This window comes from Vigna unguiculata, chromosome 4 (assembly GCF_037176805.1).
Source record: "Vigna unguiculata cultivar grain cowpea cultivar isolate G323 ecotype 2 chromosome 4, ASM3717680v1, whole genome shotgun sequence".
Taxonomy (NCBI): domain Eukaryota; kingdom Viridiplantae; phylum Streptophyta; class Magnoliopsida; order Fabales; family Fabaceae; genus Vigna; species Vigna unguiculata.
The window spans coordinates 46,313,071-46,369,195 of NC_140795.1; the positions used below are offsets into that span (position 1 = coordinate 46,313,071).

The window sequence follows — 56,125 nt, forward strand, 5'->3', positions numbered from 1 at the left end:
GTAAGAAGAAGAAGACCATATACAAGAAGAAGAAGAGGAAGACCATATACAAAAACCAATAATTTAGAACCATTATTAGATTAGAGGTTCTAACAGATTTTTATTTATTTATTTTATATATATATATATATATGTATGTATATATGTATGTATGTATACACGGATTTCCAATTAAGTTAAGAAACCAAGAAAATTTAGTTTTAAAAATACTTTATCTAATTTAATGTTGTACAACTTTTTCCTCTCACAATCCAAAGAAAGAAAAATAAATTTGTTTGTTGTTTAGATGATAATAGCAAGCAACCTTATATGGTAGGTGTAAAATATTGAGATCACGTAAGGAATGGTTTCAATTTTGCATATATTCCGCAAATAACACGTTCCCAAAAGAAAGACCCATTATGGACATCAATAATGTGTAAATAAAATATTAATCTCATCAATAGATTAATGATAATTTATTTAGTAACTTCACATAAAACTTTTCTTTTTTTCATTTAAAATTATATAGATGGGACTGAGATAGTAAGACGGTTATTAGAACAATAAAAGGTTTAATATCAGAAATAATGCACCCTAAACATCTTTATACTATGTATAAATTACAAAATGATATTAAAAGAAATTATTTACAAAATAAGAATGTTCATTTACTTCTGCAAGAATAAAAAAAGAAATTTAATTATTTTTTAATAAAAATAAAAGTTGTGGACCCCACATCTCTCGTTTTTCTTTGGAAAGATTACCAACTACCATAGCGGCTGTTATTGCAGGACTATTAAACTAAGGCTCACACTTCCATTGTCACAAAGAACCAAACAAGACACAAACAATGCCTTCTCAAACGGAAAAACCAAAGCTTGTTCTGCCTCTCAAAACCCGAGTTACGTTATCCTTTCTCTCCGCCGTAACGGATTTTGCGCGCCGCTGCGACGGCACCGTTAATCGCGGTTTCATGAAATTCCTCGATTACAAGACCCCATCCAAAGCCAAATCCGTTAACGGCGTTTCTACTAAAGACGTCACTGTTGACGCCAACAGAAACCTCTGGATTCGCGTCTTTACTCCCAAAGGCTACTCCGGTGACGGCGTTCTTCCCGTCGTCATTTTCTTCCACGGCGGCGGCTTCGCTTTCCTCTCGCCGGACTCCTTTGCTTATGACGCCGTGTGCCGCCGATTCTGCCGCCGGATCCCTGCCGTTATTGTCTCTGTGAACTATCGCCACACGCCGGAGCACCGGTTCCCTTCGCAATACGACGACGGCGAGGACGTCCTCAAGTTCCTTGCCGAGAATCCCGCGGTGCTGCCGGAATATGCTGATTTGTCAAAGTGCTTCCTCGCTGGCGACAGCGCCGGCGCGAATTTGGCTCACCAGGTGGCGGTCCGGGTCGCCAAGTCGGGTCTCCGTGGAGTTCGGCTCGTCGGGTTGGTTTCCATTCAGCCGTGGTTTGGCGGGGAGGAGCGTACTGCCGCGGAGGTGAAATTTGAGGGTGCGCCGCTGGTGTCGACGTCAAGAACCGATTGGCTGTGGAAGGCGTTTTTGCCGGAGGGATCAGATCGCGATCACTGGGCGGTAAATGTGAGCGGAGCGAATTCGGAGGATTTGTCGGGTCTGGATTACCCGAATACCCTTGTGATTGTGGGTGGATTTGACCCGTTACAAGATTGGCAAAGAAGGTATTGTGAGTGGTTGAAAAAATCAGGGAAAAAGGCACAACTAATTGAATATCCAACCATGATTCATGCATTTTATATTTTCCCTGAATTGCCAGAATCATCTCAATTGATCTCACAGGTCAAAGATTTCATCACCAACAGAATCTCTGATTTGAAATTATCACTGTGAGTTCAAAAATCAAAGATTTCATATAACTGTTGGAGTCTACCGTTGAGGTTTTGCAAATTTTTTTCTTTAGGCCTTAAAAATATTTAGTATTTTGTATTTCTAAATTTTTATCATTAGTTTCGGGTTTAAGGTTGTGATGATGATTAAGGTGTGTTGTTTAGTAGTATATGCTAGTTTGAATCTTTATAAATGAAAAATCAGTTTTATTGTTGTAAGGTTTATATCCCTGTTCTATTATCTGTTGCTCGAAAATTAATTAGCCGTTAGTTTTAATAAAAAATTATCTTTTTTTTTTTGTGTTGAGTATTAAAAATATACTAATATTTAAAATATTTTTTTAATATATTTTTAAATATCAAAATTAATGATAATCGATATATAAAAAATATATGATAGAAAAACAGAGAAACAGTATAGGAAAAATCATCAAAAAAATCCATTTTTTTTTAGTTTGATACACCGTCCCTTTTCATTGCTAATTCTTACCCAGTTGGCTAATTGTGTGGTTTATATTGAAAGTCGCTTTCAAAAAAATAATTATTTTATGGTGAGGGAAATATAATTATATACTTATGGTGCACATACTATACACCAACATATTTAGCAAGACAACAAATTGGGAACATGTGGACAAATTTATCACAAAAATAATAATTTGGTTCAATATGTTACATCAACTTTATCAACTCAACCCATTTTTCTTTCCAATAATAACTCAATTTTTAATAATATTAATGTCTTTTTCTAGTAAGAACATTGGAATAGTCTTTAAGGTAGTTTGTATAAGATATATTTTATATGTTAGACATTATATTGTCTTTTATTTATAATAAATTACAAACTTATACGAACATTTAAGACGATATTAAATAAATGAGTTCGATTTAAAATGTTAATGTTATTACTTAAGTACATAATATAAAAAATATTAATGTTAAATCTACAAGTCTTTTGATGTATATGATAGTGTGTTTATTATGATTATCTCGAGTCTATTGTCTTTTGTAAGTTATATAGAACATTTTCATTCCTAATGTATATAATCAATTAAACCTTAAATCTTGAAAAATGTATCTTCCCTAACGGTGGTTAGTATTGAATGTTATTTATCTTAGATCTTGTCGAATACGTTGGCCCAAATAATTTGGTGGTACCTTTGACAAATTTCTCTTGCCATTTTATGGTAGTTTTTTTTCACTAATTTGAACATATTCAATTACATTACATATGTTAGTCGGTATACGAATCACCACAATAAATATTTGTAATGGTGAAATACATTATTTTTCTGTTTCATTGAATCTTGTTTGGAAGTACTCATCATGATTACTCATAGTATATACAATTTGAAGGGATGAGTTCTTTGACATTTGAAATCGTCGTCAAAATTGATTGTTAGTTTTTATATAACTTTAAATAAATAGTGAATGAATAACTAATTATGTTCTTTTTGATAACCTCGATATCACCTTTCTTCTTAGAATTTATTGTTGTATTTTATATAATTTTATTATATAAAATTATTATTCTCTATTTTATTATTATTATTATTATTATTATGGATTACTATTAATTAATAAATTATATTATTTGTAAATATCAATTATATTGTCCAATTATTATTAATTTATGGATAATATATATTGAGTTTCTGATGAATGATCCGTGATGGGTTGGATTGTTCAATGAACGGTCTGTGATAGACTTAAGTATTCAGGAACTTGTTGAGAGGTCCCTGGTCTCTATTGGCAAGGATATAAAATTGATATCCCATTAATCAGTTTATTATTATGACGTAACATTACACTTAGATATGAAATACGTTTTAGAATAACCTACCAGAAAGAGAACAACATGGTCTCAACACACTTACCATGGATCTTTTATTGATTTCATGTGTTCTACAAGTGCTAATTTTCCACCTACTCTCTCAATAATGAGGTACCTTTCTCGTTTTGTTTGTTTAAGTATTGAGAACTGTTCAATTAATTTAGGGTTTGGTTTATGTTCTGGTCAAGAAAAGTGCTGAATAATTCTTAACCAAAAACAAAAAGAAAGAAATATCTTTAACCTTAGCTTAAGATATGCTTAGGTAAAAAATAATATGTTCCTGGATCATGGGAGTAACATTCTTATTTATAATAGGTAAATCAGTTACAAATATCATAGATATACATAATTAATACATAATAATCTTAAAGATAATCACAAATATCTTTCTAAATCTCAACTAAAATATTACATCAACTAGCCCAAATAACAACTAATATATCTATAACAATCACCAATCTCATCTTTGCAATCTTATCAGTTCTGATTTGGTCTGCTTTATGACGATGCTACCTTTCTACATATCTCCATCACCATGTCTACATTTCTTCATCACCACGTCGGCTTTATGACGATGCTACCCTTCTATATCTCTCCATCACCATGTTTACATTTCTTCATCACCATGTCGACTTTATGACGATGCTACCCTTCTACATATCTCCATCACCATGTCTACATTTCTTCCCTTGTCTTATTACCGTCGTGTTCTTGGTGAGTACAGTTTATATGATTGATCTTTGTGATTCATAGTCTAACATTTATTTGCTAGAGTTATCAACTATATGTTGTCTTTTCCTTTTGACTAGTTTCAAAATGTACTCTTCTTCATGGATGTTCATAATTTCTTCTTCCATGATTCCTGTATCATTCATGTACTTTGTGTTTTTTGAGATCCACCAAATTCTTTGTATTATTTGGTTATGAAAATGGAAATATGGTTGAGAGAACGAGATAAAAATTTGCTTATATATATATATATATATATATATATATATATATATATATATATATATATATATATATATATATATATATATATATATATATATACAAGTGACGGATCTTTAGACAAAATTTAAGAAGCGTCAAGATAAATGATTAAGTATGTTTCTAATCACTGAATTTTGACACGAGATTGAAATTCGTCATTATTTGAAACTTTGAAACATTTTGGTTCTTAAACTTTATAAATGAATAAATATAATTCTTTTATGTATTAAACACGTTTCCAAATAGTTATTGAAGCGGGAACATGTTAGATAATATAAACAATAAAAGTACTAGCATGAACGTGTTTAACACTTCAAAAGCATTTAACGTAATTTAATTTAATTTAAAGAACTATATTTATTCATTTTTAAAGTTTAAAGATTAAAATATATTGAAGTTTTGGACGATGAACGAATTTTAATTTCGCATCAAGACTCAAAAACTAAAAAAACATATTTAAATGCAAGATAAATATATACAGATTTTAGAGGTATCAAATTCATAAAATATATTAAAATATATATATCTATATATATAAATATATTAATTTTAATGTATAACTAATTTAATTTTAATGTGTTATTCAAAATATTCTAATCAATTTTTAAGATTATATATATATATGATTGCTTCTTAGTCAGGTGACCACCTCCTCAACTTCTTATTTTACCCTCTCCTATTCAAGTATTTTTAATAATGGTCCATCCCACTAATTCACGTCCCCTAACATACCTTAAAAAATCATCACAATAATTGACTTAAAATCCTCATTTTACATTAGGAATGTATAAACAAACCCATAAACAATTTTACTTAAAGCCTCCTCATCTTAGACCTAAATCTCAATTGGCCTATGACCTATCACTACACAATTCCCTGACCTCAGCTTTCTAGAAGTTCATTACTATAGACAAAAATATCTTTCAATTCTTTTACTTAAGGCCCCTTCGGTCTTGGACCTAATACACCCAATTAATTTACTTATATTTTTCAAAATTTTCAAAATTTCAATTTCATAATACACTCAATTATTATTATTATTATTATTAAATATAAAAGAATAAAAATGTTTTTTTTCTCTACTTCCTATAATAAATAGCTGCAACAAACACAAACAAAACACAATTTTCTTAAACAAAGCATGGCTCAATTGGTATTATTTGACCACTACCACTGTAAAAAGAGATAACTAACAACATTAATTTATTCTATTGGGCGAGTTTCTTGTTAATGAAATCCTTGATCTGTGTCATCATTTGAGAAGACTCAGGCAAGTCAGGAAAAACATAAAAAGCATGAAACATTTTCGGATATTCAACCAATTGGGCCTTTTTACCCGATTTTGTTAACCACTCGTAATACCTTCTTTGCCAATCTTGTAAAGGATCAAACCCACCCACAATCACAAGGGTATCCGGGTAATCCAAACCCGACAAATCCTCCGAATTCGGCCCACTCACGTTGCATGCTCCGTGATCACGATCCGATCCGTCAGGCAAAAACGCCTTCCACATCCAATCGGCCCTCTCCATTGACACCAGCGGCGCACCTTCAAACTTCACCTCAGCCTCCGTCCGCTCCTCCCCGCCGAAAAATGGCTGGATCGTCACCAACCCGAGGACCTGGATTCTCCGAAACCCCGAATTCTCAACTAGATTTTCCCGGATTCCCATCTTCCCGACCCGAACTGCGACGTTGTGAGCTAAGTTAGCACCGGCGCTGTCGCCGGCAAGGAAACATTTTGACACATCAGCGTTCTCCGGCAGTACCATGCGATTCTCGTCAAGGAAGTGGAGGAAATTCTGGCCGTCGTCGTACTGCGACGGGTACCGGTGCTCCGGTGTGAGGCGGTAATTAACAGAGAGCACAACGGCGGGGACGTGGCGGCAGATTCGGCGACAGACGGCGTCGTAGCCGAAGGAGTCCGGCGAGAGGAACGCGAAGCCGCCTCCGTGAAAGTAGACGACGACGGGGAGAGTGCCGGCGGCGGGGGAGACTGCGGGGGCGAAGACGCGGAACCAGAGTTTGTTTTCGGCGTGAATGGTGACATCTTTGGAGGTAACACCATTAACGGCGGAGGAGCAGGCTTGGACCTTGATATCGAGAAGGTTGGTTAGACAGCGATTAATGGTGCCGTTAGAGCGGCGCGCGGCGTCGGTGATCGTAGAAATAAAGCTTATTGAAATGCGTGCCTTCCATGGCATAGCCGGTTTGGGTTTTGCCGTTTCAGACCCTTTGGATGGCACCATTGTCGTTCCTGCGTTTCCAAGAATGAGAAAAGCTTCAGATGGGAAAATTGCAGAAGAACGACAACATGTGCCAACACGGACACTTATTTTGTTTCAAATGTTTGTTCGATGAAAGTTGCTTATTTAGTACAAATATGAAAACAGTATTTTGGTGATTTCAGTTAAAACAAGGTATTCCCTAAATTTAGTGTTCTAGTTTGATGAAATACATTTTAGGCCAATAGATCTTTGATTTTATGTTTTCTGTCTTTTAATAATCTTTAAATTAGTTATTACAAAATCAACATCTTTTAATTATATGATGATTGCATAGAAAATTCCAATGTGCTCACATGTTTTTCACGTGTAATTTGAAATTGAGATAAGAAACTAAGACATGAGGTGATAGAACCAACCATTCCTAGGATAGCCAAAAGATAAGAATTCTGCCTTAGATATTTTGTTACATTCTTTTACTACATACATTCATATATTTATATATTTGTTATAATAATTACTTTATAATCTATCTTTCATATTATTACTGATTAATTAATTGTGTAACTTTTACATAAATTGTATATATTTGTTTAATTTAAAAAATTCAAGCGAGACCCGATGGTTTCGTACGAAATAACAGATTGGTATTGGAGGGCTTTTTTGCCCAGCGGGTCGAACCGTGACCACGGAGCGGTTAATGTGAGTGGACCCAACGGGGTGGATATTTCGGGTTTGGACTATCCGAAAACTCTCTTGGCTGTGGCGGGTTGTGACCCAATACAGGATTGGCGAAAAAAGTACTATGAATGGTTAAGGAAATCGGGTAAGGATGTTGAAATAATTGAATACCCGAATATGATCCATGCGTTTCAATTGTTTCCGATTTTACCCGAGGCTTCTCAGTTTCTTTCTGACTTCAACCATTTCGTCAAAAAACAAGTTGCTGGTAGTTAGAGTTTAGTGTCATGTTTGATATTGTAATATTATAATTATGGTAATAAGATTTTATTTTCTTATAATATTATGGTTTTTTAGTGTGAAATAAAAAGACGTAAATTGCATTATGTTTATGTTGGGTTGTGAAATGGAGCTGGGTAATCATATTACATAGTTATTGAAGATGTATTTAGTCGTATGCAATTATTGTAAGTGTCATAAAAATATAACTTTATTCATATATTTTGTAACCAAAGTATGCGAATGCCTTAAGTAAGTTTTACTAACTTTAATTAAATCAATAATAAGAACTTTGTAAATAAATTTATAATAATGATAATAATAAACACGCGAAAAAATACCAAGAAATAAGTATTGTGTTGATAGTGTACTAAAGTGAAGAATTCAATTATTTATTAACATATCTTTTCGCTTTTATATATATATTTTTTACTTTAAAATAATTTTAAAAAATAGAACATAAGTAAACTACTGCAACTATTTTCGTTCTTCGATATATTTGATATGTATGAGTTTAGGAAAAAAAAAAAACTTGATAAATAGGTATCTTGAAAATACAGACAAAAATAAAATAAACATTCCTTCAAAAGGATCTGACCTTTAGATGGTAGCAAAATTTGTTAAATCTAAATTTGTACTTGTCCAATAAATTAATTAAATTTCATAACAATATACTTCCATGTTATATTTGAAAGTAAAGTTAAGTAAATATTTTAAAATTATTTATCTATACTCTTACATTTAAATGTCTTTTATTATTTTTGTAATCATATCAATTTCAAATCAATTTCAAAGTTTCCCATGTTTTTCCTAAAGAAAATTTTTATGGTGAAAAATTAGTTATTTTTATTTTGATTCATAAAAAATAATATAAGTGGTTTAATATTTTACTTCCACATATTTATTTATATTTTTTTATAATAAATATAATTTGTTTATGTTTCATGAAGACAAATGATTAATGGACTCTGGAGTATCAACATAGCTCGAATGTCAACATTCATATTGATCTCTAAGATGACTTTATTTAGATGTCTCTTATTATATAATTTTTTTTCTACACACAATATAAAACTTCTTACAAGCAAATAATTTCTCTAAACAAAAGTTCTTCTTAATCATCAAATTAACATTTTTTTATAAAAGAAATTGTTTAAATTGTTTCGAGTATTGGATCAAACATCCACTAAAATAATTTATTGATTTTCTCGCTTCAATGCGACCCTCTTCTTGCTAAAGTAATATGTTCGTCAACTGATCGAAGTACCTCTTACAAGTACTTTGATGCTAAAGTTAGTTTAAACTCAATCGAAATAGTTAATGATATAATAAATGTATAATGAATGTACCAACAAACAACCATACATTTGACTGTAGTTATAGTTTTCTCTATGACTTTTGATTAAGGACGACCTAGTTACAACCTAATTCCCTTTAAACTTGTTTACTAACTTGTTTATGCTAATTGTGTGTTTAACTGACTTTAACAATGATCAATCAGTTTTCTCTTCAACCGTCTGATTTATTATATCCAATTTCATTGGATTTGTAACAGTTGACACATATAGTACATACATCATATATAAGAGTAAAGATATTATTATGTCATTTATCAAAATAATAAAAATTATAATTTCATATAAATAAATATATATTTTGTTTTAAGTAAAACTAGTATTATAAATATTTTAACTTTATCTAAGTAATTAATATTTCACCTTGTTTAAAATATAAAAAATATAAATAGTTATGTATGTGAAACATCAATATTAATATATTAATATATTAATATATTAATATATATATATATATATATATATATATATATATATATATAGAGAGAGAGAGAGAGAGAGAGAAGTGTTGTGGGGAAGTGTTTTACTGATTCTCACATACATTATCAAAATGTTCTAACAAAAACTAGAGAAATATTGCTTAAGTCAGTAACATTCAATATCCCTTTAGAATTTTTTATTTTTTATCTGCAAAGAACATTTTAATTTTTTTATGGAGCATGATGTTGAAATTCTATTATATTTATATATAATTTTTGTTTCTTTATGAGAAGTTATCTTTATAGTTCTAGAAACACTTATTATTATTTTATTACAAGAGATAATAGGTTTGTGAAATACCAAAGAATGAAATTAAGGTCTATTTCCCCGAGTGAGTCTCAAATTCAATTTTAGAAACCAAAATATATTAAACTTCTCATACTAAAATTATACGACTAGTGTATTGTGTAATACCATAACTTACGAAACAACATAACTTGAGGAAAATTTTCTAATAAATCATCATTATTTACTTTGAATATTTATTACTTAAATAATGTATTGTTTGCCATGTTTATTATGTTTATTATATGAATATTCAAGGAAATTTAATAAAATGAAGCAATAAATAGTTCTATTCAAGTTCCAATTCAATAAAAAGAAAAAAAAATTAAGCTTAGTAAATAAACTAGACAAGTTTCAACAAACAATAATTAAACCCAACCTTGAACTTTATTGAATATACCATTAAACTACCTATAACACTCCAAAATAATAGTCTAAACGATTTGACAGAATCTTATATGGTTACTATATAAAAAAAACATACATAAAGTATATAAATCACTTCATTTATAGACATCCATAAAGATAAAATTGTAAAAAAGATAAGTTCAAATTCAGCCTAAGAATATGAGCTAGAAAGAGTGATAACTACAGAGTTTTCAAAAGATAACAAGTAGCAAAATGCTAGCTAAAATCTAAACAATTGCACTGTTATCACCATCACTATGGGAGTCAACACCTAAATCATCATCTGTTCACACCAAATATTAGTGATCATTGCAAAAGAAGAACAACAACACAAGAAACACACACACATGCACAAACAAGAGAGGGTAAGGTAATATAAAAATAAATATTCCATTTATCATAAATTAAATCATATTAGGGAGATAGTAATTCACAATATTATGAGCAACAAGTCATATCGTGAAAGACCCATTACACTCAGTTATCCAGATAACCAACATTGAGATAACTACTTGGAAGCTTTGACACTTTTGATGCATAACCTCCACCCACAAGGTTAATCCTACACAGGTTCCTAAAACTACAAATGGTTCTTCCAACCAGGACCTTCTGCTACTCTCTACTCTTAATTTATTTCCTCTACATGAATTTGAATGATTAGTAGAGTGTCAGGATAAACTTCCAAATTTTGAGTGCCTACATCAATGCACACCAAAACACGCATACTTTAAAAGGTTTTTTCCATGAAAATTGTTTCATCATTCTCAATTCATAGTTAAACAAGTCTCATACATTATATCATCAATGTAAAACACACATATCCATTGGCAAGGTCATCATCATCACAGTTTCATACATCATTGTATTCCAAAAGTTCATATCATCCTCACACATTCACTAATCACCAAGTAATTTACACAATAACTTAACAACACCTATGAAAATTGGTTGAGGGTTTTAAAAATAAAACTGCAATTTGTACAAAGCTCAAAAAATTATGTTCTCACATTCAAATGAAAGATAATCGAATCAAGAACTCAATGCAAAAAATAATCAATCCAATTGCGTAGTTGTAGAAAAAGTTATACACTAAACAAGTGACAAATGTCAAAGTTGTCAATAACCTAATGTACAGGAACCTTACAAGAAAAAATTGTTTTCACTATAAACTTTCAAACAAAGAGCACATCGATCAAAACAAAGCATCATATGTTTAGAACTTGTTGTACAATTTTTCAACTTGATCCGACGATTAACGAAACGAGAATTGAAAATTTTGCATGACTCAAAGCTGGAAAAACCCACCTGCCCAGCGAGAGGATTGCTCACCCAGTGAGGAAAACTCTCTGTTAAAATTAATTTTGGCACTCGCTAAGCACGTCATTTGCTTGCCCAACGAGTCTGCAAACACAAAAGCTCAAAATATGCAGTTTTGTCACTGCCCAACAACCAAACTCAATTATATCAAGTCAAAAACAATCTCAAACTAGTTACAACCTCTAAATAATAGAAATATACCTTAGTTAACATGCATTCAAAAAAACTCCCAATTTTTCATAACACGTACAAATCAAGACATGTAAAAAATTAGAGATTTCTCCCTTCACACTCATAAGGAATAAAGTAAATAGCTCATGGATCAAAACACCCATTATGCATCATAACAACAGTACCCATAACATAAATTTAACATGCAAGCAACAAATTTGGCAAAAAAACCATCATGCAATTTGTGAAAACCTAGCTCCCTTCACCTCCGAAGATAACGAGCTTTAAGAACCCTCGAGACACCTTCAAACTCGCGAAAGGTTAACCTCGACCTAACACAATGAAAAAAAATCTGATCTTGCCCACATAACCACCGATTAGAAGAGATACAAGATGGAAATAAAAGAGGCAAATGTAAGCAAGGAAGACTTGCATGCATGTAGAAGAAGCGAAAAAGGCAAGAAAAACTAACTTACTCCAAACAAGAAATTGATCGATAAGAATCAACTGCCTCACTGCGAAAAACGACCCTAAAATCTTGATTCTACAAACGAATAAACAGAGAGTAAAAGGTAGAGGTTCAAAAATGGGTATGGAATTGTGGAAAAGGAAAAAAAAAAGAGTTTTTACTTCTTTTTGAAAACAAAAGAATTAGAATTTGGAAATTTGGAGTTATTTATGAAAGAAAATAGATTTTACATGATATTACACTACAAATATAATTTTTTTGTAATACAACACATCTCTAATATACCATGTGTTTTCATAAGTATATTTTGATTTTACATATTTTACTTTTTGTAAATTTAAATTATAAATCATATTTTAAATCAATAACTTTAAATTATTTTAGTGATATTATCATTTCTTAATTAGATATTTATTTTACATTATGATTTTCATGATTTAGTTATTACAACTATAACTTTTACATCACAAATTTCAACTAGTATTATTTTAAATTATACGATTCATAATATGGGTAATATACTTTTTATACTAGCATACATAATAAAAAATATATTTTAAAAACTATAATTATTACATTAAAAAAGATAAATTGATCATTTTAAATAAATGGAGCTACATGTGCATATCATAGTTCCAATAACAAATAGCCCTTCGATGATTTTATAACTATAACAACTTCACTATAAATTTTCTTACACAAATTAAAATATTCCTCGTATACTATCAAACTTTATTGTAACGTACATGTTTTTCGGACATAAAGCATACATTTATTAAAAAACATTGAATTTCATTCAAAGATTTATTATGCAAATAAATTATCTATTAAAATACAATAATAAATTAATGTAATTTTACTAATCAAATTTAAAAATTAAAAACAAAAACAAAAACAAAAACCAAAATAACTTGCTCGTGGTCTCGGACTAGTTAAGATAAGGAAGTTAATGCATGACGTGACATAACCAACCACCCTCGTCTCAACAGCTAGAGCTAAGAATTTATTAGATATTTATACATAGGACATAGACAATGATATGTTAGACAGTGATATGTCGAGAATTAAATTTTGATAATTATCTAATTTTAAATGTTACTTTTTTAAATGGTTTACAAATATAACAAAATAAGAAAATAAAAAGTAAAAAGTTACTTAAAAAAAATGACACTTTTATATTATAAGAAAAAGTTTTCGTTAAAAAATTATTTTCCTTATACATATATTTATAATAAATATTCATAATCAAATTTAATTAAAATATATTCCCCTCTTGTTTAATTCTAACATGGAACAAACAATAAATTTATATATTTCTGTAATTAAAAAAATCAATTTATTTTATGTAATGTTTGTTTTAAAATATTTACGTAAACGGAATCCTATCCATATGAGAACATCAACGGGGTAGTAGTGCGAAAAATCTTCTCACTGCCACTTCTTAACTTGCTCGTTTCACTCACCGAGTCAACTCACCACCACAAGCAATGGCTGCACCCACCAAACCAACCATTCCATGGAAGCTCCGCGTAATGACCTCTCTGCTTTCTCTCCTTCTCAAAGCCTCTCGCCGCTCTAACGGCACCGTCAACCGCCGTCTCTTCAACCTCTTCGACCCCCAGCTCCCTCCTAATCCCAACCCTATCGACGGCGTCACCACCTCCGACGTCACTGTCGATGCCACACGCAACCTCTGGTTTCGCCTCTTCTCCCCCTCCGCTTCCGCCTCTGCCGCCACCCTTCCTGTCGTCGTCTTCTTCCACGGCGGCGGCTTCGCGTTCCTCTCCCCGGCCACAACCACGTACGACGCTTTCTGCCGCTCCTTGTGCCGCTCCATCAACGCCGTCATCGTCTCCGTTAACTACCGCCTAGCCCCCGAACACCGTTACCCTTCCCAAAACGACGATGGTTTCGACGTCGTTAAATACCTCGACGAAAACGGCGCCACTTTGGGTAACGTTGGTAAGTGTTTTTTGGTGGGTGATAGTTCGGGCGGGAACACAGCACACCACGTGGCCATTCGGGTTTGTAAAGAGAAGCTCCGGTTCGTGAGAGTAATCGGGTTGGTTTCGATTGAACCGTTTTTTGGAGGGCAAGAGCGAGTTGAATCAGAGATCGGAATAACGCAAGACCCATTAGTTTCGTTGGAAGTAACCGATTGGTATTGGAAATCCTATTTGCCCAACGGGTCGGACCGTGACCACGAAGTGGTTAATGTGAGTGGGCCCAATGCCGTGGATATTTCCGGTTTGAACTATCCGAAGACGCTTTTGATTGTGGCGGGTTTTGACCCATTAAAGGATTGGCAAAGAAGATACTATGAATGGTTAAGAAAATCGGGTAAGGACGTTGAGATAATTGAATACCCGAATATGATCCATGGGTTTCACTTGTTTCCATATTTACCCGAAGCTTCTCAGTTTCTTTCTCATGTTAACCATTTCATGGTCAAACAATTAGCTGGTAGTTAGAGTTCAGTGTCACGTTTGATGTTGTAATATTATAATTATAATAAGAATGAATATTTTATTTTCTTGTATTATTATGATTTTAGTGTGAAAGAAAATATATATTTTGCATGTGTATGAAATTAAAGGACAAAAATTGGATAGACTTATAATTACGTTAGCTTATGAAATGGACATGGTGGTCGGGTAATTATATTATATAGTTTATAGAACATGTATACAGTGATATGCAATAAATCATCATAGGTAATTGTCATAAAGATTGCTAAATATATACTTCATATATTGTACCTTGTAGCTAAAGTATACAAATGCCTTGGACAGATTTTAATAACTTTAATTAAATAAGTAATAAGAACTTCATAAATAAATTAATAATGGTGATAATAAAACATGTAGAAAAATGTCATGAAATAAATATTTTGTTAATAGTGTACTAAAATGAAGAATTAAATTTTGTACTTTGAAGAAAATTTTAAGTTAAAAGTGAAGAGTATGATATTATTTTTTTAATTAAAATTTACTTTTCATATATTCTTTCATTTTAAATATCTATTTACTTCAAAATAATTTAAAAAAACATACATCTAAAACTTGTTTCTCTTTTCAATATATTTGGATATATATATATATATATATATATATATATATATATATATATATATATATATATATATATATATATATATACGAGTTTAGAAAGAAAAAACACACTTTGATATTGATTGAAAATCATGTCATGCTAGATATACATCGAGAACCAACCACATTGGATATACATATACATTTTATTGAGAACCAGCCATGCTGGATATACATTTCAATGAGAACCAGTCACGTTGGATATACATATACATTTTATAGAGAACCAACCACTCTAGATATACATTGAGAACCAACCACGTTGAATATATATCTATATATCTATATATATATATATATATATATATATATATATATATATATATATATATATATATATATATATATATATATATATATATATATATATATATGAAGAAAGACAGGAGATGTCAATGAAAGCTCAAAGCATCCTATGAACAAGAAGTAGTACAAGAAAGTCAAGAATGAACCATTTCAACTTGAGGTAAGTATAGTTCACACTACATTTTCATATTATATGTTGAGGGCTCGAAAACATTCTAAGCAAGGTAGTGTGATTTAAGTTTTGTATTATATACTGAGGGTTTGGACACATTCCGAGCAAATTATACAATTCATTTTCATATTATATGCTGAGGGCTCGGTTACATTCTAAGCGATGTGCTTTAAGTTAGTTTTTGCATTACATGATGAGGGCTTAGTTACATTCTGAGTTGTGTGCTTTGAGTTAGTTTTTGCAACATATACTAAGGGCTCCTTATTTTTCCTCTTTGGGTTCAACCAGAGGTACGTTATACGCAAGCACCATACATATTGTTCTAAGTTTAAAGTATGTTTAATATTCATATGTTAAGGGCTCAAAACAAGACACACTTACATTGTATTACTTGTATCTTTTTAGCTTTGAAAAATTGCAATGCTTGAATGATAATTAAGCTCTGACCGTCAATAGAAATATTATCATGAAAAGCTCATAGTTCGACAATATAGATATTTTAACTTATTCAATTACTTTCCTTATTGAAAGACATTCATGAAAGGTGATAATGAGTTAAAAATGGTTGGGTGGTTACCAAGCATTATTCTCAATTTACCAAAAGTTACTTTGTATTTGATTTTACCATTTTTCTCTATTGAAACATCAAGTGCATATGATAGGTAAGTTTTCACACCTTTATTCACTGAGGCTCGTGAAGGTTATTGATCCTGATAAACTTGTCAATATATATATATATATATATATATATATATATATATATATGTGTGTGTGTGTGTGTGTGTGTGTGTGTGTGTGTGTGTGTTATTTGTATTGTTTCTCTTGATGTTGAGGGCTCAAGAATTACCAATCTGACAACACGACAAAAGAAACTCCAAGCTCGACTTAAGGGGCGTGAACGACCGTTTAAAGCAACTAACTTAGCTCGGCTAAAAAGTAAGGTAAATGAGGCCATAAATTATTGGGCAGCTAAATATGAGAAAAAGTAAAGGTATGACACAATACTAGAAGATGGTGGACAATTTATAATAACATTTCATCCCAGCAAGGTGATGACTCAAGGTTAGAGAGTTGTGTATCGTCCGAGTGATTTAGGGCTGACCACATACTCAAATATGATATTAAACGACGAAAAGTCAACTTAAAGTTTATGGGTCTTGGAATTGGGCCTAAATTTGGTCTATATTTAGTTTAAATTTTATTATCAAAAAAGGATATCTTATATGTGGTTATTATTTTTGTAATCTTTTGTTATTATCTTTATAATTTTTTTTATCCTTATAACTGAAATATTCCTTGAATTTTAGAAATAAGAATGATTTGTGATTATTTTTACCTATAAATAAAATGCTAACTCCCACAACTAAAGAATAAAATTATTTTGGCTTGAGTACTCTCTAATTCATCGTAGGTTAAGAAAGTTCATCATATTTGTCTTCGGTAGAACACACTTAGTTTTTTTGTCGAAACATATGGTAAGGTCCTTCTATTTATAATCTTCATGGTTGATTATTGCACGTTGATCCTTTATTTATGTGTTAGATCTTGATCAAGGATTAGTAATCTTTTAATTAACAAAATTTTTGTCTCTTTATTTTTTTAAATATGTTTTCAGTTTCTGAACTTTGACACAAAATTGAAATTCGTCCATGACTCAAAATTTGATGCATTTTGATTCTAAACTTTAAAAATGATTGGATATATTCATATTTTACCTAACTGCGTTAAATTTTTCTGACATATCAAACACATATATGACATCTTTATATAGTTATATAGGAATATATATATATATATATATATATATATATATATATATATATATATATATATATATATATATATATATATATATATATATAACAAGAAAACAATACTCTACAAAATATTTTTTGAAATGAAGTCTTCATAAAATATGTTATATTCTCTTTTTGTGTATTATGTTAAAACTTAAGTTTAATATTTATATTTTGTCTATCTTAATAAAAAAAAATTCTAATGTCTTCTTTAGTTCGTCAAAGAGAATATAAAGATTTGAAAATAATACTACTTAAAAAAAATATTTGAAAAAAAGAAAACTTCATGAAAAACAAATCAAATTAATATTTAGATATTTGAAAAAAAAAAGTAAAATTATTATTTATATTAACAAGAACTAATTATTAAAAGTATTGTTAGATTGATAATTAAGTAAAACTTGCATTTTTTTTTCAAACGTAATAAACATTATAGTATAAAATTATATATTTTTCAAATATATATATTCTCTTTGATATATATATATATATATATATATATATATATATATATATATATCCATAAGTTCCGTAAATGAATTTTCATATTAAACAAAATTTATGTTTGATATGAAATTAAATATATATAGAAAGAAATCATGTGTGAACATTGATTAGAATAACGTAAATGTACTCAAAATTATTAGAATAATGTATTCGCCTAATCAATATTAATTCGTTGCCATCTATATATACTCATTTGGCATAAAAAGAAAATCACATGCTCCTTATTAATTTTGCGTGTACATATGTTGTTCTTGAAAATTACATTTGTTTTTGGTAACGAAAGTGATGTTATTAAATGGAAGGAAATGAACATATATCCCTATATACTAGGCAAACGAAAAAAGAAATAAAACAGAGTAGTAATAATAATAATAATTAATGTCATATAATACAATAAAAACTTAGAGAAATACAACTTTATGAGAAAAAGTCGAAAGCAAAAAAAATTATTGTGTCTACTTTTATGCAATTGTCAAATAACATAGTCTAAAGCCAAAAATTTTGTCTATTTACAATTTTATGACGAGATAATTGAAACCTATAATTCAAATTTTTTGTAATAAATATTATATTATTTTTACATAATATATGAATTATTACTATTTATTTTAATTTTAAATTTGACTACGACACGACATGAACAAATTTAATAAACAAAGAACTTTATTTAAAAAAGATTTTGAGTTTACGTTATATATATATATATATATATATATATATATATATATATATATATATATATATATATATATATATATATATATATTCCATATTCCTATCACAACTCTTAAAAACTTATTGAACATGAACTAATTCAGCACATATAGTTATTATAGTGAGTTCATCAAATTTTGGCTCAATAATTTAAATTTCGTATAGTTGTTACATAATTTCATAAATATTAAATGAAGATGCTCAAAGAGTTTCAATTTCTTAAAGATTACACAACTGGATTTTAATTTATCTAAACCTAAAATTAGGGTATGATAGTGAAACTTAGGGGAAAAAAACTCAGTAGTACAAAAGAAATTTAAACATATTTTCATTACATAGATATCAAAAATATTATTTAACATGTAGTTTTACTGAGTCGAAATTTATTTTCTTGATTTTATCTTTAATTAATTACGGCACAACTCGCTCTTTTGTAAATTTTATATTTTTTTATCTTGTCAATTTTATTTTTTAAAATTAAATAAAACAACATTAAACATCACTTTCACTTCCTATGTAATCTTTTTAAATATATATATATTTTAAAAGAAAAGGAAGGTTTATATAGAACATTAGAGAAGTTGTGTCCATGTAACATAAGAGTATACGAAGAAAATATGTTAATGTAATTTATTGTGAAAAAGAATATCAAAAGTCTTCATTACATTGTCATAGAATCTCACCACCATTCTCTCTTGTTAGAAATAGCCAACTGAGTTGACTCACCAACCAACCATGGCAACCACCAAATTAACCCTTCCATGGAAAGTTCGCTTGTCCATTTTCGTCCTCTCCGCTCTCAGCGACGCCTCTCGCCGCTCCAACGGCACCTTCAACCGCCGCATCTTCAATCTCGTTGACCGCAAGGCCCCGCCCAACCCCAACGTCGTTAACGGCGTCTACTCCTCCGACGTCACCGTCGACCCATCACGGAACCTATGGTTCCGCCTCTTCATCCCCTCCATCTCCTCCGCCGTCTCTGCCGCCTCCCTCCCAGTCTTCGTCTATTTCCACGGAGGCGCCTTCACATTCTTCAACGCAGCCTCAATTCCCATAGACGCCTTTTGTCGCCTCTTCTGTCGCTCCCTTAACGCCGTTGTTGTCTCCGTTGACTACCGCCTCACCCCGGAACACCGTTACCCCTCCCAATACGACGACGGCCACGACGTCTTAAAATTCCTCGATCAAAACAGTACCGTTTTGCCAAGCATTGCTGACGTCAGCAAGTGCTTTTTGGCGGGTGATAGCGCGGGTGCGAACTTGGCACACCACGTGGCGGTTCGGGTTTGCGAAGACAAGCTCCGAACCGTGAAAATTATCGGGTTGGTTTCGGTTCAACCGTATTTCGGAGGGGAAGAACGAACTGGTTCCGAACTCCGATTAAACCGGGTTCCGGTCCTTTCATTGAAAATGACCGATTGGCACTGGAAGGTGTTTCTGCCAAACGGGTCGGATCGCGACCATGGAGCGGCTAACGTAAGTGGGCCCAATACGGTGGATATTTCGGGCTTGGATTACCCGAATACGATTGTTTTTTTGGGTGGGCTTGACCTGTTACGTGATTGGCAAATGAAGTATTACGAGTGGCTAAGGAAATCAGGAAAAGGTGCAGAGTTAGTCGATTATCCAAACGCATTTCATGGTTTTTACTTATTTCCTGAATTGCCCCTCGCTCGTCTCTTCTTTTCTCGATTGAAGGAGTTTGTGACCAAGCAAATCTCAAACATGAATTGAAGCTTATGTTGATATAAAAGAAATAAAAGTGACTACATTGAAAAAATAACTTTAGTAGATCCATGAAAGGATTTTCATTTTTTACCTCTAAAATAAAATTTGAAAATTTTATTTTATAAATCTGGTTTCTTTGCTGAGTTTGCTGGTATTGTCCTCTGTTGAACATTAAAAATATATTATTTTAGTACTTTAAAGATAATTTTAATATATTTTAAGATTATTGATTATCAGCGTATTTTTGAAGGTACAACAAAAAAAATAGAGAATTTAAACTCAAATTTTATTTATCATGTTACTCATTCTCTATGTATCAAACTCAATTAAGAAAGTAACTTTATTTATTTTTCATTTTAAATTAAATAATAACTGCTAGTTACATGACACTAATAACAAAATTTAAGTAAATTACAACCCCCATTTCTAATGTAGCTCTTTATTAATTTTGTTTCCAGTTTAAACAATTTTGTTTAATAAGATTGTTGTAGTTTAGTAATAGAATTATTCTAACCCATTTCAAATGTTAATTAAGAAGATTTCATAGTATTTGAAATAATCATTTTATCAATATTTTAGGTCCATTTCATCTTGTCGCACAAAACAAGAAGAAATCATAAATATTATACACTAAAGGTTGTAATAATGTATAATAGGAGATTATTTTTATAACTTGTTTTTAAAGAACGTTTAGGAAAATAATAACTTTATAAATAATTTGAAATTATTCTTTACAAAAAAAAAATAGTGATTGAAACTCTTGGGTCTACTTTTATATAATTGTTGTACTATATGGAGAATTGTTGTAAGGCTCATGAAAATTCTGTTTATGAAATTCTGTCCTAAAGTAAAGGGTTGCCCTTGTAATTGGGCCTAGGGCTGGCCCAAGTGACAAAACTGAACCCTAATCTGACTAACGCTTCCACTCTCTCATTCTCACAAATTCAGCCGTCATCTCTTCCCCCCCCCCCTCTCATAGAAAGCTCTGCTAGGGTTAGGTCCCTGCCATCTTCAAGCTAGCTCGAAGCTGTTTCCTACTCCATCTGCTCCGTTCGTTCCTTGAGCTGCTGTGTTCTCACGCTTGGCTGCCAAAGTTTCCTTAATCCCTTTCCAGGTAAGGGAAGCTAGAACCCTCCAAAATGTTTGAAATGTTTGTGGTTATTGGTGTTGGTCTTGCGTTTGATTGCATTTTGAGCACTGTTATGGATGTATAAGATGATTGGATCATTGTTCGGTTTGCTATGTTGTCCACTGCAGGAGAAAATAGTGGCGAGGATTGTTAAACTCGCCTAAGCGGGCATGTCTCGCCTAGGCGAGGTTAATAGGGGCTCGCCTAAATGTTTCGCCACGAAGGGTCGCCCAGGCGACCCACGGTGATTTTGAGCGAGCGAGCATCTCGCCCAGGCGAGAGGGGTCTCGCCTAAGCGAGATCTCGCGTGTGTTTCTGCTCCATTTCTCGAGCCCTCGCCTAGGCGAAGGGGGCTCGCCTAAGCGAAACCCTTCAGCCTGAGCAAGGGGCTAGGCGAGACAGGGTGCTGTTTGGATGCTTGTTGGTTCTTTGATGATTGATATTGGTTGAGTATGAATGTTATGATGAGAAATATGTATGTACTGGAGTATTAAGTAAGTTTGGTACGATTCATGAATTATAAATGATGGGTTTGGTATGAGTATTGGCATGTGAAATAAATGAGTTTGGTGTTGTTAAAGTGGCATGATAATGAGATGAGTTGGATTCTATGTACATGGGTGGATTATGATGAGTTGGAATGGGTTGGATCTGGAAATGCGAAAGGTAACGGCTTTAAAGGTTGACATAACGAATGTATCATTGTATGGTGAATATTATTTGACTGTATAATCGTATTTTTGTCTGTGTCAGCGCATAATTCCTTGGGGTCTCTATGTGAGACTTTTAGGGTCGCGCTTCAGTGGTCAGAACGTAATTCTATGACCCCTATTAGTGGGTGTTCATGGTGGTGCTCCATCTGTATAACTAGGTAAGGATTCAAGGTAAGGTTGCATCCTGACACTTTGAGGAGTCAGTTAGTCTCACCTAGAGCGGACTGACTCCTGTGGTGAGAGTAGCAGGAGGCCTGAAATTCATTAAGGGCTAACCTTGTGGTGAGGGAAAATTGATCCATCGTAACACTTATAACACATAGCTCGGGGGTGAGCAGCTCGGGGGCGAGCAGAGGTATCCACCACAAGTGCGGGCATCCGCTGAATCCGACCAAGTTATACGTATCCGGATGAGTCGAGTCGTAGTGTATTGATTGAAAAGTCATAACATGCTTGGTTGTCGTATGAATATTGGATGGTGAAAGTATATTTGACTGTATGATGAGAATATTGTTGGCTCTAGCTTACCCTGTTTGTTGTATGGTTGTCTTGTATGTGGTTCTTCTTTCTTGCGATGATCATCAATTTGATTGATGGGAGCAGATGGACGAGGTTCTCGTGGCCAACAAGGGAATGGTGATTTCACTGCTTAGCCATCTGGGTTGGACTTATTTTCTTCATGTTTTCTTTAGGGCTATGGCCCATGTATCACTTTATGCATTTCTACTCTACACTCTTTATTAGGTTTGTATTCAGTTTTCCTTTGGCATCGTGGTGTGCCCGGTTTTTTTTGTAGGGGTTGTATTTAGAATCCCAGGACTACGCTACATTGTTATCTCTGTGTGACGTTTCCTTCAATTTACGCATTAAATTAAATGGGGCGTTAAGCATTAAATTAAATGGGGCATTACAATTGTAATATAATTTATGACTTTATCACAATTTTATTGCCGACAAATCCTACGAGGATCATTAAATTTTATGATATTCAATAGTTGTATATCATTTCAAGAAATGAAATCTATTGGTGTATAGATAAATACCGACTAAACGTGGAACGTGAATAGAAGGACAATTTGACATGTTAAGTAATTGCATGTTATGGTAATAGAAAAATTGTAATCAAATACTACTAAGATGGTTGGGTAATTATAGAAGTGTTGATAATGTGTGATTATCGTTGTATTGTCTAATATAATTTGGTAATATTTATTTAAAAAATTCTTCTTCTTTACTTTTATATGTTAAAATATTATTGTTTCAATATGTGTAAGAGATTTATGTTGTTTACGAAGTCAGAATAAGAATCATTTTAAGTATTTTTTTTTTTATCAAGTGATGAATTTTGACTTAAATTTTTTAAGAAACAAAATAATATACTAAAAATTTATATATTAAATATTATTGTCACTGATTTAATAAAAAAGAATACATAATTTATAATAGTTATAACTATAAACAAAATTACACATCTTTAAATGATTGTTCATCGTTTTTTCATATTTTTTAATTCATCAATAATTAAATCATAACTAAATTTTTCAGCTATTGTTTATTCAACGTAAATAACCATATTATTTGCAAAATGTTTATCTTCCATTTCATTAATGAGCATAAATTGATTCAAAAGTCTTCATAAGCTTTCATTTCATTATTATGCGATGAGCAATCATATTATCTTGTTTTCATCATCACCTGTACTTTCTCTTTTATCAATTTTTAAAAAATGAATTTATTCTTTTATTTTTTTTCATCAATATACCTACTTAAAAAAGAAGTTTAAGATTAAAAAATAATTTATCATAATCTAATAAAAAATTGTGACATATAATTGCTAAAAAAACTATAATGATCATGTCACAATTAAAAACCGGTTATGAAAAATCAAATAATACATTACTTGTTTTTCTATATTCATAAAAATAGAATATACAAAAGGGTCATGAGATAAAAAAAATAGTGTAAAATATTAAACAAATATTTCACTATTAAGTGAGACAAGAGGGTTGCCTTTTTTTTCTTTAGGGGTGTATTATCATAAGAAGATGGATTTGAAAGAGAGTGTAGGGATGAATTTAGGTGAACTTGAATGGTTGGATGTGTGTGTTTCTTTGAATAAATTTAGAGGGTAAATGAGTGGATTTAGAGATGAACTTTGTGAAAGTTAGAGAGTGATTTAAGTTATGGATAGATTAAAAAAAGTTTTAATAGATAGAATTTAAAGATTACTAAAATACCCTTGATGATAAAAATAAAATGAAATGATTATTGGATGAGTTGAAAATATAAAAATTTAATAAATTGTAAAAAGATATAATAACACACATTCTTGGAATTTAAGAATGAAATTAAAATTTTTACTTTTTTTTTTTGTTTTCAAGTTCAAAATATATTGAACAATAACACAAACAATACCACACACAACATCGGTTACACACACGCAAAACACCGGTTAGCACACCAGTTAAACACACACAACATCGGTTAACTGATGTTCCACCTACACACATTGAACCACCAACACATACATAAGCTTCACTGCTCTCACACACATGGACCTTTACCACCATCCGAGAAGAAAACTCATCTACATGTTAAGGTCGAAAAGCTTCAAGCACAAAACACAACAGTTCAATACGTATGCTCTCTCACTTCCAAGGTTCATGACGATTCCACCAACACGCACAAACCCGCAAAGGGTCATATTTAATGGCAACGAAGGTCCATAGTTCAAGATAAATCTTTGGCACCAAAGCAAAAGAAAAAGCACGTGACAGGGTCAAAATGATAAAATGTCATAGGATACCCTCAAACAAACACGTTCATTTTTACTATTCATCTTCGGTAACTCCGGTAAACAATGTTATCGCTACAAACGAACACAGCATAAGAATGGAAGAAAAGATATGAAAAATAAACATAAAAATAATGAGTTTTTGCCTTCTTTTTTTCTTCGGTAACAAAAGAAAACATGTAAGCCTAAGAGATGAATAGTGAAAAACTCAAAAGACAACAAATGAGAAAACAAAAAATATCTTAATAATTTTTCTTTATTGAATTTGATTTTATATTTTATTATTTATTAACATTAAATGTTCTATTTTATAAAAAACAACATACGAAAAAAATACCTAATTTAATTTTTATTAATTTTTCAGTATACTACTACCTAATTTTAAAAAATACATATAATTTAAATAATTTTAAAATATATAATTTAAAAAAGTTTTAAAAAGTTTGGAGGTCCCACTGCCCCTTCTAATATTTATATAAAAAATATATTAGAAAGATTATATATTCACTAATAATCCATCCCAATATCAATCAACAAGTATATGATTCATTAAAAAGTGTAACACTAACACCAAATCAGTTTTGATATAAAAACATGTAGAGTTACTAAGTTTTTTCTTTATTAGGTTTTAAACCACGACAGCACTTGTGTTTTTGTGTTTTTGCTGAAGCTGAACACAGAAGAAAATGAATCAATGAATCATTTTGTCGTCAAGAAGTTTAATTATTGTTTTTTTACTTTTACATGCAATAATTATGCATGTGTACTTTTTATGCATCACTACTTTTTCATAAGACTTTGGGACTTGGGTTGCTGGTGCATTATCATATCGAGAAAACATGGGAAAATACCAAACATTAAGGGTTTGTTCACTTGGGTAGATGGGTTTGAGAGAGGGAGATATGGGTTTGAATGAATTTGAGAGTGAAATGTGTGTTGTTTTTTTGAAGGGATTTAGAGGTGATTGTGAATGAATTTGAAAGTAAAGTTTGTGAGAGTTTGGGAATAATTTGATTGATGTGATAGATAAAAGAAATGTTTTAATATATAAAAAAAGTGAGATTACCATTTTACCCTTTAAGTAATAAGTAGTATAAATTAATATTTGTATTAATTAGAATTATTTTTAAAATTTTTATCTAATACTACAAATAAATTGCAAAAATAAATAAAATAAATTAACTTTTTTCATAGTATTGTAGCAACACATTGAACTCCACCACCAACTAGTACGTGCCTTCATTAGTGGACAAGCACACAAAATCTCTATTTCAAAATCAAATGCTTTATTAGGGTCAAACATGTAATTGCATAATAAATATACATTATTTCCCTTCTTTTCTCTTCATCTGATCGAAGATGGTTGTTACTCTCTCTCCCACAAATCCGTCTCAGCATATCACTCCAAATCTATCGAAACGAACGCCTCTTCCACTCGCTTTTCAATCCTCGTCTACAGAAAATATCTCCAAACAAACACAGCCTAAAGATATGGAAGAATAGAAAACATAAAAACTGAGAACAACTATTACAAGGTATTAAATAATAAATAATCATAAAAACATATAGTAGTCTCTCATCATGATACTTAAGATAATTTTTTCAAGATATAAATAAGCTGAATGTTTGAACTTCTTGAATAATGATTATTTTTAAGTAACTCAATATTTATATATCATCAAATGAAATAGATTTTGATTGGTATCTAGATAAGTACTGATCAAACGTGGAATGGAAATAGAAGCCTAATTTGACACATTAATTAATTACATGTTATGGTAATAGAAAATTTTTAACACGAAATGCAACTAAATTATAAAGGTGTTGATAATGTGTGATTATTGTTATATTGTCTAGTATAATTTGGAAATATTTATTTCAAAATCTTCTCTTTTTTTAACTTTTATTTTTATGGTATATATGTTAAAATATTATTGTTTTAGTATGTATATTGTTTAGCAGTTGAGATTAAAATCACATAAAAATTTTAAAATATTTTTAATAATAAAATTGTAATAAAATTTCAAATTTTAAAACAAACAATTTCTTAAATGAAATTATTGATCACCGCGATGATAACTTAATATATTTGAAGTAGGAAGGATTATTAATATAAGATTAACTAATTATATTTATGTTAAGAATTCATATTAAAAATATCATATACTCACTAATAATCCATCCCAACCCATCAACAAGTAAAAGTGTAGACTTACTAAGTTTTATTGGTGATATTTTGTAAGGACAGGAAAAAATTCATGTATGAATCTTTCTGCAACGCAGGATACGATTAAAAGAAGACTAAAGTTCCAAACTATTTAATAAAAAATAAAACCAACAAAATTTGTAATTTTTCATGAATCACAACTAATAATAGAACCATGCTAAAAATATAATATTTGTGAGAGTATTGCAAGGAATCATTTTCGTGAAAAGTTATTTATTTAGTAGTTCAAATCTGCTCAAAGCAAAGTCGATTATTTCTAGCAAGTTCAAAAATAAAAATCACAAGAATTGTCGCAATTGTCACACATACACCGCCGTGTAATTCCCAGAAACATAAACTAATCAAGAAAATCCAAGTTGAAACAAAATGATCTCTTCGCAGCATTATCCATTCAGTTCCCCAGTGGAAGACAAACAAATGATCAATGCAAATATCTTGAAAGAACATAAGAACCATCTTCTATTTGGAGTTCTTACTGTTCACTGCTTCCTTCAGCTTCCTCCCTAATGCAAATGCCAGAGGAGGAGGCACAGCATTACCAATCTGTCTGTGCTTGTGAATGATATTGCCAGAAAATTTATAGCTATCTGGAAAACCCTGCATTCATTATAGATGAAAATATGCTTAGCTATATAGATTATACCAAAGCAGGAGAGTTTTGTAATTAGCTATAAAGGATTATTATGCTCATTAGCTAATCATAGAAACTAATTTGTTGGATATTGCTATTAAACTTGACCAGAATTATCTGTAACAATTCAAAACTAATAGAAATTTCAATTATCAAACCAAGAGTTATCAACTTACTTGAGATCGAGCACACTCACGAACAGTAAGAATCCTATCTTGGTCAGGGTGGAAGCACATTCCAACCTTCCCCATTGGTTGAGGGTCTGTAATGGAAGTTGGGAAATTCCCTTGCCAATCCAATCTACCAAATAGTCCCTTCCATTGATTGTGACGCTTAGCCGTGTTGGGCAAGCACCATGGTATCAAATCAACAACTTGTCCATTAGACAATGTTACCTGCATTTCATAAGGTTTCACAGATTAGATAGGCCACAAATTGCTGTGTTAAAAGTTCGTAAGAATTTAGCTCCACCTTTTCCTGCGGAAGATCACGCCAATCACAACCTGGCCTCTTGGGAATTTTCTGGCATCGAATCAAGTTCAATTCGTTCATCTCCTTGGAAATATGATCAGTCAAGACAATCATCTCACCACGAATTTTCTTTTGAAACCATGATACAGGGTCATTTTGATACTGCACAACATAAAACAAAGGCAAATAGTGAGTGAAAAATTTAAGAATGGAAAAATATGTGACATTTATATTTCCTATTTACATACCTCCATGTTTCCTTTTGAGGCTCCATTGCCCACTGCTGGGAGATCACCAATGGTATCTTTAACAGTTATTGCACGTAACGGAGCACCATTTGCAGTACTACGGACAGCAGCATAATGAACATTTTCAGATAATGTGATCTTCAACTCAGGGGCCGAAAATACATGCATTGGTTCTGGCCACTCTGGAAGCACATCATCAGGACAGGCTGCCCATATGAATGCCCTTTTTCTTGATTGGGAAACCCCAAATGCTCCAGCCTCAAGGATACCAAACCTCACCTTTTGGACAAGTAAATCATACATTTATTAGTTCATCGAAGTTCTATTTCTCAAAGGAATGCAATTACTCAAGGAAGAAAGTTGCAGCAATTTTACCTGATAACCCATCTCAAGAAGTGAAGCCAAGGCTAAACGGAATGTCTGCCCTTTATTGAAAGACACAAAGTTCCTCACATTCTCCAATAAGAAATATCTTGGCCGGAAATAATCAGCAAAGGATAAGAATGCCAATATCATCTCACACTGGACTTTACTCCAACTGCTCTGGTTAAACCTATTCATCCCAGAGAAACCCTGAAGCAAAAGCAACAGATTATTGAACAATTACCCAATAATATATTCATCAGAAAAATATACAAAAAAAGTCAACAGCTAGAGAGACCTGGCATGGAGGACCCCCATTTATGAAATCAACTTCTCCAGGCATTGGTAAACTACTTCTCTCACTCTCATCAAGCTTTGCAGCCAACTCTGCAGCCTCAGTCGTTGAGATACAATCATCTATGTCCCCACACTTCTCCATTACAGCCCTACATTACAAAAAATCAACCAAGTCACTTAAACAGGTTCGACACCATTCAACATTTAGGCCTGGAACAGTTAACTGAATGGGATTATTTACCTAAGAATAACATTGCAATTGTTAATAAAGACTAAAGCATCAGGATGATTAGCTTTAAATGCATCACCAGCAGGCTCTTCATACTCGATAGCCCATTTAGTTGATGAAACACCTGAACCATTTTAGCAATAAAATACACGTTATATTATGCATTGGTAGCAGATACAATATGGTTTTCTTCTTGCTATAATAACGTAGTTAAGATTACCTGACTGCTCCAACCCCTCTGATAAACCACCACAACCAGCAAAAATGTCCAAGGTGGCTAAACGTTTTTCATTTAATGTTTTTCCCTCCTTAGAAGACTCTGAATCGTCATCTCCCTCTTTACATTTTCCTTTTCTCTTTCTAGTAGCAGCATCTGATGTTCGTCCAGTTGAATATTTTACTTTTATGTGAGCTGGCAACTGTCAAGTAATTGAAAAAAAATAATAGTTAATTACCGAATGTGAAATTGATGTCATGAAAAATAATAATGATGACGATAGTCTTTATCTTATGCTAAACTAAAACCTTTTATTTCAATCACAAAATATAACGACAGATAGAAGATTTATATAAAGCATTTACAATGACTTAAAACTTTTGGATTGAATTTTAATCTACACAACAATCCATAAAGCAATCATTGCTAGCCAATAGTAAATCGTAGACTCTATATCATAAATATCAACATATTGGAAGACTTATCCACTGGATTAACAAGCATATTGCCTGCTTGTATATTAGGTACAAATACGCAATACCTTTTTCAGTGACCCAGTGGCAGGATCATACAAGAGCTCGCAGAAAAATACATTTTGGAACATTCCGGGGGCACTTTGTTCAGGAATATCACTCTTCTTTCGGACTTCACATTTCCCTTCTATTGAATCTACTGAGATTATATGCGTTTCATCACTATAATACACCTGAATTATAAATATGAAATACAAGTCAGTACAAAAACTTATACATGAAATACACAAAGTAGAACCAATAGTAGAAATAGAGCAGCAATATGCACAAATAGCAGTTCACTTATTACAGCCAGATGAAGCATGGATGACTCAAGAAAAATAATATTATAAAATTCACATAATCATGCTATGTAAGACTTATAGCTTATACCTCCTGTATATCAGAGCAGTATGCCTTCTCATTTGATACATCTTCTGGTCGATAGAACCTCCTGATTTTGACTTGTGTAGATTTTATTTCTGGATGTTTTATTTCCATTTTAAGCACAATCTCTAGCACTTGACACACAACATAAGCTTTCAGTCCCACATTCCTGCCGCTCTTATGAGTTCCTTGCTCGATCTTTTCCTCAAATTCAAAGGGACTTACATAAACAAAATCATTAAGGGAATACTCGATTCCTTTAAATAGGAAACCAGACTTGGAGGAATTTACATTGAAAATATTCTTCGCCTTTTCATCGTCGTGTATTTTGCAAGAGGAGCAAATACCAGAGCCTTGACCCAAAGTATCAAATGGAAGGCTAAAGAAAGCGCCTCTTTCAGGCCAGTACAGGCTTTTACAATAATATTCAGTAGGTAGTCCTTTCTTCTTCCTTTCTTCTGCTCTAGCCCTGTCAGCCCTATCAGCAATGGCATTATCCTTTCGATGCTGATGCCCCCAAGGCCTTTTTCGAATATTTACAACAACTGTTTGCTTAACATCCTGCAGTCCCAGATCCCTACACTCATTAGTCAAAAACACCTCTCTCTCATTAGCAGCATTGCCAATAACAGTATGACAACCATGCTGCATCATCCTACCATGGAACATTTTTCTTCCATTCTTCGACTCAAACATATACTCAACACAATACATGTCTGGAAATTCATCTGCTCCATCAACTTCCACTAACACGAATTTTCCTACAGAAATAACTTCCCCATTAATTATTGCCTGCTTATAAACAGGATATCCAGAACTAGTCTTCCCTTCAGGTTTTCCTTCCCATGTTATTTCAGCATTACCCGAAAATGTTTTGGTTTGCTTTGAATCTGAATGCCTCTTCGAGGTTCCATCCAAAAGTATTGGCTCCTCTTCGTTGTCCTCATCTTCATTTTCCTCATGGTCTTCCAATTCATCCTCTTCCTTTAACTCACTGACAGCCCCCTCTTTTTGATTTTCTGCCAAGTGGTTTGAGTAATACTCTCCCCATATTCTATTGATTAGCTTTGTTGTTGTCGCTTGCATAGCTTTCCTCTTGGAAACAACAAGACCTACAGCTGCTCTAGGATTTAAGTTTGCTTCGATCCTTGGCTGATTTTTCTTCTTCTTCACTAACCATTTGGTATGGTGTCGCTCTTCCATTTTGTTTGCAAGACCAGTCACAAATGGACACTTTCTGATCTCAGAATCAGGAAATACTGCAAAAAGTTGCAGAATAATCTGTCCGTGGACAACAACATATCTCTCAACAGCCAATGGATCAGAAGAAATGTAAGAACCATCATTCTGACTAAACTCAGATACTTTTTTTATGACATCTCCAAAGGAAAGTCGTGATACTCGGCTCTGTTCCTTCAGTAAAGTAATAATGGCTATAGCAAGCCTTGCAGTTTTCAACACTGTCTCATACCAAGGAGCATACTGCTTTGCTGGTTTACCAAGTCTGTACCTGAAAAAAGTGACGTATGAATGAGTCTGGTTGTCATTCTACATACTAATTGTATTTATTTAGAACAAGATTATTATTAGATGAAGTTATATACAGTATTCACATATGTTTCATTAATAAGATATGACAAGATCATCCAAACAGCTTTTTTGAGACAATTTGGTTACAACATATTGTATTTGACAGTTTGCTAACAGGTTCATTGGAAACATAAACAATATTTGGACAAGAGGCATCATACCAGCCCATATCTGTTCGGATGGATATGAAAATCATCAATGATCCAAATTCTATCATCCATTCCTTTATGGCACTCAGATAAATTGGTATTCCATCAAAAGTCTGTGGTTCTGAACTAGTGGAAGAAGATTGGCCAACCTCAGTTTCAAGATGGAACCCACTTCCATCATCTAATTTCATTACACCTGAACCAAAGATTGCAACATCCATGTCCGAACAAGGTTTCATAGGAAGAAGTTCCAAGGAAACCAATCTTGCGTCTGAATTGTATAAAGACCAATTATGAAGTATGTTTCGAGGAAGATCATCAACATTATACTGGTCATAGTCATCACCACAAATTATAAACTCGTCTGTTTCTTGAAGAGAGGTTCTGTAAAAAGCAGGGAGAGGATAATCATTGGCAATTTCATCTTCATTAATTTTGATATAGTATTTGCTTGATTTGTGATTTTTCGGCTGCTTCAGAGATTTCCAATACTCTTCTTCTTGGAGCAACCGTGCTAACTTTGAATCTTTTTTTTTAACATTTGGTGAATCAGAATCCATCTGATTCTTGTTTTCTTCATCTCCACTTCCTGAGCCAATCCTTAAACTCCCATTTGAGGGCATTAAATGCATATATGCATCCTGCTTCTTAGCCTCATCTCTAAGAGCAATAAGAGCAGCGATATCTGCAAACATCATGTCATTTGTCTTGGATGTCATGTCCAAACCAATGAGTTGCTCATAAATGAAATCACCCTGATAAATAACATAATCCTTTATAGATGCAGTTCCAGAAAAGCATTTGCTACCACTCATAGACCGTGCCATGCCAGCGAGTAGCTCATCAAGACTTATACTAGGGTCACCCCCCGAGGACTTTGTAAGTTTTTTATATACCTCAACACATGCACGAGCCTTTTCAAAGAAAAAATCATAAAACTTTTTGTAACTAGCAGCAGGTTTCTGACAATCATAATCAGCAACATCAGTGGAAATCCATATCACTGGAGAACCATCTTCATATCCAGATATGTCCCAAGATTCAATACGACCGAATCCTTCACACTTAACCCCTTTCTCTCTTTTCTTGCCTGTGCTTGCTTCAAGCGGCAATACAACTCCAGTAATATATAAATCGATAAATTCAAGCATCTCAAGATGTTGTGCTTTACCCTCTTGATCATGAAGGATAAACTCTGTAATTCGTCTATTTGGGCGACCATCATCTTGTCCAGCAGTCATACTGACAGCTACAATTTCTTCATCTACAGTCTGATCCTTCTTTGTTTCAATGAGACAAGACTTATCCGATATTGAAAAGGATTTCTCTTTCAAATCTTTACACGCTGCGGCACGTTTTGGCATTTTGCGTGGAGCTGGAGCCTGCTCACCGCTCTCTGCCAAACTTCGTTTCTTTTGTTTGTTTTTAGCCATAACTTCTCCTTCTCCTTTGGAAAGAGCAAAATCCTGTTTACCCTTGGTGTTCTTCACACCTAATTCAAACACCAGAAAAACATAATGAGAAATTTACAGAGAAAATAACAACTATAAAGACAACAACAAAGGTCAATCAGACAAGTCGTACATCAATAAGTGCCTTAACATGATCACTGCATTGATGGCAGAACATGATTAAAGAAACAATAAATTTCTCTAATATGAAATCTACCCACAGAAATTATCAACATGGGCCAAGGTCAAATCTGCTATATAGTCTCTTAGCCAAAGTCAGAATCATGATAAAGTCAAAAGATCGAATATTTCACACAAAAATCCCTAAAAATCGGAAATAGATATTTGAAAAAAAATCAATTATGAACTAACATAACACTTAAAATCTTGTGATATGAGAAACAACATCCCCTTCTAAACAGTGACACGAAAACAAAAATGGTATCTGAAACAGTTTCTACAAATGGTAATGAAAAAGGGGTAAAATCAATTGTGAAATCAATAATACAGAAAAAAGAATATGCATGCTATGAGACCAAAATTCGCACCCGAGACAGTAGTAGTCAACTAGACACAGAACCAAAAGACAGTAAAATGAAATCAAACAGAATATTAAGGAAAACAATAAAATGGTTAAGACCTGGTTCTGAGGAATCCAGAAGAGAAGCACAACCCATATCTTGAATCCTCTAATTTTATTTTTCTTACAAATGGTTTGTGTTTTATGACACTCACTGTGTCTGAAAAATCTTATGAGGTTATTTCAAGGTGACTTTTTTCAATTCAGGGTATTGCTTTTGGCGGGGATGAAAATATGGGAAAGGAGGGTTTTTTTGGCGCCCATGATCCCTCAAACTACTAAAACCTTAGAAAAAACAAATGAATAAATGGAAAAGAATGTCCACATCCCTTTTAAATTTTCATTTCGTCATTACCAAGATTAGATGATAAAAAAAGTTTGAATTTTTATTTTTTTATCATGATTTTTATAATAATTATCTTTTTAATAAATAAGTACCTTATAATTTGTTCATAAATTTTCACTTTTTAATTTATATTTTTTTTTAAACATACAAAAATGATTACAAAAATTAAAAATGGTCATTATGAATTTTTAAATTAACCGTTATAAATTATATATAAAAATATTAATATAATAACGCATTATGTTTTTTAAATATTATATTTAAAGCATCTAATTTAATAATATTTAAAACTATGTATCAACTTTTTTATTATTTTATTCAGTATAATCATGTTTTTATTTTATATAATTTATGTATTACGTTTTTTATCAAATATCATTTTCTATTTTAGTTATAGGATTATATAGTTACTTAATGATTTGTCCAAATGTTTTAAATAATGATTAACTAATTTAATTACATCTTACATTTTTTTAATGGGTAATTAATTTAAACGGAGTAAAAAATAATAAACAAAACAGAAAGTTATGTTTATCCCAAATCTAGAATAAAATAAAAAGCATAATTATAAAAAACTGTTAACTTATTTTTTAACTTTAAATATTTATAGTTTTATTTAGTTTGTTTTTGTAATTAAGGTATGTAATTAATGTTTACTTATTTAAACAGGATGTCAAGAGGGGACAAATCACATGCAAAAAGAGAAATGGACAAAACCAAATGTAAGAAAAATCTACAAAATCCAGAATACAAACCTCTAGGTCTTCCTCTGCTCTTTTTTATTGTACTAAGAAGATCAGGTGGGATGAGATTTGAACTATGAGTAGAATCTAGAATACGAACTTGTTCTACTCTTTTTCTCTGTACTAAGAAGATGAGGAAGATGGGGTGGATGAGATTTGAACTATGAACATAAGATGGATGGGATAAGTTCAGACTATGAGTAGATGATGGGTCTGAGGGATTTCAGTTCACAGTCTTGCAGCTCTGGCTGCGCAAGCCTTTACACTCAACTTTCACACTCTTTCAAAAAAGGTAAGTACACAGCAGATCTGGCGGCACAAACCTTTTCACTCACAGCTTTCACACTATCTCAGAAAAGGAAACTATGCAGGAAAACCTAACTTTCCCTGTTTTATTGCATATGTAATGGGCCTGCAAGTTGGCCTGTCCCACCTTATCTGTGTGGCCCGACAAGTTGACAGGCTAAACGGGCCAAAATCTTATGGGCTGATGAACTCAAAAGATATCAAAACTTACCATAAATCAGTTGGGTTGACGGACTGGCCTATAAGATCCAACCCACTTTATCATCCATAAAGGTATGTAATATAAAAATAAATATTTCATTAAATTAACCTTTTAACTTAATTTAAATAAAATAAATATATAAATTACTTTTATTATTTCAAAGTAAACCATCGCAAAAAAACATGTAAAAACAATTGTGATGAATTTTAAATATTTTTTAATGTTATTTAATAAAGACATTTAAAAACTATTACAAAGCTCAATCATTTAACCAGGTTATAAGGTAACTTTAATTATTTTAATTCATTAATTTTTTATTTGTTAACACCTAAGAAACATTTTATCCAACACTCTACCATTTTATTCTTTTGAAATTAATGCAATATCATATAACTAATCTTGTTTTAATTTAACATTGTTATTGTAGTGATAGTTGGAAAAGAAATCGTTCTAGTAAAAAACTAGTTTTGCAATTTTTTTTTAAGATTCATAATTTTTAATTATAAAAATTAAAAGTTAAAGACTAATTTGTTAAATGTATTTATTGGTATATTATATATTATGTGAAATAAAAATATTAGAAAATTTAAAGCATATAATTTTATAATATTTAAAATCATGTATCAACTTTTTTGTTATTTTATTTACTGTAATCATTTTAATATAATTATGTATCCAGTTTTATTTAAAATATCATTATCAACGTTAATTATAGGATTATATAATTACTTGTTAAAACTAATTATGATTTGTCCAAATATTTTGAATCATGACTAACTAATTTAATCATATCTTACATTTTTTTTATCGATAATCAATTTCGACTGAGAGAATAAATATAAGAAATATATATATATATTATGTTATATTATTTAGTTAGGCTTTGATTTGGACTTTAAATTACGAATCTATTTAAACCATATCTAACAATAAAATAAAAAGGATAATAATAAATTAATGTATTTGAAATATTTTTATTATTTTTTGTAAGTAAATTGATTTAGTTTAAAATATTTATAATTTAATTAGTTTGTTTTTGCATTTAAGAAGTATCATTAATGTATATTTAAATACGTTGTCCAAATTAATGAACCAAATTACATGCAAGAGGAATTGACAAAGCCAGATGTAAGGAAAATCAATAAAAACCAAAATACGAATTTGTTGGTGTGAGTGCTCCACTATTTTGCTCCCTCCTAAAAATATATGGATGTGATGAAATTTGGATTATGAGAAGATAGGTGAGAGGAATTCGAGTTCACAGTCTCCTAGTTTTTGCAATGCAAGTCTTTACACTCTCAACTTTCACACTCTCTAATAAAAGGTAAGTATACAGGAAGACCTAACTTTCCTTGTTTTGTTGAATATGTAAAGGATCAACAAGTTAGTCTATCTCATCTTATGTGTGGCCCGACGAGTTGACGGGCTGATCAAACCAAATTCTTATGAACTAACAAGTTTAAAAGATGTTCAAACTTACCTTTAATAAGTTGGGTTGACAGACTGATTTAATCCACTTTATCATCCATATATTTAAAGGTCTTTAATATAAAAATAAATATTTTAGCAAAATAAATTTTTAATTTAGTTTAAATGAAATTAATAAATAAATTACAATTATTAGTTTGTTGCATAGAGTAAAACGTCACACACAAAAAAATGTAAAAACAATTGTAAAAATTTGTAATTACTTTTTAATGTTATTTAATAAACACATTTAAAAACTATCTATAAAGTTTAATCATTTAACAAATTTATAAGGTAACTTTAATTATTTTAATTCAATTAATTTTGAATTTGTTAACATTTAAGATGTACTCTACTATTTTATTTATTTAAAATCAATCAAAAGCTAAAATAACTAATTTTGTTTCATATTTAACACTAACAAATAGTTGAAAAAGAAATCTTAAAGTAAAAACTAGTTTTGAATTTTTTAAGATTCATAATTTTTAAGTATTAAAATTATAAGTTAAAGACTAATTTCTTAAATGTATCTATTGGTTTATTATATCTTATGTGAAATAAAAATATTGTTAAAACTAGTTAATATGTGTGTAGACAAATATACAAAACATAAATAAAACCAATTTTGAAATGTTAAAATTCTTGGAAGCACAGTTATCGCGCGGTGAACAAAAAATGATGATAATTTTATGAAGTTGAGGTTGTATCTTCAAGGATTCATTGTAATGGTCATCTACCGCACAAAAATTTTCGACAATCAAATTAGTTGTTAAAAAGACATAGAATTATAAATTATATTTAAAAATATTATTTTAATTTTCCATTAATTGTTTTTAAATATTATAAATTTAAAGCGTCTAATTTTATAATATTTAAAACTATGTATCAACTTTTTGGTTATTTTATTTACAGTAATCATTTTAATATGATTATGTATTCAATTTTATATAATCTATCATTATCCACGTTAACTATAGAGTTATATAATTACTTGTTAAAATTAATTATGATTTGTCCAAATATTTTGAATCATGACTAACTATTTTAATCATAGCATACACTTTTTTTATCGATAATCAATTTCAACTGAGAAAATAAATTATATATATATATATATAATGTTATTTTATTCGTTTAAGCTTTGATATCGACTTTAAGTTATGAATCTATTTAAACCAAATATAAGAATAAAATAAAAAGTGTAATTATTTAAGATTGTATTTGTAATATTTAATTAATTTTTTTAAGTTCTTAATTAAAGTAGTTTAGTTTTAAATATTTATAATTTTATTTAATTTGTTTCTGCATTTAAGGAGTAGGAGTATCATTGATGTATATTTATTTAAATAGAGTATTAAAACTGGTCAAATTAGAAGCAAGAAGAATTGACAATGTCAAATGCAAGAAAAATCAACAAGGATAAGAATATGAAGTTGTTGGTGTAGTTGTTCCACTTTTTTGTTATGACCTAAAAGATTATGGGAAGTGATGAGATAAGATCAAATTTGAATTATGAGAAGAAGATTGGTGGGAGGGATTCCAGTTCACAGTCTGGCAGATCTGGCAGCGCAAGCTTTTACACCCAACTTTCACACTTTTCAAAAAAGGTCAGAACACAGCAGATCTGGCAGCGCAAGCTTTTACACTCAACTTTCACACTTTTCAAAAAAGGTCAGAACACATCAGATCTGGTGGCCCAAACCTTTTCACTCTCAGTTTTCACACTATCTCAGTAAAGGAAAGTATGCAGGAAGACCTAACTTTCCTTGCTTTATTACAAATGTAACAGGCCAGCAAGTTGGCCCGTCCCACCTTATTTGTGTGGACTGACGAGTTGGCAAGTTCAGCGGGCCAAAATCTTGTGGGCTTTTACACTCAACTTTCACACTTTTCAAAAAAGGTCAGAACAGATCAGATCTGGTGACCCAAACCTTTTCACTCTCAGTTTTCACACTATCTCAGTAAAGGAAAGTATGCAGGAAAAGCTAACTTTCCTTGCTTTATTACATATGTAACAGGCTAGCAAGTTGGCCCGTCCCACCTTATTTGTGTGGATTAACGAGTTGGCAAGTTCAGCGGGCCAAAATCTTGTGGGCTGACGAGTTCAAAAGATATTCAAACTTACCATAGATCAATTGGGTTGATAAACCGACACTTAAGACCCAACCAACTTTATCATCCATATATTTAAAGTTCTATAATATAAAAAATAAATATTTCATTAAATTAACTTTTTAACTTAGTTTAAATAAAATAAATAAATAAATTACTTTATTATTTACCATCACATAAAAAACGCGTAAAAACAATTGTGATAAATTCTAAAAAAAAATTAATGTTATTTAATAAATACATTTAAAACTATCTATAAAGCTTAATCATTTAACCAGGTTATATGGTAATTTTAATTATTTTAATTCAATTAGTTTTTTATTTGTTAACACTTAAGAAACATTTAATCCAACACTCCACTATTTTATTCTTTTGAAATTAATGCAAGATGAGATAACTTATCTTGTTTTATATTTAACATTGTTACTGTAGTGATAGTTGAAAAATAAATCGTACTAGTAAAAACTAATTTTGCATTTTTTTTTAAGATTCATAATTTTTAATTATTAAAATTAAATGTTAAAGACTAATTTGTTAAATGTATTTATTAGTGATAATTTTATGAAGTTGAGGTTGTATCTTGAAGGATCCATTGTGGTGATCATCATCTACCATAAAAAGTTTCTCTTATAGTAAAAAGTAACAAACACGTAGAATCATAAATTATATATAAACTAATATTTTAATTTCCCATTAATTTTTTTAAAATATTAGAAAATTCAATGCATCTAATTTTAATATTTAAAATAATGTATCAACTTTTTCTTTTTATTTACTGTTATCATTTTAATATAATTATGTATTCAATTTTATATAAAGTACCATTATCTACGTTAACTATAGGATTATATAATTTCTTGTTAAAACTAATTATGATTTGACCAAATATTTTGATTCATGACTAACTATTTTAATCATATCATACATTTTTTCACCGATAATCAATTTCAACTGAGAAAAGAAATGTAAAAAATATATATGTATTATGTTATTTTATTCAGTTGGGCTTTTATTTCAACTTTAAATTACGAATCTATTTAAACCAAATTTAAGAATAAAATAAAAAGTATAATTATTAAGATTGTATTTGGAATATTTTAATTAATTTTTTATTTTTTAATTAAAATGTTTAAGTTTTAAATATTTATACTTTTATTTAGTTTGTTTATGCATTTAAGGAGTATCATTAATGTATATTTATTTAAATAAGGTGTCAAAATGGATCAAATTATATGCAGAGAAGAATTGACAATGTCAAATGCAAGGAAAATCAACAAAAATCATAATATAAATTTGTGGTGTTATTGCTCGTCTTAAAAGAATATCGGGTTGGATTATATGAGATTTGAATTATGAGAAGAAGATGAGTGGGAGGGATTCAAGTTCACAGTCTCATAGTTCTAGCCGCACAAACCTTTATACTCCCAGCTTTCACACTATTTCAGAAAAGAAAAGTACACAAGAAGACCTAACTTTCCTTACTTTATTGCATATGTAATGGGCCAACAAGTTGGCCCATCCTACCTTATTTGTGTGGCCCGACGATTTGACAAGTTGAGTGGACCAGAATCTTGTGGGCTAACAAGTTCAAAAGATATTCAAACTCATAAATCAGCCTGCCCAAACCTTTACACTCTCAGCTTTCACACTATCTCAGAAAAGGAAAATACACAAGAAGACCTAACTTTCCTTACTTTATTGCATATGTAATGGGCCAGCAAGTTAGCCCGTCCCATCTTATGTGTATGGTCCAACGAGTTGGCAGGCTGAACAGACCATAATTTTGTGGACTGACGAATTTTAAAGATATCTATATTTACTATAAATCAGTTGGGTTGACAGACTAATCCGTAAGACCCAACCCATTTTATCATTCATATATTTATATAAATTTAAAGATCTTTAATATAAAAATAAATATTTCATTAAATTAATTTCTTAACTTAGTTTAAGTAAAATAAATAGATAAATTACTTTTATTATTTGAATGCAGATAATAAAACATCGCACAAAAAATATGTAAAAACACTTGTGATAAATTTTAATTATTTTTTAATGTTATTTAATAAATACATTTAAACACTATTTATAAAGTTTAATCACTAAACCCGGTTATAATGCAACTTTAATTATTTTAATTCAATTTATTTTTGATTTGTTAACACTTAAGAAACATTTCATCCAACGTCCTCCACTATTTTATTCTTTTGAAATTAATTCAATATAAGATAACTAATATTGTTTTATATTTAACATTGTTACTGTAGTGATAGTTGAAAAATAAATCGTACTAGTAAAAACTAGTTTTGCATTTTTTTTAAGATTCATAAGTTGTAATTATTAAAATTATAAGTTAAAGACTAATTTTTTAAATGTATTTATCGGTATACTATATTTTATGTGAAATGAAAATATTATTAAAGCTAGTTAATATGTGTGTACATATATACAAAAACAAAAAAGCAAATTTAAAATGTTGAAATTGAGATTGTACCTTCAAGGATTCATCGGTGATCATCTAGCCTAGAAATTTATCTGACACTCAAACTAGTAAAAAGTAGACATGGAATTATAAATTATATAAAACTAATATTTTAATTACCCCATAATTGTTTTTAAATATTAGAAAATTTAAAGCATCTAATTTTATAATATTTAAAATCATGTATCAACTTTTTCTTTTATTTACTCTTATCATTCTAATATAATTATGTATTCAATTTCATATAAAATACCATTATCTACGTTAACTATAGGATTATATAATTCCATGTTAAAACTAATTATTATTTGTCCAAATATTTTGAATCATGACTAACTATTTTAATCATATTATACATTTTTTTTTATCGATAATCAATTTCAACTGAGAAAAGAAATATAATATATATATATATATATATATATATATATATATATATATATATATATATATATATTATGATATTTTATTTAGTTAGACTTTTATTTCGACTTTAAATTATGAATATATTTAAACCAAATTTAAGAATAAAATAAAAAGTATAATTATTAAAGATTGTATCTGGACTATTGTAATTATTATTTTTTTATTTTTGAATTAAAATGGTTTAGTTTTAAATATTTATACTTTTATTTAATTTGTTTTTGTATTTAAGGAGTATCATTAATGTATATTTATTTAAATAAGGTGTTAAAATGGGTTAAATTATATGCAAATAGGAATTGACAATATTAAATGTAAGGAAAATCAACAAAAAAATCATAATATAAATTTGTTGGTGTTGCTGCTCCACTCTTTTGCTCTGTCCTAAAAGAATATGATATTAGATGAGATGAGATTTGAATTGAGAGAAGAAGATGAGTGGGAGGGATTCAAGTTCATAGTCTCCCAGCTTTGGCTGTGCAAACCTTTATATTCTCAACTTTCACACTATCTCAGAAAAGGAAAGTACATAAGAATACCTAACTTTCCTTGCTTTATTGCATATGTAATAGGTCAGCAAGTTAGCCCGTCCCACCTTACTTTATTGCATATGTAACAGGCCAGTTCTGGCTGCGCAAACCTTTACCTTTATACTCTCAGCTTTCACACTATCTCAGAAAAGGAAAGTACACAAGAAGACCCAACTTTCTTTGCTTTATTGCATATGTAATGGGCCAACAAGTTAGCCCGTCCCACCTTGCTTAATGAATATGTAACAGGCCAGTTCTGGTTGCGCAAACCTTTACACTCCCAGCTTTCACACTATCCCAGAAAAGGAAAGTACACAATAAGACCTAACTTTCATTGCTTTATTGCATATGTAATGGGCCAGCAAGTTGGTCCGTCTCACCTTATGTGTGTGGTCCAACGAGTTGACAGGCTAAGCGGACCAGAATTTTGTGAACTGACAAGTTCTAAAGATATCCAAACTTACCATAAATCAGTTGGATTGATGGACTAACCCGTAGGACCCAACTCACTTTGTCATCCATGTATTTACATATATTTAAAGGTCTTTAATATAAAAATAAATATTTCATTAAATTAACTTCTTAACTTAGTTTAAATAAAATAAATAGATAAATTAATTTTATTATTTGACTAATAAAACATCACACAAATATTATGTAAAATGTAATAAATTTTAATTATTTAATAAACACATTTAAACACTATCTACGAAGTTTAATAACTAAACCAGGTTATAATGTAGCTAATTATTTTAATTCAATTAATTTTCGATTTGTTAACACTTAAAAAACATTTCATCAAACGAACTCTACTATTTATTTCTTTTGAAATTAATGCAAGATAATACAACTAATCTTGTTTTATATTTAACCTTGTTACTGTAGTGATAGTTGAAAAAGAAATCGTACTGTAGTGATAGTAAAAACTGGTTTTGCATTTTTCTTAAGATTCATAATTTGTAATTATTAAAATTATAAGTTCAAGACTAATTTGTTAGATGTATTTATTTGTATATTATATTTGTTTGTGAAATAAAAAGTATTATTAAAACTAGTTAATATGTGTGTACATATATACAAAAATAAATAAAACCAAATTTAAAATTTTCAAACTCTTCATGATTCACGCGCAGTGAACAAAAAAAAAAGGTGATAATTTTATGAAGTTGAGGTTATATCTTCAAGGATTCATGGTGGTGATCATCTACGCTAGAAATTTATCTGACATTCAAACTAGTAAAAAGTAAAAAAGACATAGAATTATAATTTATATATAAAACTATTATTTTAATTACCCATTAATAGTTTTTAAATATTAGAAAATTTAAAGCATCTAATTTTATAACATTTAAAATCATGTATCAACTTTTTTGTTATTTTATTTACTGTAATCATTTTAATATAATTATGTATTCAATTTTATATAAAATATTATTATCTACGTTAATTACATGATTATATAATTACTTGTTAAAACTAATTATGATTTGTCCAAATATTTTGAATAATGACTAACTAATTTAAACATATCTTACATTTTTTTTATCGATAATCAATTTCAACCGAGAATATATATATATATATATATATATATATATATATATATATATATATATATATATATATATATATATATATTTATATATATAATGTTATTTTATTTAATTAGGCTTTAATTTCAACTTTAAATTATTAATCTATTTATGATAAATCTAAGAATAAAATAAAAAGCATAATTATGAAAGATTGTATTTGTAAAATTTTAATTAATTATTTTTTTTGAATTAAATTGGTTTACTTAAAAATATTTATAGTTTTATTTAGTTTGTTTTTTTATTCAAAGATATCATTAATGTACACTTACTTGGTATGTCAAAATTAATTAAACTATGTGTAAAGAGAGGAAACGACAATATCAAAATGTAAGGAAAATCAACATAAATTAAAATATGAATTTGTTGGTGTTCTTCCTCCACTATTTTTCTTCCTCCTAAAAGAATATGGGATGAGATAAAATTTGGATTATAAAAGGAAGATGGAGGAGAGAGATTAAAGTTTACAGTCTTGCAGTTCTGGCAGGACAAACATTTACACTCTCAGCTTTCACACTCTTTCAGAGAAGTAAGTATAAAGGAAGATCTAACTTTCATTTTTTTATTGAATTTGTAATGGACCAACAAGTTGGCCCATCCCACCTTATGTATGGCCCGGTGAGTTGACGGGCTGAGCGAGCCAAATTTTTATGGGATGACGAGTTCAAAAGATGTCCAGACTTACCTTTAATCAATTGGATTGACGAACCGACAATAGAACCTAATCCACTTTGTCATCTTATATTTAAAGGTCTTTAATATAAAAATAAATATTTTATTAAATTAACTTTTTAACTTAATTTAAATAAATAAATTACTTTTATTATTTGATTGCATAGAGTAAAATATCACACAAAAATATGTAAAAATAATTGTGAAAATTTTTAATTTATCTTTTTAATGTTATTTAATAAACGCATTTAAGGAATATCTATAAAATTTAATCATTTAACCAGGTTATAAAGTAATTTAATTATTTTCATTCAATTAATTTTCTATTTGTTAACATTTAAGAAACATTTAATCCGATATATTGTACTATTTTATTTGAATCAATCTAAAGCTAAAATAGCTAATCTTGTTTTATACTTAATGCTGTTTCTGTAGTGATATGTTAAAAAGAAATCTTATAGTAAAAACTAGTTTTGCATTTTTAAATATTCATAAATTTTAATTATTAAAATTCTAAGTTAAAGCTCAATTTGTTAAATGTATTTATTGGTTTATTATATCTTATGTGAAATAAAAAATTATTAAAACTAGTTAATATGTGTGTACACATTTATACAAAAATAAATAAAACCAAATTTAAAATGTTCAAACTCTTATTATGGTTATCTCGCAGTAAAAAAAAAAAAAGGTGATAATTTTATGAAGTTGAGGTTGTATCTTCAAGAATTCATTGAGGTGATCATCTACCTTAGAAAATTTCTCAACAGTCAAATTATTAAACAGTTTAAAAGACATAGAATTATAAATTATATATAGAAATACTATTTAATTACCCATTAATAGTTTTAAAATATTGTAAAATTTAAAGCATCTAATTTTATAATATATAAATTTATATGTATCAACTATTTTGTTATTTTATTTACTGTAATCCTTTTAAACTAATTATGTATTTAATTTTATATAAAACATCATTATCTATGTTAATTATAGGATTATACAATTCTAGTTAAAGTTAATTAGGATTTGTCCAAATATCACGATTAACTAATTTAATCACATCTTACATTTTTTTTTTATCGATGATCAATTTTAACTGCGAAAGAAACATATATATGTTATTTTATTTAGTTTGGCTTGGATTTCGACCTTTAAATTATGAGTTTATTTAAATAAAATATAAGAATAAAATGAAAAGATAATTATAAAAGATTTGTTTGTAATCTTTTAGTTTATTTTTTAATTTTTTAATTAAATTGATTTCGTTTTAAATATTATAGTTTTATATGGTTTGCTTATGTATTTAAGGTGTACTATTGATGCATATTTAATTAAATAGGGTGTCAAAATGGGTCAAATTACACGCAAAGATAGGAATTGATAATGTCAAATGTAAGAAAAATCAACAAAAATCATACTACCAACATGTTGGTGTCGTTGCTTCACTATTTTGCTTCGTCATAAAAGAAGATGTGGTGGAACGAGATTTTGACTATGAGAAAAAGATATGCGTTAGAGGAATTTAACTTCATAGTCTCGTAACGTTCGTTTTCTGGTAACGCAATTCTTTGCACTTTGACTTTGTTATTATTTCAAAAAAGGCAAGAACACATACAAACCTACATTTGCTTGCTTTATTGAATGTGTAATGGATTAGCAAGTTTGTTCGTCCCACCTTACGTGTGACCCGGTGAGTTGGCGAACTGGACGGGCCATATTATTGTGGATAGGCATGTTCAAATATAAATCCTGACTTACGTTTATTCAGTTGGGTTGACAGGCTTGCTTGTTGTTCCAACTGTAAAGCACCTAGAGTTTTTTTTTTTTCTTCTTATGAGTGATACTGAGGGAGAGAAATGAACATGAATAATTATGTAACATGCTCATAGAAAGGACCATAACCCTTTATGTAACTTTTGCCGGTTACTTAATTTCAATGTTTCTAATTTGGTCCCTTCATCAAATTAGAATATTGTTAGCATCTATACATTTAATATATCATGACGTGCACTTTGGCATCTTAACTATAGATTTAATTAATTAGATCATTTTAATACGTTGACTAATAAGATAATGACCCTAACACATTTAATCCAGTTTAACGTTCTTTTGGTGCAAATTTTTTTTTTTATCGACAATTATTAGTTGTTAGTGGGGAGAGTTGAATCCACAATTCTCCCACCCTCCTTAAGCCCTACCAAATTAACCTTATTTCTCCAAATTGTTAGTAGGAGATATCAAACACACGACCTTTCCCTTCCTCTCTTTTGGATGCGTGACGTGTAAGAATTGTTGGGTCGGACTGCATGACATGAGTTGGTGCAAAGACGACACATGATTAGCGTGAATTAAGTATGCAGTGACAAAGAGCATTAATGAAGGATGTTGATGCAATATGAAATTATGAAAATGTAAACGATGCAAATTTTAAAGTGAATTAATTTTTTTGGCAAGGAGCATTGGTCAACTTGTGCTAATGCAAGATGAAATTATGAGAATGAAGCGTGTAACAATTCAAATGAAGTTCTTGGTGTAATCATTTTTTACACAAAGTGAGACATTGCCAAACAACTCCTACGCTTCAGATCCTCCTTCGATAGACTTTGTGTTCCTGTTAGTAGATGGAAGATACCAAAAATCTTCTTTCCGATTATTGTTTTCCGGATCCAGAAAAATCCTCATTGATAATTCCGGTGACCACGTTTCTTGAAATTTGTTATCCGGATTTCATGTTCCGGTTGCCAAATTTTTTGGATTTAGTAATTTGATATATACTTCCGGATCTGGGGTTATCAAATCAGAATAGTCATTTAGGTGCAAAACTTTCTTGAAGGGTAAAATGAGAGAGATTGAAAACATTGGGGGTGTAGGAAGAAAAACGTGAAGTGCAAAAGAAGCCCCAAGTTTACATACATAGGCCCAATAACTTGTACGCATAGGTCCACTATATACGCACAAGTTATTTGGCTGATCCCCGGACCTAAGTAAATTTTCGAAGAACAAAAAAACAATAAGAAAAGCTTTAGAAAACTAAAACTCAATTTTAATTACTAAAATAAAACACTAAAGACTAGTTTACTTGTTAGAATTATTAAATATGTTTATTATTTTATTATATTTCATGTAAACACAAAATATTATTAAATAGGAGGGATGTCACAAGTTTACTTAGTCGTAATTAATTTTTTTTTTCACTGGAAAAATTAGCTTTCTTAACATCTATAAATTTTTGTGTTTTTGAAATTATTGGAGATAATATCCAAATTTAAAGATAAGGAAATGTTAGAAGCATTATTATTTTTTAAAATCACATAACTGTTAACTTTTAAAATAAGAACTAAAACTATTTTACTTATTGAGATCATTAATTAAATTTCTATATGAAAAAAATATACATTAATCAGTTTTAAGTTTATATATTATATAAAATGTTAAAAGTGTTAAGATGTTAGAGACAAATATAATTTTAACATTAACAATATCATACAAATAACTTTATCAAAAGAATCCAACCCAAGCAACATGTACAAGAGATCACTGTCCACTGTATTCTGCAACTCTGTTTCATAGTATATCTTTATATGCAAGTGTCAAGCTCACTTCATGAAACAGAGATGAAGAATTAATATATAGACACATTTGCTAAATCAAGCACCAAAACTATGCAGCAGCCACATCTCAAGTAGCATATCTGCTTCAAATGTTTTTTGTGAATCATTATTGCACTTCACTGTATGTGAAAACTTTGATCAACTAATGAATGCAGCACTCCAATACTGAAGAAATAATATTTTTCACTGATATCCCTAAATGCTGTTTGCGAGACTTGATGTGAGGGTAAAGTCCCAAAACATGCTCTGGCATAAAATCATGGCGTGTTAGAATCCCAACAACTGGAGGTCTCTGCAACATGTAGAGTTTGTCAGCATATTTTTCATCAGTGAAGCAAAAGAAGTTGTAATGTTAAAAATGTGTTTGACAAAAACAGCTTAACTAAGTACTTATTCATTAAACTAAGTTGTAATGTCCAATTAAAAACCTCAGCTTATGGACTAAACTAAAGTGATCAATATTCAATGCTTCATGAATTACTTATATACTACTTTCATTACTTTAGGAACTGTTTATGAGAGAAGGTCTTAATTCAAGGAAAAAAATTGATGGTTTATTCAGTTTAGAATCTTCAAGTAAACACAGAGATGAAAAACTGTTATGTTTACATGTGATGACAGATTCCGATGAAGAGGTTTTATTTTTTAAATTTGTTTTAAGTCTTCTAAACTCTTGAGTCACTGGATAAACTATAACAATCTTTGATGAGAGAAAAAGCACTATACATACCCCTTGGCTCTTGGGAACAACACACATGTGCCTGAGTCCATGTTGGCGGAAAATAATAGCAGCTTTGGCAAGTGGCATTGTCTCAACAACAGTGTAAGGAGATGCATTAGTTATGGGATGGAGATCAACATACATATCCATCTCTTCCTCATCAATATCAATATCCTCTAGTTTGATACCCTTTCCTGATCCTGCTTTTCCAAAATCTAAAGTAGAAATTCTTTGGAAGCTACTTTGATTTATGAAATCCTTATCATTTGAGAAAATCTTCTCCTTCAGCATAACCAGTAAATGAGACCTCAGTACAACCCCACATAATTCTGGTGCCTCTGTTAAAGGTGGTTCATCAATGACAGGAAATCCATTGTGCCCTGTAGCATTCAAAGCATGCCATATAATGCCCACCTTTTCAATGCCAGAAAAGGTAATCAATGGACCTGAAACAACATCACGTGCCACTAAATTCTTCATGTAAGGTTCTGCATGAGCCTCCAAATAAGGAAGTCCTTTGATCTGAAGTATTAGATCATAGACACCCTTGTTGAAGCTGTCAGCCACAGTTTTTGAGACTAATAAGACCAACATCACTAGTGGAAGTAACAAGAGGTCATTAGTGAGCTCAAGCAATATGACACAAATAGAAACTGTCATTCTCATAGTGCCACCAAGGAAGGAAGCAGCTCCAAGTAGGGCAAAGAGTCCTCTGTCAAGTCCGGTGATCGGTTCAAAGATCCGGCTAACAAGACGGCCGTAGGTAGCACCCGCAAGTATCACAGGAATGAAGAGCCCGGATGGAATGGCAATACCATAAGTGATTATCCCAAGACAGTAAATAGTAGCAAAGTAGATAAACAAACTGGAAATATGAAACTCTTTGGTTATCTTGGGGCTGAGTAGATTGCGAATAGCATCATCATTGGTGTTCAGAAAGAGGGAAGCAAGATCATTGTAGTATCCTGGAGGGCACTGAAAGTTTTGATATTCTCCGGACTCATCAACAGAGGGACAGGCCAATGTTGAACTAGAAGGACAGGGAATGCAGTGTGCAACCCATGGCAAGAAATAAAAGCAACATGATGTCAGAAGAGCAATTGTCACAACAAGAGAGATTTTGAAAGCTGGACCTTTTCTGCCAAAACACAAAGAAAGGGGTTATTAGTTACATTGTTAATACATTACAGGGTTAACCATGTTTATGATCCTTAAACTATAACGTGATTTTGATTTTCGTCTCCATCTCAAATTTTGGTGTTGTTAGGTGTCCATACTCAAAATGCATGAATGTAATTTTTTTTTTGCCTAATAGTTTTAACTGTCTCTTGGCATGAAAAAAACGAATCACGTTGACCTTTTAAGATGTTGACAGGAGGGGAACCTATGGACCGCATCCAATGTCATTTGTCCAACATAGTTAACCCTACATTATATTATACTACCGGTACTAGTTTGATTAGGCTCTTGTGAAGCAGGGAGCTGAGTGAAAGTGAGAAAGTAAGGATGAACCTATCCTTAATTTAAGTGGCTAAAGGTACTACTCTATTAATCAAGGCTAGATGCACCCTTTTTTTCTCTCACTTTATAGGTATGATGCAGCAAGTAGATGACTTAAGAACTTTTTAACTTTGAATGTGAGACATACTCATTGATGATGCTATATGTTCGAACAACCTTATCCACAAGGTAATTATATATGCTTCCGAGAATTCCACCAACGGCTCCCAAAAGTAGTACTGCAAATATATCGCTAGCACTATATGTTATATTGGCTGAACCAACATCATACAATATCAAACCACCTGCACCAAATAGCCCACATTTTCCTGTGGCACAAAACTGAATTGCAACTCTTAAAACAACAGCAACTACTGCAGTTGTGAAGAACGTCCTCCAAAGAAGTGCACTCCGCCACCTGAAGTTGTGCCCCATGGAAAAAAAATGTTCAGTTTTCTATAATGGCAATACTTTAGATGAAGCAGAGTTTCTTTCAAAAATATTTTAAATAGAAGGTGTATAACCTTTATGCAGAGAACAATCAAGCACTTAAAACATAAAGTAGAAGATATATTATGCAGGCATCATCTTTGTTTGTCCAAGGGAAAGAAACAAAAATCTTAATATACATTTCCAGGATTAAAATCTTGGTAATATAATATTTGTGCTTTTCAAATAACATCTTATACTGCATATATTAGAAGATAATATTTGTTTGTTATTAATAGTTTGAGATTGTAGAGATTTTCTTTCAACTAGAATTACAAATTTGCAATCTAAAGATACCATGAAGTTAGAAGAGAGAAATTTTTGAGAAGAAATATATACCATGAAGCTGCCTCTTCAAGGGCAAAGAGGACACCACCTACTGGTGCACGAAAGGCAGCAGCAACACCAGCAGCTGCACCACAAGTAATCATGTCTCGCCGGTCTCGGTCGTTTTTGAAAAATCTAAGCCAACTGCAAGTCAAGTGATACTTGCGAGATCCACCCTGTCCCAATAAAGAAGCTATGCAAGCACCTGTATGTACCATAGGTCCCTCTTTGCCCACCACAAATCCAGCAGAAACTCCAAGGATGGAACCAAATATCTGTCACAGTTTTTCCATAGGTTTCATACAGAAATTTAGTATCCACCAAGTAAAAGATTTCAATTTGTACTTAGCACTAAAAAGGAAAATCAAAACACTTGATACATTAGGAACGAATCAAGAAAAGTTAAGATCGTCAATGAATATGTTGGTTGTTGGAAATTTAAGTGAGTCTAAGTCTCGCATTAGATAAAAAAGAGAATGTTAAATATTATATAAAAAAGAAGACCCATAAATTTATTGACTTAAGATCTTGAGTGAAAGTGTTGTCAATCCTTTATGTAAATTGAGCTTATCTCATATTTATGTAATCTTTCCTAACAAATTCCTTCAAAAGATTCATGAGTGATATCGGATCCATTAGTAGTATCAGAGTCCTTGGCGGCACATTTCATCCATACTACACCTCTAGGCAGGAATATTTTGTTGTTGGGATTGTATCCTCTAAAGAAATCTTAACAACACTTTCAACATATATGATTATGTGAAATTTATTACCCATTGCGAGTCAACTAGCCCAAATAAAATAACTTATATCTGTACAACAAAGAATTATCTTTTGAATTTGATGGGCAATTTGTCATAGTTTATTCTATTCTTATTCACTATCACCCTAGAATGAGGATAAGTTTTTTTATTGCTTAGCCATTGAAGTATATTTCATGTCAAGAAACAAATTCACCCCAAAGTTTAAGTGTACACACTGGAATAGGTTTTATTTTATCTCTTAACATTTAACATAGCTACGTCTATCTTCTCCATATTATTTTACAGAAACACACAAGAGAGAAAGGGTAGAAAAATCAGTAAAAGAAATACACGTCACAATAAATAGTATGCATACAATAGCCTATCTTGAATAATTAAGAAATTGTATTAACATAACCTTGGTAATATCGCCTGGATTGAACCCTTTGAAAGAGAAAGGAATATAGTAAAAGGCTTACTCAAAAGACAATACTAACTCTTCACAAAAATTCTTTCTTCTAAAATAGAAAGCTGATGCTGTGTAATTTTCATTTGTTCAAGGTACTCAAACTTTATATGTGTGCTCATGCTTGCTAAGTCAAAAGAATCAGACCAGAGGTAGACTTGGTTCTATTATTGTTGTAGTATTACTTACTTTTACCAAAAGGGTGCTGGGAGCCAATATATAGTGAGCATCCACGCCATTGAGATATGCTTTTACCTCTGGAATGCCAGAGCCTGCCGCTGCTGGAGCAATGAAAGCACAAAGTGCAGCAGCTGCGGCTGCTAAACATATATTCACACCAGCATATGCTAAAAATGCCTCAAGATATCTGCACTGGAACTTCTAATCTGTGAGAATACATGAACGGTAATGCCCGCCAACCATAATTACTTAACAAGGATTTGTGGAGTTTCCTGAGGAGAAACATTGTTAAAAGTCCTTCTACTTATATATTGTTCATCTTATACAATTTTATTCAATGTAGAACTTTTACCTCAGGTTAAATTCCTAATAGGATCTGTGATAAATGATAGCAAATACTTTGAACCAAGGCCCTAAAATAGTTTCTTCAAGGGTTTGTTCATTTATTTGGTGAATCATGATGGAAAACTCAACAAGCTTACAATATCAAAAAAGACAAAACGAAAGGGGAGTATAAGGGAAAAAGAGTAGTCACAAATTTATTACTTATTTCTAGAAGCATACTATACAATATATCCATTTAAGTCGGTAAGCACATGGCACATGGTCTATAAACCAATAATTTTGAGCAAAGGCTTTTCTGTACTTAGGAATAAAACATTTTCTGTGCTTCACTCTTTAGAAAAATGGAAAGAGACACGAAAAGCATTACAGAAGTATTGCTTGTGAAGTTATATGTGATAGGAATTCAAGTCTGAGTGAGAAATTTGATATTGAACAAAAATAAAGAAGATGAAAAAATTTACAAACTTATCTTTCATGCAAAAGTAACTTAGGAAAGACACAATTAGCATTCTCACACAGAATCAATAAGCAACACATCTGGTTGGAGCTAAGCTAGGAACAAGCTCACCTGTTTTTAGTCATGAGAGTGGTGGTGAGAAGCAGCTTGAAACCAGATATGTTCTCCACTGCAAAACTGTTAAAGAAGCCAACCAATCCAGTGCCTAATCCAATAAGAAGAGCAAATCCCCACTTAAGCACAGTATATTGGATCTGCTGATGCTTCTGTCTGGACCTCCAGTCATGCTTCAATATATCATTATAAAAAATCCTGAAATTGAAGAATAAGGATTCTACCATCTCTGCTAATTCCTTCAGCAACTACTAAAAAGTCCTGAAATGTTCATAATATAAAGAAACGGAGGTTGCTTACTCATAGTCAAGGCTTTCAATAGGGCTTAGGTTGGAACCAACTATAGCGATCTGTGAGGTGGTGTTGGTCCTCTTCACAAGAAGTGGCTTTGTATGAGACATGCTTCTGTCAGATAACCCAGACCAGTACCTTCTATTTTCCTCATACCCATCCAACAGACCTTCAATTTCTATGTCATGCTCATAATCACCACGGTTCACATCATCTTCTTTATTCATCTTCCCAGCTGTGTCACAAAAGGAACTTAATTTATAGCAGATGTATAATTATTACTCAGAACCTGCAAAACTTGTGGTGTGTGTGCTCTACATTATTGCAAATCCAACCCCAGTTTTCAACATTTTACAGCTGAAAGCACTAGCCTTGAAAAATTGACTCTTTCCACAAAAAGGGGTCATGGGAAAATTCTCTCACCACAAACTAATGGCTCCTCAACCCAGATGAACCAAATCCTGTATATGCCCAACCCAAATGCAAACACATTATGACAATTAACCAGAAAACAAAAAAGAAGAAGCTTGAGCTGGATAGAGAAAGCTCTGATAGAAGTAGCAGAGTTCATTGAATTGAGCACTTAAAGAAGTAACAGAATTTACCTACTTTCACAGCAATCAATGATCTTCCTTTTTCTCAGGAGTGTTCCAATTCTGGAGATCACCTCAAGAAAAAGTTCGTTATCAGAGCATCCCTTTGGAAAACCAAAATGATTGCATAAGCTTGGCAGGAATATCCAGACAAGACACTCAATAATTCATTGCAACGTATTATGGTTAGGACAACAAAGACTTTTTTCTCCTTTTAATCAATCGATGCAGGAAAAAAAAAAACAACCACAGAAACAGCAAAATCAAAACACAGTATTATTCATTTGTGAGAAAATGTTAAAATTGTGTTCTTACCAAATTATAACACATGTACAAGTAGTAAATGATTATAAAATATCTGATCAACTTATTTTTGTCTTTTTCTCACTAATTTATTATAATGTTTTTACTAACGATTTTTACTTTTAACTATCATTTTCAAAACAGAAAACATGGACAGCTGGAGTATTTATTTTCATAATATGCAAAATATTACCTATCAAAGTCTAATAATTAAGAGTACAAGTATTTTATGATCTTTAATTTTGTTGAACTAACATCTTCTTCGATGCTCTTCAGTAATTCCTTTGACCCCAAAAAATATAACACTTGTCTATTTTTCTATTATATGTTTTAAATGTATATTTGACTTTTCTGTCAGTGTTGTCAGCAATCATGAAGTACCTTATTTTTTTAAAACAAAAGATAATGCTGGTGACAGCATTAACATGTTCAGGTAAGACAACACGTTTT

At 30.8% G+C, this 56,125-nt stretch overlaps 3 protein-coding genes and 3 pseudogenes across 7 annotated transcripts; 3 read left to right on the plus strand and 3 right to left on the minus strand.

Annotated features, from left to right (window-relative positions):
* Positions 1-780: 780 nt before the first annotated feature.
* Positions 781-2,061, plus strand: LOC114181109 (putative carboxylesterase 18). Its single transcript, XM_028067460.2, has one exon. It carries the CDS (start codon positions 833-835, stop codon positions 1,844-1,846), a length of 1,014 nt encoding a protein of 337 aa, XP_027923261.1. The 5' UTR covers positions 781-832; the 3' UTR covers positions 1,847-2,061.
* A 3,733-nt stretch (positions 2,062-5,794) lies between these two features.
* On the minus strand, positions 5,795-7,076 carry LOC114181642 (putative carboxylesterase 18 pseudogene; annotated as a pseudogene).
* Positions 7,077-13,716: 6,640 nt separating this feature from the next.
* LOC114181696 (putative carboxylesterase 18 pseudogene) lies at positions 13,717-14,881 on the plus strand (annotated as a pseudogene).
* A 4,649-nt stretch (positions 14,882-19,530) lies between these two features.
* LOC114182593 (putative carboxylesterase 18 pseudogene) lies at positions 19,531-20,825 on the plus strand (annotated as a pseudogene).
* Positions 20,826-27,731: 6,906 nt separating this feature from the next.
* Positions 27,732-34,960, minus strand: LOC114181637 (DNA (cytosine-5)-methyltransferase 2-like). The gene is made up of 12 exons (XM_028068144.2): positions 34,721-34,960; positions 32,642-34,121; positions 30,897-32,400; positions 30,533-30,697; positions 29,995-30,193; positions 29,787-29,898; positions 29,547-29,694; positions 29,261-29,458; positions 28,886-29,164; positions 28,638-28,799; positions 28,343-28,561; positions 27,732-28,132 (listed from the first exon to the last, which is right to left on the minus strand). The coding sequence occupies exons 1-12, from the start codon at positions 34,755-34,757 to the stop codon at positions 27,995-27,997; spliced, it is 4,641 nt and encodes a 1,546-aa protein (XP_027923945.1). The 5' UTR covers positions 34,758-34,960; the 3' UTR covers positions 27,732-27,994.
* A 14,023-nt stretch (positions 34,961-48,983) lies between these two features.
* Positions 48,984-55,591, minus strand: CLC-C (chloride channel C). 5 transcript variants are annotated; one of them, XM_028068374.2, is made up of 9 exons: positions 55,389-55,591; positions 55,203-55,240; positions 54,789-55,014; positions 54,486-54,686; positions 53,582-53,759; positions 52,196-52,458; positions 51,516-51,785; positions 49,877-51,005; positions 48,984-49,438 (listed from the first exon to the last, which is right to left on the minus strand). In XM_028068374.2, exons 3-9 carry the CDS (start codon positions 55,004-55,006, stop codon positions 49,289-49,291), a joined length of 2,409 nt encoding a protein of 802 aa, XP_027924175.1. In that variant the 5' UTR covers positions 55,007-55,014; positions 55,203-55,240; positions 55,389-55,591; the 3' UTR covers positions 48,984-49,288. The 5 variants fall into 5 exon arrangements, with proteins under 5 accessions (XP_027924175.1, XP_027924173.1, XP_027924172.1 ...); XM_028068372.2 differs by having other exon boundaries at positions 55,385-55,591; XM_028068371.2 differs by lacking the exon at positions 55,203-55,240 and having other exon boundaries at positions 55,389-55,590.
* Positions 55,592-56,125: the final 534 nt, after the last annotated feature.

Excerpts from the sequence above, each read along its gene's own strand:
- LOC114181109 (XM_028067460.2), top strand. The coding sequence starts at position 833 with ATGCCTTCTCAAACGGAAAAACCAAAGCTTGTTCTGCCTCTCAAAACC.
- LOC114181637 (XM_028068144.2), bottom strand. The coding sequence starts at position 34,757 with ATGGGTTGTGCTTCTCTTCTGGATTCCTCAGAACCAG. Across the intron at positions 29,459-29,546 it reads ATGGGGGTCCTCCATGCCAG|GGTTTCTCTGGGATGAATAG; the intron begins GTCTCTCTAGCT and ends CTTTTGCTTCAG. Across the intron at positions 29,165-29,260 it reads TTCTTGAGATGGGTTATCAG|GTGAGGTTTGGTATCCTTGA; the intron begins GTAAAATTGCTG and ends CTTGTCCAAAAG.
- CLC-C (XM_028068374.2), bottom strand. The coding sequence starts at position 55,006 with ATGAATAAAGAAGATGATGTGAACCGTGGTGATTATGAGCATGACATA. Across the intron at positions 53,760-54,485 it reads ACTCTCATGACTAAAAACAG|ATATCTTGAGGCATTTTTAG; the intron begins GTGAGCTTGTTC and ends GTTCCAGTGCAG. Across the intron at positions 51,006-51,515 it reads ACATATAGCATCATCAATGA|AAAAGGTCCAGCTTTCAAAA; the intron begins GTATGTCTCACA and ends GTGTTTTGGCAG.